Source organism: Benincasa hispida, chromosome 1 (genome assembly GCF_027475165.1).
Source record: "Benincasa hispida cultivar pf3 chromosome 1, pf3_genome.v1.1, whole genome shotgun sequence".
Taxonomy (NCBI): domain Eukaryota; kingdom Viridiplantae; phylum Streptophyta; class Magnoliopsida; order Cucurbitales; family Cucurbitaceae; genus Benincasa; species Benincasa hispida.
Window position 1 is genome coordinate 80,859,213 of NC_143478.1, and position 72,089 is coordinate 80,931,301.

The following is a 72,089-nucleotide window of genomic DNA, read 5'->3' on the forward strand; positions in this document are numbered from 1 at the left end:
CCGTTAGACACAAATATAAAATAATATTAAATTTACTTTTCTTTTAAATTTCTTTTTAATTTTAATTTTTTTTTAAATCAATCTAAAAATCAAAAGTCCATCATATGTTAATCTCTTAATGATCCACCATTCAATCAATATGTTGTCACATGTCTACATGCAAATGGTCTTGTTATGCCACGTCATCCACCACGGTATTTTCTCTATAGACTTGTTTCGGTCATATTGTCTTCGTTTTATCTCCGATTTGAGTGATTCAAGAGGTGTTGGAATCGTTGTTCCGAGCTCTACGCTATGGACATATTAAAACACTAAGATTTTCAGTAATTAAAAATTGAGTTTGTTATCATCAAAATATTGATTAATTAATTAATTTAAGATTAAGGGTCAAAAAGTCAACAATCTCCTATTTTTTGATGATGACAAACCATTCAAGAAAAATAGCTTGAAATACATATAAACCATATGTAGCACATAATAAAAATTCAACATATCACCATAAAGATCATTCTTGAAATTCACTCAAAAAAATAAATTCTCCCCCTAATTAATACAATAAAAATCATAACAAATTTATAGCATATTTTTCTTAAACTTCTCCCCCTTTGGAATCATCAAAAAGAATAATTAAGAAAAATTTAGAACGACATAAATGTGTCCCTTAAAAACATGAACATAAATTTAACATAACTCCCCCTAAGAATATTAACACATGCTTTCCATATCTCCCCCTATCAAAATGCCTTCTAAAAGATTTAACAAGTAAAATTATAAAATCAAAAGGCATCACAACGAATAATACTGAGCTCAAACCGATTTTTGCAAAATTTTTCTTCATTCAAAGGCTTGGTAAAAATATCCGCTAATTGATTATTAAAGCCTACAAATTCAAGAGTAATATTATCATTTTGCATATGTTCTCTAATAAAGTGATGCCTAATATCAATATGCTTAGTCCTAGAATGATGTATAGGATTTTTAATCAAATTAATAGCACTAGTATTATCACAAAATATAGGCACATTATCAAACTTTAATCCAAAATCACAAAGAGTTTGTTTCATCCAAAGAATTTGAGCACAACAACTAGCAACTGCAATATATTCCGCTTCGGTAGTGGATAAGGCATCCGAATTTTGCTTTTTACTAAACCAAGAAACTAAGGAACTACCAAGAAATTGACAAGTCCCACTAGTACTCTTACGGTCAAGTAAACTGCCCGCAAAATCCGCATCGGAATATCTTACCAAATTAAATTCAACATTTCTAGGATACTATAAGCCTAAATCAATAGAACCAAGCAAATATTTAAAAATTCTTTTAACGGCATGTAAATGTGATTCCTTAGGACAAGATTGAAATCTAGCACAAAGACATACACTAAACATAATATCGGGTCTACTAGCGGTTAAATAAAGTAAAGATCCAATCATACCTCTATAAGTTTTTATATCCACACACTTACCTTTTTCATCCTTGTCAAGCTTAGTGGATGTGCTCATAGGAGTTTTTGCAATTTTACCTTCATTGAATTTGAACCTTTTGAGCAAATCCCTTGTGTATTTTTTTTTACTTATGAAAATACCATCCTTGAGTTGTTTGATTTGGAGGCCAAGGAAGAAGCTAAGTTCTCCATCATACTCATCTCAAATTCACTATGCATACACTTAGAAAATTCTTCACACAAAGATGGATTAGTAGAACCAAAAATAATATCATCCACATATATTTGTACTAAAAGCATATCATTTTTTTTAGTCTTAATAAAAAAGAGTAGTATCAATTTTACCTATTTTAAATCCATTCTCAAGCAAGAAATTACTAAGCCTATCATACCAAGCTCTTGGAGCTTGTTTTAAGCCATAAAGAGCCTTTTTCAATTTATAGACATGATTAGGAAAATCAAAAAACTTTCAAACCCTGGAGGTTGTTCTACAGAAACTTCCTCCATGATTTAACCATTTAAAAATGCACTTTTCACATCCATTTGATACAAAATGAAATTCTTATAAGAAGCAAAAACAAAAAACATTCTAATAGCTTCTAATCTAGCAACGGATGCAAAAGTTTATCTATTCCTTCCTCTTGACAATAACCTTGAGCTACAAGTCTAGCTTTATTTCTAATGATATTTCCATTTTTATCCATTTTATTTCTAAAGACCCATTTAGTTCCAATTATAGAAGCATGAGAGGGCCTAGGGACTAACTCCCAAACTTTATTCCTTTCAAATTGATTTAATTCTTCTTGCATAGCTAAAATCCAAAATTCATCATTTTCGGCATCTTTAATACTTTTTGGTTCAATTTGAGAAACAAAAGCAAGATCATTAAACATATTAAGAGAGGAACGAGTTTTCACACCTTGTTCGGGATCACCAAGAATTAATTCTTTGGGATGGGAAGGAGCATACCTCCACTCTGTAGGCATGGATGAAGAACCAACTTCGTTCTTTTCGATTAAGCTCACCTCTTGCTTACTTGAAACAATTTCCTTGCCTTTGTCACTATCAAGTAAATCTCCAAAATTTCCTTCTAAAACATCACTATAAATAGGCTCATTAGAAATAACATTGCAAGATTCATCAAATACTACATGTATAGATTCCTCAATTACTAAAGTTCTTTTATTGAAAACTCTATAAGCTTTACTAGTAGAAGAATAGCCAAGGAAAATACCAACATCCATCTTAGAATCAAATTTTCCAAGGTTTTCTTTGTTATTCAAAATAAAACATTTGCAACCAAAAACTTTGAAATACCCAATATTTGGAATTTTGTTATGCCAAAGTTCATAAGGAGTTTTATCCAAAGAAGGTCTAATTAAAACTCTATTTAAAACATAACAAGCGGTGTTAACGGCTTCCGCCCAAAAGTATGTAGGTAAACCATACTCATGCAACATTGATCTAGCAAATTCTTGCAAAGTAAAATTTTTCCTTTCAACTACACCGTTTTGTTGAGGAGTTCTTAGAATGGAAAAATTATGAGAAAAACCATTTTCTTCACAAAAAATTTCAAAAGCATTGCTATCAAATTCTCCTTCATGATCACTCCTAACTTTAGAAATCAAAAAACCTTTTTCATTTTGAACTCTTTTTGCAAAACTAGAAAAGCTTTTCAAAGCATCATCCTTATGTTTTAGCATCAAACCCAAGTAAATCTTGAAAAATCATCAACTATCACAAAGGCATAATAGTTCCCTCCAAAACTAGCAATTCTAGAAGGGCCAAATAAGTCCATGTGTAATAGTTGAAGGGGTCTAGTTGTAGAGATTACATTTTTAGATTTGAAAAAGGACTTAGTTAGCTTACCCATTTGACAAGCATCACAAACTTTGTCTTTTTCAAATTTAAATTTGGGAAGACCTCTAACCAAAGAATTCTTGGAAATATTTGAAATTAAGTGCATGCTAGCATGTCCTAGTCTTCTATGCCATAACCAAGAATCATTATGCAAAGCTGATAAATATTTATCATTAACAAGATAATCATTCAAATCAATAGTATAAACATTTTCATCTCTATTTCCAACAAATATAACTTTTCTATCACTAGCATTTTCAATGATACAATTCTTTTTATCAAATACAACTCTAAAGCCTTTATCACACAATTGACTAATACTAAGTAAATTATGCTTCAAACCATCAACCTTGTACATTTTCAATTAAAATAGAAGATTCATTACCTATACTGCCTTTACCAATTATTTTACCTTTCTTGTTGTCACCAATGGTTACGAGACCTCCATCCTTTTTGGAGAGAGACACAAACTTGGATGGGTCTCCCGTCATGTGCCTCGAGCAACCACTATCCAAGTACCACTTGTTTTTCTTAGAGGCTTTCAAACAAACCTCATCATTTTGTTCATCCTCTTTGTCACTATGAGTCATGAAGCAAAAATTGGCTACTTCTTCATTATCACTCCCACTTTCGCTTTCATCGCTATCATCCCAAGTAGCTTTCATTGCTTTCTTCTTGGATTTCTTGGATGATTTGAGAAAAGGACAATCGGTTCTAATATGACCCGGCTTCTTGCATTCATAGCATATTACCTCATCCTTTTTGCTCTTTTCACCTTTTGACTCTTTATGGTTGGAGAGATGCTTCTTGAATTGCTTCTTTCTCTTGATGAAGTTCTTATACTTACGTGAAAGATAGACAACATCATCTTCATCAAGGTCATCTTCATCTTGGGAGTCAACTTCTAAAGAGATGGTCTTTAAAGCTATACTTTTTTCTTTCTTTTTCTTCTCATCCTCCATGTTTTTCTTGATCTTTATCTCATGTGTCAACAACGAGCTCATGAGTTCATCAATGGAGAGAGATTTGAGATCATTTGCCTCTTGAATGTCGGTGACTTTAAGCTCCCATTGTTTAGGCAAAGACCACAATAGCTTCTTTATCTTCTCAAGATTTGAGTACTTTTTCCCAAGTCCTTCTAAAGCATTGACAATGTTAGTAAATCTAATAAACATATCGGAAATAGCTTCATTTTCATCAATTTTAAACATTTCATATTGATGAACTAACATGTCAATCTTTGTTTCTTTTACTTGACTAGTTCCTTTATGAGTAATTTCTAATTTATCCCATATCTCTTTAGCGGTTTTACAAATAGACACTCTATTATACTCAACTTCATTCAAAGCACAAAATAAGCAATTAATAGCTTTGGCATTTAAAGAGCATGCTTTCTTTTCATTTATTGACCATTCTTCCTTAGGTTTTATAGTGCTAACACCATCAACATCTTTTGTTGGAATTTTAAAACCTTCCTCAACAATATCCCATAAATCATAATCAATAGAAAGCAAGAAAAATCTCATTCTATTTTTCCAATAACTAAAATTAGTATCATTAAAGAAATGAGGCTTTCTAATAGATTGACTATCGGTAAAAGGGATAAAACCTAAAGTTACCATAGCTCAAAGACAATTAAGTTAATCAAGAAATAAATATTTCAAGAAGAGCAACCTGCTCTAATACCAATTATTAAATCGATATGGCAACCCTAGAGGGGGGTGAATAGGGTTTAATTAAACTTTTTTTTTCTAAATTAACCCAATTAAACTAATTAATACACTTTTTATAAATAATAAGAAAATTTCAATTTATGCAACAAATAAGATGACAAAAATGTGATAATTTAATTCTATCAAATTTTAGCAAATAAATAAGAACAAACTAAAACATACAATAAATTGCTTAAATTAATTGCAAAAATAAAAATGAAAGGGTTAGAGAAGAAGACACCGTAATTTTTATAGTGGTTCGATCAAACTCGACCTATCCACTCCCCAAGCGCCTCTTGAGAATTTGAATAAAATCTTTCCGACTCTTTCCACAGATTAGAGCCCAACCGTTACACCACCGCTCCTTTTACGGGTTCAAGAGCAAACCCGATCCTTTCCATGGTTTAGGATCAAACCGTTACAAATGTTGAAATTTTTTAAGAACACAATACAACTCTCACTAGAGTGGATTTACAAGTTTAAGTACTCAACAAATGTATCCTCACAATACAATAACACTCTCTCAAGAATAAGATGAAAAAAAAATTGGGAACTTAGAGAGAACAATAATAGAACTTTTGAGTTTTGGAGGATTATGAAATGTAAAATTTGTTTGTTTAAAAATTGGAGAGGAAGATGGTTTATATAGAGTTGGAAAAAATTTTAGAAACCACAATTAATTTGGACCATTGGATTTTGGAAAAGCAAAATCAATGGTGGAGATTTTAAACTAAACTAGTCGTTAGATACAAACAAAATATAATATTAAATTCCTTTTCTTTTGAAATTTATTTTTTTAAAAAAAATTAATTCAAAAAAAAAAAAAAAAACATACCATGTGTAAAAAACTAGCCATTAGACACAAACATAAAATAATATTAAATTCATTTTCCTTTTAATTCATTTTCTTTTTAAATTCATTCTTTTTAAAGTCAATCCAAAAATAAAAAACATACCATGTGTAAAAAACTAGTCACGTTAGACACAAACATAAAATAATATTAAATTTATTTTTCTTTTAAATTTCTTTTTAATTTCAATTTTTTTTAAATCAATCCAAAAATCAAAAGTCCATCATATGTTAGTCTCTTAATGATCCACCATTCAACCAATATGCTGCCACATGTCTACATGCAAATGATCTGATTAGGCCACGTCATCCACCATGGTATTTTCTCTATAGACTTGTTTCGTCATATCGTCTTCGTTTTAGCTCCGATTTGAGTGATTCAAGAGGTGTTGGAATCGTTATTCCGAGCTCTACGCTATGGACATATTAAAACACTAAGATTTTCAGTAATCAAAAATTGAGTTTGTTATCATCAAAACATTCATTAATTAATTAATTAAAATTAATTAATTTTAGATTAAGGGCCAAAAAGCCAACAGCTACTAGCTTATTCAACTTAAGCAGCTGCCTGCTTGTTCAAAGAATTTCGTATTCAAATAACTCAAATTTCAGACCTTTTCTCAAGAAATTTTCTTCTACAAACTTGTTTAAAATTATCTTAACAGGCTTACCTTAAAATTTGAGCTTAGAATTCTTTGTGGTTTTGCCGAAAACTTCAAACTCTAGCATTGGCCCTGGATTACTCAAGAGCTTGACCTTATTGAACTTTCTTCAAATTTTCAATAAGTTCTTGATGGCTTCTTCTTCTGGCAGCCTTCCACCATCAACTAGACTTCTTTAGCTTTCAGATGGCATTAGAATCTCTTCAAATACTCGAGTGGTTTGTTCAAAACAGCTTTTTGAAGTCAGCTTTCCCCTTTATATTTGAATCTGCCAACCATCCATCCTTAATAGGCTGCCACAACACCCACTTCGTGGGTTGATCCCACTAAACCGACCCAGCTGGCCTTTTTCAATGGTGCTTAAGGTTGATCGTTCACACAAAATTGATGCACGATGGAATACTCGATGCTCGATAGCATTTACTCAATGGTATTTTGGTATTTACTCAATGATACTCGATGGCAAACTCAATGCCTAATCCCTTTCTCGCTCATGTATACTCGATGCAATAATCCTTTCCTTACTCATGCATACCTGATGCATGATCCTTTCCTCGCTCACACATGGCCTTTACTCGATGTGCGATCCTTTCCTCGCTTATGCATACTCGATGCACGATCCTTTCCTTAATCATGCATGGATTTTACTCGATGCTCGCCTAGTGTTTACTCAATGCTCAGCCACCAATTTCACAACCAACACTTAGCCAAAATTTCTTCTTGTTAGGCTAACTTATAATCACCTGAGAACCAAGTCTCTAATATTTAAACATTTTCCTTCTTCATTTACTTATCCGTTACCCATTTCCCTACAATTCCACATTAAATAAAATATTAATCCCCTCATTTTACTAATCTGAATAATAAACATATTTAAATAATGGGTTTCACAGTGATGACCTTTCACAAATTGCTCATAAGTACAGCTGGGCTAAAATTACCGTTTTGCCCATGTAGTTACATCTAACTCCTTAAATACCACTGATTTCTCTTATGAACAATAAGTCATAGTCCAACTATGACCAAGTCCCTCTCGGGCCAGAAAAAAGTGTGACCACATTGTTCAAGCCCCAGAATCAGCCCTTAAGGGGGCAATTTATCTACTTATCCCAACATCATGGAATGAGTGAATTTCGTCTTGTGTAGCTGTGTTCCTAGCTCCCCAATCAAACAAATCCCCAAGATGGTAGGCTTATTGAGTTGGAAATCTGGCCAGTCTCACCCATACAAATCAAAGGGATTGCCTTCATGAGTTATTCATAACTCACTCAAGGTTCAGATCATAACGTCTATGGTCATCCTGGTGAAATGTAAGTTTCTACTGTTAACGGCGTTATATAATGAGACTAACCATTTCGTGGTCTAGTCTTATACAAAATCTTTGTATAGGACACCCTCACTCACATGTCTCCACGTGAATGATCAGGATCAGATCATTTGTAGCACTTTACAACACTTGTAACATCTACAAAGCGGGTCGTGTCCGTAGTGTCACCAGGATAAGGTACCCAGCTTTATCCATCTACTACAAACCTTTTAGGTTATTATTTAAACAAGATCCACCTGTATGTCTCTACATACTTGTTTAAATTACAAAAAATAACCTAGGATCTTAGTTTATTGGATTGAGTGTATGTTCATAAAGTGACAATTATTTTATTAATACCAATTTGTTTATACAATGTTCACAAACTACGAGAATACAAGAAATTTAGGACACCTATCCCAACAATTTATTCAAACAATACTTCAATAACATCTTTATTGAACAACAAAATAAGTTTATTGTTTACAAACCACGAGTTTTACGACATAAAACCCAACAAACTCCCACTTGGAATAAAACTCCAGTGGTAATACACGTATGTATACATAATGTTGAGTTTTAAGTTTTTAGAGAGAAATACAATAAACTAAGACATCATATACCCATGGTTTGCCTTTACCAGGTATCAAATACCCATGGGTTTTTTTCTCTCACTTGCCCTAGATTATATAACTCATAGTCCTAGATTCACTAGGTAACCCTCAAACACTTTAGCCGACTGGATCCCCGTAAATATATCAGTATACAGTAGACTTCTAATTATCAATAAAATAGGGAATGCATTTTATACTATCAAAATTTTTTATTCTCGATGTTATTACCAAGTATTGATGACTTGAGTTTCTACTAAACTCATGTTGTGGCTAAGTTGTCACATAACCCTCCCACTACATCAAGGCACTTTCAACTCTTTGAGAAAAAATGCATCTGACTGGTCTTAACAACCTTTGTTACAGGGTCAGTTTAATCAATAACTCTTGTTGATTTTCTGTTGCTACTATGGAAATTTGATACAATTATGGATGATTTATCAAGTATACCTTTTCAAGTAAAATAGCATTTTTCGATACAAGTACCTGATTTTTGTTAGGGTTGATGCCCTAAAGTCTCGTGTCCTGTAGTTTATAAACAGTTTGTACGAACGCTTGTGTTTTATTTCCTTTACCACAAACCAATAAACATAAAATCCCTGGTTATCTATATGTAACATAAGCATGTATATGGTGACATACAAGTGGATCATGTCTTAAGTGATAACCAAAATAGTCTATAGTATATGGATATAGAAGGGAAACCTTATCCTGGTAACGTTACGGGTGCGACCCACTTTGTGGAATGGTCACAAATGTTGAGACTTGTCACAGATGGTCTGATCCTGAGCATTCGTGTAGAAGACATGCGAGCAGAAGCGTCCTATACAAAGATTTTGTATAAGACCTGACCACGAAGTGTTAACGTCTCGTTATATAACACCATTCATGACAGAGACTTCACTTCACTAGGATGACCGTAGGTAACATGACCTCAATCCTGAGTGAGTTGGGAACTCTTGCCATTGAGGGCGGTCCTTTGATTTGTATGGGTGCGAGTGGCCAGGTTGCCGATTCAAACCTACCATTTTAGGGATTCGTCTAATTTGGGAGCTGAGAACTCAGCTACACAAGATAGAATTCACTTCTTCCCCGAGGCAGGGGCAAGTAGATAGATAACTCCCTTAAAGGCTAATTCCAAGGCTTGAACGATGTGGCACCACACACCTTCTCTTGTCCCGAGAGGTGTTCACACATAGTTGGACTATGTTGTATTGTTCATTAGAAGAATCAGTGGTACTTAAGAAATGAGATGTAACTACAGGGGAAAAACGATAAATTGACCCAGCTGTACTTACGAGCATCTGTGGAAGGTCATCGTACTCATGATTAGTTATATCCAATGGACACAGAAATATATCTGTGGTAAGAAAAGTTCAGTTATTGGTCTTTAGTGGAATTCCTGGTAATTAACGGATGGTGGATCTCGTGGCTAAAGAGTTTAGTCAACTATTCACGTACCATTGGAGCTTCGAGCCACAGGTCCATAAGATCCCCTGGTAGCTTGGATAAAGTCGAGAATTAATTTTTGGGTTAGTTAAAATGTTCAAATTGACAAAGGGGGTTCGATTATATATGATATAATTGGACTCATTAATTATATATGATATAATTGACTAAATGTATGAGATACATTATTTTGGAGGAAATTAGATATAAATATGATTTATATCAAGTGGAGTAGAAATTACTATAGTAGATATATGATTGATGACGGGCAGAAATGCACGTCATCTTAGGCCTTTTATTTAGAATTATGTAGGAATTCATAAGAAAATCAGTTTGTGTCGTTCAGCATTAAGAATCTCGACTAACCCACTATTATGCGTTATTATGCATTTAATTGTCTATCTTTGTAGCTAACGCAGGAAGCGGACGCATATGCAGAAGCCAAGCTATCGCGGAGACGATCGCATACGCTCAACGCATGAATATTGCGTCCATTAGTCGCATGCGATGATCGCGTACGACAGTCGTATGGGTGTTGCCACTGTCGGGCGAATGCGTCCATCGCATGGGAATTACAATCGTCGAGCGAATGCAGTCATCACGTAAAATATGCAGTCATCGCATAGAAGTTGTGATCATCATATAGTAATTGCGGTAATCAAGCGAATGCGGTCATTGCAAGATTGCGACTACACAATGATAACCATAATAGAGGGATGAACGCAGGGTTGGTGGAATGGAAGCATTAACGTATATCTCGGAAAAATCAAAAGATGATGTTGACATTTCACCTACCACGTCGTTACCAGCAGAGAATTCAGAAAAGGACCATCACGCCGCAAATGTCAAAATTAGAGCAGGTTCATTAATGCTGTCGACGATCCAGCTCTATAAATAGAAGCCGATGAGCAGAATTTCATATCATGCAAGATTTTTCACCTGAGGCTCGCCTTAGGGTGGATCCTTGTGATCCAAACGAACGCGTTAGAAGAAAGCTTGAGAGTTCTTTATCTCCCTCATCCATTCCGAGTGACAACCAGAGCCTTCATCGGAGTTAGATCTTGAAAGAGTCAGCTCCACCGCCCTTCCATGGCACCACCGACAGCCTTGACACATATTTGTTGGAAGAAAGACATTGCTTCTAACTAGCCTTTTCCATTTCTCTTCTGTTCTTATATTGTATTGTATTACATTTTGGCTTAAGAAATTAATACATTTTGTGATCAATGCATCTCTATATTTCCTTCGATTCCATCTCCATCTTCGTTTACTTAGCATCCTTAATCTTCATTGCATCACTTAGTGATATTGTTAGAGTATCGCATACTTAATCATGCGGCATAGGAATATGAAGCATGTAGTAAACCACCGGAAGGTGTGCATTGCGTGAGTATTGTGAGAAAACCTTATTTGCTTAGTGTGAAGCTGTAGCAACGCCTGTCTAGAAGGGTAAGTGGTTGGTCGCATTAAGCAATGTAAGCAAGTGTTCACTAGAGATAGGAATAATCTTACGTCAGCCAGGTTTATGTGATTACCTTGTCTTATGAGCGCATCATTCATCATTTAGGAATACTTGGAAGAGTAGTCTAAAAACCAAATCTAAGTCTCGGGAGAGCGAATTGGATCGCATAAGCAAGAATGGGGAACTTAGAGATAAGCTGTGTTTGCTATTACACAACGTATGCACCCTACGGAGAGGATATTGTATGCGTCCAAGAAGTAGGATACGGTGGTATGCGGTCATCTTGTTTATGTGTGGGAGCACGTGAGTAGGAATAGAGACTTAGGAATAAGGCCTCTCGACACTTCGCATATACATCTTATACGTCCTAGAGTTAGGCACAAGTGTGTGTAGCATGATCACATAGCTTACGTTGGCTGAGGTTGCCCATGTGGTCAAGCTTAGGGTTGCGATGAAGACATCCTCACATTTTATCTATTTTCCATGCATTTTACTACGCGTCAACAGTTGTCGTGTCTCTACCTCTCATTCATACTTCCAATGCTTTGTCTGTTAGTTAGGAGTAGGAGTAGTTTGTAGCTTATACCCTCCATCATTCTTTTATTCATCCGCCGCATACACATTACTGCATACATTTAGTTACAAGTCCCTAAGTTCGACCTTGAATCACCCGAGAAACTTGCATTCGCGTTATATTTGACGTGAGCGCAAGAAAACTTGTGACAGGAACGCATGGTCATCGCATATAAGAGTAACGCATATTTTCATTCTAACGCATAACCTAAGATATGCATCGCACAATTGCATTCACTAATTTTTGTCATCAATGATATCAAACTATAGGGTAAGAATATGATTATATTCATTTATTAATTAAATTGGTTAATTATGTGATAATTGACCGAAATATTCTCCTCGATCGTGTATTAGTGGGAAATTCAGTATTTGGTTATTGTTACTGAAGAATAAAATGAAAATTTGTTTCATTTTATAGAGTTCATAAAAATTCGCAAATCAATGTGAAAACTTCTTGATCGTTTAGCTGAGAGCCTATACGATAGAGCTTCATCGCTTAAACGATCGCACACCCGCGTCTAAACGATCGCACACTTTTCTCTAAACGATCGCTTAGCTTTCCTAAACGATCGCTTAGCATGTCGTGTTTTCTAAACGATCATTTACCTATTACTAGATGATCACTTAGTAAAACCTACACAATCGTATAGCTTTGTCTAAACGATAAGCATCCCAGCTATACAATAGCTTTCTCTTCCACTTGCTTATCGTCTACACGATCAGCCCGTTCCTCCAACCTCTACCAAATTCAACAAAGACCACACTTTGGATTCTCACTCCGAGAATACCAAGGGCTCTAAGTGGTGGTATCGTCCTCGCTCCTGCTTGCTCGTGCTTGTTCGTGTTGCTGCCGTTCGTGTGGATGATCGTGTTGTCGTAGTCGACTGTTTTGCTGGGCGTTAAAGTTCGTAAACGCTTGTTTCTGCTGTGTTGAGTTCAAAATTGAAGAGAATCTTCAACTGGTATGTGAACTCAATCCCTTGTATTTTATTTATCAAAGCATGTCGTTAATTAGTGTATTTTGCATAATTGTTGATTAGAATGTGTGTGTGGTATTTCGGTCACAATGAAATCGGAAAGATTCGATCGCGCTCATGGATGCTCTTCATTAAGAGTTCCTTCAATTTTCTCCTGGGTTGAAGAAGTATACTGCTTTTGGGTAGCCTACAGATAGGTATATAGTTTGAACAATGTTTCAATATCTTAAAGTTCGACACTAATACATGTGTCGCTCTTTCCCAAATTATGAAATATGTAAACAACCTTTACTTGTCATAAACAGTTTTTATGACCTCTCCACATCTAATACGGAGGTTTAGAAAACACTTTAAATGGTTTGATGTTCAAAAGAGTATTATAATAGTCCCTACTGTGTATCCCCAAAATGATTAAGGCAACTAAGCAAAAGCTCATCTGTCAACCGAACCATGTTTAACAGGGTTCTGTTTTTCTTCCCGATACACCGTTCTACCGAGGCACTAGGTACAAAGAGTTGTTACAAGATTCTATGTTCTATCAAATAGTCCTAGAAATCTCATATTTTCTATACTCTCCACCTCGATTTGATCGAAGTGTCTTAATTATGTTACCTAATAAGAATTATATACACCTTGAAGTGTCTTCGATTTTCATGTAGCATAATTGTCCCCATTAAGTTTATCAGAAGCCAATAACTGTATTAATGAGCTAGTCATTCTGAAAGTATAAACAAATTCTATTAGTGAATTGCCTTTAAATCCAATCATATTTTAGCAAAGTAATAATGTACCCAAAATTTTATTATTTTATTTGCAAAGATACTATAGTGAGTCAGAATAAGTGCTACCGAGGGATAGTCAAATACTCCTTCACTAAAGCAAGACATTCTTGATTAAATACTATCTCCAGAATAAATCTTATTCCTATAGTCATTTAGTTACCGTTTTCAGTCAAGAACTTACTAACATTTAGTAATTCTGTAAGTGTAACCCTCCATTTTCAGACTTTAGAGGTTAGCGACCCCAATGATGCTACCGAATTGGAGAATCAAGGTTGGGCATCGACCTAAGAAATCCTATCCATTCCTGAAGTTTGAGTTGTTCCAGATCCCATGTCACAACCCTCCTAGGGGATAGTCGCAGTAAAATTAGTAGCATAGATTGCATAAAGTTGACAACTAGACACAACATAGGAATCTCACAATCCAAACTAATGGAAGAGACCGCATGACACATTGACACACATTCTTCACCTACTTACTATGAATTTCCCCTATTCATCTTACTATTGACTCATTCAAACATTTTTCAAATGAAGGTTACTCCTAGGGTGACACGAAGCCGAGCATGAATCTCATGGTGTGAACTCCTAGGGACGTGAGAGCTAATAACAACATATCGTATATGTTATTAATCTCCCGCTGAATTGTTCTATTGGTTTTTGGGAAAACACTTACTTAGGTATATTCTGGCTAATAAAATAACCTAAGTCTAGGTGATTTTCCAAGTATAACAATTATATTTGGAATTAACCTATGATGTCTAGATGATGAACCAGTTTTAAAACCTCACATCACTCACGTATGCTCATACAAGCGGGATAACAACGCTCAATTATTCGGCCATAATCCCCAGGTAGGAGGTGTTTTGTAGGTCGTGACGTAATTACCTCCAGCCCTAGACAGGAGTATATAACGATTGAGTTTGTAACCAATGTTTTACAAGATAATGACCTATTATAACTATTAAAACAAGTTGTTATTTGTTAACCTATGTCAGCATTCAGCTTATCTTTATATGGATTTTAAATGTCTAACCCAATTTTATAACTACTTATAAAACGTTAGATATGAATGAAATTGGATCTGAGATTTCCATGAGCAGTGGAAGAAAGATAATTCCAAATCAAAATAAAAAATGAACATAACATTTACAGTCGACTTCAAACAAGTGGTTATACAATTCATATAGAAATTACAGCATGAAAAATACAAATGCACAATGAGAAAAATTATACGCACATTTGAAGATGCATCTCCACGCTCCTTTGCGCACGATCGCTCGAACAATAGTCTCCTCGAACGCTCGATCTACATGATCGCAACACAGCACGAATACTTCACGCTCGTCCTCAAGGATCACCTCGGTCATGAACTCCTCCGCAACAACATGAACACAGCGCTCGTCCTCAGTGATCGCCTCGATCACGAACTCCTCCGCAACAGCACCACGAAGGGCCTCTTAAAAACCTCGACAGTGTCGAGTTGAGTCTGACACCACCAACAAGGCTACCTTGGTATTCTCTATGTGAGAATCCAGAGGGCGGGCTCTGTTTGGACTTGGATTGAGGCAGACGAAGGAGGAAACACCAATCGCGTACATGACTGGACAAGTGGGAGAAGGCGGAGACCTATCACATAGGTCGATGCCCAATCGTTTAGATAAAGCTAAGCGATCGTTTAGCTCATCGTTTACTTAGGGCAAAAGATCGTCTAGCATAACTATGTGATCGTTTAGTAAATACTGCACGATCGTTTAGCTCGCCACTGTATGATCGTTTGGCTCATCCAGCTGTCATTTAGTAAATCCGTATTTACTTGACGACTACCGTGAGATCCCTTTTTTCGCCGAGAGAAATCTCAAAAACTTTTATCAACCTTTTGTAAAACTTATTTTGAAAATAGGAAAACCACTTTTCTTTTAAACTCACGGGTACCATGAATCCAATAACCACCCACTCATTTAGTTATTAAAGAAAAAGAATTAATTATCCAATAATTAAGATTATTATAAATATAAATGATAACCAACTTATCATACTATATTTACAACCTATAGTTTTAATATTTCATCTCATGAAACATATAAACTATAGTTCTTTTTCTACTCCATAGTATTTAATGTAAATCTCATTTACATTTATCTTCCACTAGATGTATCTCATACATTAAATATATCATATATAATCAAAATACCTCAAGTTAATTTGAACATTTCAAATCAACACCAAGAACCCATCCTCAACTGAATCCATTGAGCTACCAAGGGGACCTCATGGACCTGTAGCTCGAAGCTCCAATGGTACGTGAATAACTGACTAAACTCTTTAGTCACGTGATCCACCATCCGTTAACTGTCAGGAACTCCACTAAAGACCGACAGTTGAACTTTCCTTACCACAGATATATTATATGTCCATCTTAACCAATCAGTAGTGCGACAACCCTTCACAGATCGCTCGTAAGTACAGCTAGGCCAATAACCATTATGCCCCTGTAGTTACATCTGTCTCCTTAAGTACCACTGATCCCTCTAATGAACATAAGTCATAGTCCTACTATGACTGAGTCTTCTCTTCCAAAGAGAAGCTGTGGCCACTATGTTCAAGCCCCGAAATCAGCCCTTAAGGGAGCAATCTCTCTACTTATCCCTGCTTCGAGAAATGAGTTAATTCCATCTTGTGGATTAAGTTCCCAGCTCCCACATCAAACAAGTCCCCAAAAAGGTAGACATGTTGAGTTGACAATCTGGCCACTCTCACCTATACTAATCAAAGGACTGCCCTCAAAGGCAGAAGTTCCCGAAACACTCAGGATTGAGGTCGTGTCACCTATGGTTGTTTAGGTGAGATGTAAGTCTCTAGTATCAACAGCGTTATATATAGAGTCTAGTCATCTCGTGGTCCAGGTCTTATACAAACTCTTTGTATAGGACACCCCCGCTGCACATCTCTACATGAATGGTTAGGATCTACCATCTGTAGTAGTTTACAACACTTGCAAACCTCTACAAAGCGGGTCGTATCCATAGTGTCACCAGGATCAGGTATCCCACCTTAATGCTTATACTACAGACCTATTTAGGTTACCACTTAAGGCATGATCCACTTGTATATCACATATACATGCTTAAGTTCACATAAGATAACCAAGAAGCTTTGTTTATTGGATATGAGTAAATGCTAGAATTAAATAACATTTATTTTATTCATTAAACAATGTGTGTCTTTATAAAACAACGAGACTCCGGGAGAATTAGGACACCAATCCCAACAAGATATACTATGACGGAAATCAGAAGCGATATTTCCATGAGCAGTGGAACAAGACTATTCCAAATTGCAATCATGAATGAACATATATTTACAGTCGACTTCAAACAAACAGTTATACAATTCAAATGCAGAAATTACAGCATGAACAATACAAATGCATAAAGAGATCAAACTCTATGCAAAATGGCAAAAGCGTCTCCACGTTTCGTTGTGCATGAACGCTCGAACAACAGCAACCTCGAACGCTCGATCTACACAACTACAACACCGAACGAACACAGCACGAACACTTCGTGCTCATCTTAAACGATCTCCTCGGTCACGAACTCCTCCGCAATAGTGAACGGCCTCTACAGCACCACGAACGGCCTCCAGAAAACCTCGACGGTGTCGAGTTGAGTCTGACACCACCAACAAGGCTACTTGGTATTCTCGGTGTGAGAATCCAAAGGGTCGGCTCTCTTCAAACTTGGTATGCGGCAGACGAAGAAGGAAACACATATCGCATACACGACTGGGCAAGTGGGAGATAGCGGAGACCTATCGTATAGGTCGATGCCCAATCGTTTAGATAAAGCTAAGCGATCGTCTAGCAAAAGTTATGCGATTGTTTAGCTCTGTCTGTTGCCTACAGACTCTACATGATCGTTTACCTTGGGCCAGTGATTGTCAAGCAAAACTATACGATCGTTTAGTAAATAATGTACGATCGTTTAGCTCGCCACTGCACGATCGTTTAGCTCGCTCAGCCATTGTTTAGTAAATCTGAATTTACTTGACGACTTCGTGAGTTTCTTTTGCGCGGAGAGAAAACTCAAAACCTTTTCAATCGTTTAAAAAACCTTCTTTTCAAAATAGGAAAACCATTTTCCTCTTAAACTCACGGTTACCATGATTCAATAACCACCCACTACTTTGGTTATTAAAAGAAAAGGAATTAATTATCCAATAATTAATATTATTATAAATATAAATGATAACCAACTTATCATACTATATTTATAACCTATAGTTTTAATATTTCATCTCATGAAACATATAAACCATAGTTCTTTTTTTTATTCCATGGTACTTAATGTAAATCTCTTTTACATCAATCCTCCACTAGATGTATCTCATACATCATATCGATTATATCATATATAATCAAAATACCTCTTGTCAATTTGAACATTTCAAATCAACACCAAGAACTGATCCTCAACTGAATCCATTGAGCTACCAACGGGCAAAAATGCACATTATTACAACGTAAATATATAAAACAATGTAGGATTGCGACGGTAAAAATATGTAAAATCGTGTCCAAAAGCATTAAGTTGAGAACATTACAATCGCATGCATCCATCGCATTAAAGTAGCTAATTTACGTATTTTGTACAGGAAAATGCGTTGGTGCAAGGCAGAATTGCGATCCAAGGAATTCAGTGTCCGAGCGCATTAAAAGATTGCAATCGTATGCGTTCACAAAAATCTGCTCAAGAAGGTGGTCACATAGAGACGGCGCATCAAGGTAAAAGCTTAATAAATCACGATGAGACAGAAAGTTGATGACGGTCGAATCCAAATTAAGTTGACAAGTCGTTAACGACACACTATAGCAAGTACACTCAAATTTTCAGTGACAATTAATTGGCGCATCAGACAGAGAATTATTGACATCCCATCAGTGCAATCATTTTAGAGAAAATCTCTTCACCCTGAAGCTCTATAAATACCGAAGGCCACCTTTGTTAAAGGGGTTCTGCTATTCAGAATTTAGAGTTCTTCTTCGCCATATACATAAATAGTCATAGTCTGTAATTTTATATTCTTAGAAGGCAGAGGCGAGTGAAAAGAGAAGATGCCGAAAGATTGTCCTAGTTAGCTCGGAAGAGTGTCGGGAAGCGTTAAGAATAGAGAGAGGGTCAACTCTTGCGGAATCAAGAACATTCTTTTGAGCAGAGTAGAGAAAAACACAGTGTAAAATCCTTGGGAAGCAAGACATTGCTACCAGGTTCTCTATCTCTATTGTCCATTGTCATTCTGTATCATGATCTTATTTATAAAATGGAATTTGCATCTCTACATCTATTCACTCTCTTTACATTACGTATGAGTAACTAAACTGTCGAATGGGTTGAGAAACACTTAGCTAGCATAACCTGAGATCTTCACTTTATGCGATCATCTTGTATTCTGTATGCGTCATTCGTCCTTTAGAGATGCTCAGAAGGGTAGTTTAAGGATAAAATCTAGGCTTGGAAAAGTCATATTAGAATCTAGGCTCGAGAGAGTCAGATTAGAATCTAGGCTCGGGAGAGTCAGATTAGAATCTAGGCTCGGGAGAGTCAGATTAGAATCTAGGCTCGGGAGAGTCAGATTAGAACCACATAATCAAGAGACAAAAACTTAGGAATAAGTTCTATTTGCTATTATCGCATCGCATGCACCCTAGAGATAAGATATGATGGTATGCGGTCACCTTGTATCTGTGTGCATCATTCATCATCGCATGGGCAAGAAATAGAGACTTAGGAATAATTTTTATCGACATCATCGCATACGTCGCATGCGTCCTAAAACTAGGAGCTATAGCATTTGCATTGGAAGATGAATTGTTGTTATATGTATGTAGCATGATCGCATAGCTTGAACGCAATCTCAGGAAGCGCTAGCTAAATACCTTCTCAACTCATTCCCCTGCATACTCATTGTAACTTTCATTGTTATTAACTCTTTTCTCAAGTCTGCCGCATGGAATATATACCTTAAACAAACATACCAACCAACTCATTGTATTACTTGTCACCGCAAAGAAATCTAAAGTCACTGTTGCATATTGTCTCCATAGTCCCTGTGTTTGACCCTAGGCTTACCAGGCAATCTAGTAGGATTTATACTTGGATTTTGCTAGGAAAACTTGCATGCACAACGCATATACCACCATCGCAATATATACCATTATTTCATCATATTCACAACGCATCAGTTAACTGCTAGGCACTCCACTAAAGACCGACAGCTGAACTCTCCTTACCACAGATATATTATGTGTTCATATTAACTAATCAGCAGTGCGACAACCCTTCACAAATCGCTTATAAGTACAGCTAGGCCAATAACCGTTATGTTCGTGGCATTGGGTTCATTGGTTCTAGTATTTCAAAAGAGAGACGGTATTCAGACAAAGAAAAACAGAAGATTATTTTTATCAGAGACCAAAAGCCTTAGAGAAATTCGCAGCTTGGATATTCTACCACAAGTCGATTTCGAAACAAGAATTATGTGAATATAGTGCAGTGGACCTATCATTTTTGTGGAAAAAGAGGCCACATAAGACCCTATTGCTACAAGTTACATGGGTATCATACACATGAGAATCACTCAAGATTTCCTAAGGGTGTTTACAACAAAAACTCAATCTCTTCCCTTGTGAAGAAGGTGTGGAAAGTTAAAACCAACCCAAATCGGTTCTTACATCTTTTTTATCCTTTACCAAAGGTGACTGGTGTTGGATTTTATGCCCTAAAACTCGTAGATAGTGAATGCAATTAAAAGACTATCATTAATACATAGTTATTAACATTTTTTCTCAATAAGTGTTTTTTATATTTTATTTAATTTTGTCTTTTTAACCCTAAAATCCAATAAACTAACATCCTATATTGTCTTATGAGTCTTGAACTGTATGTAGAGACATATAGGGATCAATGTTCAAGATACAGCCTAAAGGGTCTATAGTATAGGGGTAAGGTTGGGTACCTTATCTTGGTAACACTAAGGATACGACCCATTTTGTATTTGATACAAACGCAGTGATCCAATGCATCGTGTAGGAGACACGCGAGTGGGGATATCCTGGGTAATGAGTTTGCACAAGGCCGAACTGTGAAATAGTAACCACTAGATATAACTCCATTGACTAGTTAGGTTTTTATTTCAATAGGATGACCTAGGCAACTTAGTCTTACTCTTGAGTATATTATGAACTCCTGTTCATGAGGGATTGTCCTTTGATTTGTATGGGTGAGAGTGGCCAGTTCGCCAACTCAATATGTCTACCATTTTGGGGATAAGACTGAGTGGGTAGCTGGGAACATAATCATACAAGATGGATTTCACTCTTTCCCGACTTCAAAGTAAGTAGATGATTGTTCCCTTAAGTGGTATCTCCAAGACTTGAACAAAGAGCCCTTCCCTCTCATTGGCCCAAGAGGGTTTCTATTTAATGGTTGGACAATAAACAGGTTGTTCATTATAGAAGCACTGGTACTTAAGAATGTAGAGGTAACTTAGGAGTAAAACGGTAATTTGAGCATGCTGGTGTTACGAGCACTCGTGAAGAACTAACTTGTTGTTATTGATCTATATCCGTGGACACAGAAACATATCTATAGTGAGAAGAGTGCAGTTGTGGGTCTTTAATGGAATGTACACATAGTTAACGAATATTGATTAATTTGGTTAATGAGTTTAGCCAATTAATCTCACATCATTGGAGCTTCTGATCTGCAGGTCCATTAGATTCCTTCCTAGCTTGTAAAGGGTATTAAGGTAATTTGCTATTAAATTGAATTTGAAATGTTCAAATTCAAAATTTGGAATTTTTTAATGTATGTTGATGCATTTTAATGTAAATTTTAATTTTAGACTTTATTATTAATTTTGGATATGATTCAAAATTAATAAATGAGAGAATGAAATATTTGAAAGGAGTTCAAATATTAATTTAATATGAATAAGATTCATATTGAAAATTATCGGTTAAAATTAATGCACATTAGATGCGATTAAAACTATAGGTTATGTGAGAAGGAACCAATTAAATACGATTTAAATGGTTATTATTTTTATTTAATTAATTAAATTAAATTAATATTTTTATTTAATTAAGTTAAATTAATAATTTTATTTTATCTTAATTAAATAAAATGTAAGTCTCCTCACTTTTCTCCCTCTCTCTCCCATTCTCTCTTTATCAAAACAAAAGGAAAAAAAAAAAAACAGAGAAGATTTTTTATCGATAATCAAAATTCTCTGCTTTTTTTCTTCCCTCTTCCTTCCAATTCCAAAAGAAAAAAACAGAGAGAATCCCACAATTCTCATCTCCTCAATTTTCCTGCAAGAATAGGGAGGACCCAAGTGGTGGTGCCCAATCCCAATTCCCAATAGAGAAATTTTACTATTAAAAGGTTTCCAAGGTAAGGTTTCTTCTCTATATAATTATGTTTTTTAATTGCTTGCTTAATCTATTTTTCTATTTTATTCCAATGTAAAATTGTTCTGTTTTAAATGTCAATTTTAAATATGTTTGGGTTTTGTGTTTTGGCTTCTGCTGTGCCTTATGGTTTTCATCCCTTCAATTTGTTCTTTTATAGCGGGTGTTCAAGGCATATGACTGGTGAAAATAGCATGTCTCTGATATAAAGGTTATTGGATCAGGATAGGTCACATTTGATGATGGAGCCATAGGGAAGATCATGGGTAAGGAAAAACTAAAATATCCTGGATTACCTGTTTTTGATGATGTGATGCTATAGAAGGCTTGACAACAAACCTTATTAGTACAAGCCAACTCTGTGATCAAGGGTTAAATGTGAACTATACTAAAGATGGTTGTGTTGTCACAAATAATGCTAAATTTCTTATCATGGCAGGAAAGCGCTCATCAGACAACTGCTATCTGTGAACTCTTACTGACTCAAAACAAAAGAGTTTTGTCTCTAAGCAAGATGATTCTGCCTTGTGGTATAAATGTCTTAGACATATCAGCCTTAAAACTATACAGAAGCCGACGTGGATGTTTGATGACAATTCCTGTGACAATATTGAGATTTTTGGAAACGGTACAGTCTCGGGCAATGAAGAAGATCAGAGACATTCAAAGTAGCCTTCTAATTGAATCTTGAAAAATCATCTTTCCAGTAATATTATAAGAGATGCTGAGTCTGGAACTTCCACCAAGAAGAAAGAAAATATGGACTATCTCCAAATGATTGACAACATTTGTTTCCCATCCCCTATGAAACCCAAGAATGCATCTGAAGCTTTAAAAGATGAGCGTTAGGTTAATGTTATGCAAGTAGAATTGATGCAATTTGAAAGACTTCATATCTGGTGGTTGGTTCCACGTCTTGTTTCAGCAAATGTTATTGGCACCAAATGGATCTTCAAGAACAAATCTGATGCGGATGGAATGGTTACAAGAAATAAAGCTTGCTTAGTTGCTTAAGGATACTCTCAAATAGAGGGTATAGACTTTGATGAGACATTTGCCCCTGTAGCTCATCTGGAAGCCATCAAACTTCTGCTAAGTATTGCTTTCTTACTAAAGTTCAAACTTTATCAAATGGATGTCAAAAGTGCCTTTCTCAATGGGTACTTGAATGAAGAAGTTTATGTCGAACAATCTAAAGGATTTGTTGATCCTATTCACCTTGAACATGTATACAAGCTTCGAAAAGCTTTGTATGGTCTAAAGAAAGGCCCCCGTACTTGGTATGATCACTTGTCTGAATTTCTTCTTAAGCAAGAATATGTGAGAGGAGGAGTTGACAAAATGTTGTTTGTGAAGAAAGAAAAATGGAGTCTTGTGATTGCCCAAGTTCATATGGATGATATTGTGTATGGAGGAATGTCTCAGCATCTCATAGATTAGTTTGTAAATCAAATGCAGACTAAATTTGAAATGAGTTTAATGGGTGAAATAACATATTTCTTTGGACTTTAGATCAAGCAACTTAAATATAGAATTTTCATCTCTTAAAGCAAATATGCAAAAGACCTAGTAAAAAAAGTGTGGGCTTGAAAAGGCTCGTACAAAGAGAACCCATGCTTCTACTCATGTTAAAATGTCTAAAGACTCTGATGGGTCTTGTGTTGATGAGAGCCTATATCAAAGTATTATTAAGAGTTTACTTTATCTCACTGCTAGCAGACCTGACATTGCTTTTGCTGTAAAGTTCTATGTCAGATGTCAAGTTAAACCTAAAGCTAGTCATTTGTTGGGTGCCAAACGAATCATCAAATTACATTAGTGGTACATGTGAATGTGGTCTTCTGTATTATTTTGATACTAATTGCTTCTTGGTTGGTTATTGTGATGCAGATTGGTCTGAAAGCTCAGAAGATAGAAAAAGTACTTCTGGTGGATGTTTCTTTTTGGGAAACAATTTGGTATCCTGGTTCAGCAAGAAGCAGAACTGTGTGTCTTTTTCCACTGCTGAAGCCGAATATGTTGTTACTGGAAGCAGTTACATTCAGCTTCTCTGGATGAAACAGATGCTTAAAGAATATGTTGTCTCGCAAAATGTTATGATATTGTACTATGACGACTTGAGTGCCATAAATATTTCTAAGAACCCAGTCCAAACAGTACAATAAAACATATTGATATCAGACATCATTCCATCCGAGAATTAGTAGAAAGCAAACAGATCGTCTTAGAACATATTCGGAGTAAAAATTATATTACTGACTTCTTCACAAAAGGCTTTAGACGTTAAATAGTTTGAGGCTCTTCGAACTACCTTGGCCCTTTACACAATTGATTTGTAGCACCTAATCGCATTTTAGAAGTAGGCTGTGAAGGGATTAAGGCCCTTTTCTCCGAGGTAGGTCACATGGCATTCTGATATTGCATGTCGTGGGTAGATAAGTGTAAGTTAAGAAACATTTACTGGTTTTGTTTTTATAATAACTCCCGTCAATGGTGTTTTGGTACGAATGAAGATTTTTAATTTTTGCATGTTCACATTCTCTTCAACTTCCCCTGTGACATGGTTTCTCTCTGGTGGTTCCAAACAAAATGGTGAGTACTCGAAGAGAGCTCACACTTCTAAATAAAAATGGTGTACTACAAAGAAAAGACCAATAGGAAAAAGATTGGTGAATCTTCTGATGGAAATGCTCCGACGAATGTTATTGAAGTTGATCGCATTTAAACCCTAATGCTAAAAATCTCCAAGTATTGATCCTTCTCTTGTTGACTCTGGAAATGAAAATGTTACATTGGTTGGGGTTATCATGCATGTTATGAATGATGATCAAATTCATATTGATGAAAGTAGAGTAAAAGAGTCTAGGGTTTCTGATGTTACGGATTCTTCAAAAGATAATTTGACTGAAAGCAGTCTAACTGGGTTGGGTATTGAATCTAATGTCGATAAAACAATTCAAAGTGTTGAAAATTTCGAGGTCGAGGCTCTAAATGTGTTGTCAAATTTATTGCATTTGGGGTGCCTAATGAATCTGGGGATGTGGAAAAGTAAGATGATCCTGAGAATTCTGAGTATCAAAATGTTAAAAGTAACTCAAGTAAATCAAGTTCTAAGAAGGAAACTGAAGGTAACTTGTCTGATAAGGGTGAGAAGAGCGAAAATACTCCTGAAGAGGAAGAAGCAAGTAGAAGCTCTTCTGTCTCTATTAATGTTTCCTTTGATGATCATGTTCCTATTAATCAGTTGAAGCAAAAGGGTAAAAAAAAAAAGTGTGTTAATGAGGATGTTGGTTCTTCAAAGCCAAGTACTCAAAATGTAGTTGTTTCTGATTCAGAATGGGTTGATGAAGAAGAAAAATGAAAAATATGTTGGAAAAAGATCCTCTGGATATGCCTGATAAGGATGTTCAGAAAACTGAGATCAAGAAGAGAGTGAAAAAGAAGGATGTTCCTACTGTGCCTTTAGACAATACATCTTTTCATTCTAATGACAGTGCTAAGATGTAGAAATTTGTTGTTAACAGAAGGATTGCTGTAGAAAGAGACCTGTCTGAACAAGCTCAAGACTATCTAGAAATTATGAGTTTACTTGTAAAGACCGTTATTGTTTACACTATGTTGAACCTTGGACCATACTGCCCTCATTTAGTTTGTGAATTTTATGTAAATCTCTCTCACCAATTTAATAATGGAGGTAGCTCGGATTACAGAAAGGTTCATGTGAGAGATTACTGCTTTGTGTTTTCAACCTCTGTCATTAACAAATTTTTGAATCGCCAAGTTCCTAAAAATGTTATTGAGCAGCGTCATTTTATGTCAAATCTAGTCTTTGAGCTTATAGGGGGTGTCAAACGTGCTTGGCCCAAAAAAGGTCAATTGCCTTACTCTTATCTCAGTGTGAAGTATGTGCTACTCCATAAGATAAGGATTGAGAACTGGTGTCCATCTTCTCACAAGTTGGCAAGTCTTCTGTATCAGATTAGCACAAAGGCCCAATTCAACTATGGGGTCTTTATTCTTAATTGAATTAAACGTCGCATTAGGTCTCAAGCCACCAAAGTTCCCTTATGTTTTCCTAGATTTATTTGTGGGATATTACTCGCTCAAAAGCCTAATCTTCTTCTGAACTCCGATGTCCCTAAGGTCCCTCTTCCTCTTGCTTTGCTTTCAGCTGCAGATTGTATTAGAAAAACATGTCCCTAACCTGGTTCACACTTATGTTCCTATAACTGAAAGTGGTCCAATTAAAAATTTTATTCTGACTCCATGTGGGAAAAAAGTGATGCATGCACTGGTGAATGGATTAAAAGATCTTGCCATTTTGGCTCAGAATATTTCTGCTCGTAAAACTGAGGTGGATGATGTGTTGAATTTACTCCGTAGTGCTTTGGATGGTCCTAATCAGGGTGGAAGCTATGATGCACAAGATGATAATATAGATGTTTGATGATGTCTCCCTTGATCAAATATTCTCTAATTGTTTTTTTTAAAGCATGGCAAAAAAAAAAAGGGGGAGAAGACAAAGAAAAGAACTTTTAAATGTTGTTGTTTTATGGTGTGATGGTCTCTAAATTGATTGTGTTTTTCTCTGTTGTTGTGGTTTTCCTTTTAGTATGTTACATTCTGTTTCAATGACATTATTATCTTGCTTGTATGTTTATACTCCTTTATTCTGTTGTTTTTTTGTTGATGCTTAAAAATTTTGCCAAAGGGGGAGTTTGTTAGTTTTTGTATAGTTGGCAATATTGCATCTCAGATGTTATGAGATTTTTTTTTGCATTGTTGGTTTCAAGAAGAAGAATGTCTTCGATAATGTTGATCCTGCTAGATTCTTTCCTTATCGGTGGTTTCCTTTATTGTTTTATTATGTCAATATTTTTTCCTTTTTGGCTTTCAGTTGCTTTGAAAGTTAGGTTTGCTCGGTGTGTTTACATTGCTCATATTTAAAGGGTTCTTTTTCTTTTGAAAAAGGTTGGTCGTATTATTGTGAAAAGCTCTTATTGAAATCAAACAATCAGTGTGTATTCGGTCAACAGTGTAGAGCGTTGATAGAGTTGTGTTTTTCTCAAAGACGTACTCTGTGTTCCTCATGTCGAAAGCAAGAAGATTTTTTTAGAAGGGATTTTCAAGCTTAGAGGAAGCCTAGACTTTTCGAGCAAAGTGGACTTTGCTTTTAGAAGGAAAGATACAACACGAGTGAGAAGGAGTCTCACGTTTTGAGGAGAGCTCAAGCCTTATAGAAAGGGAGTCTTGATCTTAGAGGGAGCCTAAGATTTGCTTCACTGATAGTATAACTTAGGGGGAGCCTAAGACACTATGAGAAAGAGTCTCACATCTAGGGGAAGCCTAGTCTATTAGTTGAGTGATAAAGTTGTACAAGAGTTACTGTAGTCGTGCATCTATTACAGATAAGTACTGTGTTGTAATTGTTTATCACTAATATTAGTGAAGTTTTCTTTCATAGGCACACTGCCCCCTAGACGTAGGTGATTTACACCGAACTGGGTTATCAATCTCTGGTGTTGTTTTACTTGTTCTGCATCTTGATAACTATCTTATGAATTGCCACAACATAAGTCGTAACATTGTTATCTTGCAGTAGATACCTCTTTATTATTTTCTCACACCATTTCAGTTTCCATCTCGAAGTTTCTTTATTTTGTTATTTACTTTTTACCAACATTTTGAAAAATCAGACCAAGTTATGAAAACTAAAGGACCGTTTGTTAACTATTTTATTTTTTAAAAAAAATAAGCTTAGTTTCTCACCATTTCTTACCATGGATTCCATTTTTTTAAAGTAAAAGAGTTGAATTTGAATTCTTAGGCAAATTCTAAAAACAAAAACAAGTTTTTGAATTTTTTTTTTTTCTTTTTTTAAAGTTTTCAAGACTTAGCTTAGTGTTTGAACACATTGGTAAATAGTAGATAACAAAACAATAAATTTAGAGGTGAAAATGATGATTATAGACTTAATTTTTAAAAACAAAAAACTAATAATTTAGTGGTTACCAAACGGAGCCTAAAAATAGTTTTTAAAAACTTTTTTTTTTTTGTATTTGATTAATAATTCAACTTTTTTTCCTTTTGGAGAGATGCAAGCCATGGTAAGAAATTCAAAGAAAGCAAGCATAATTTTCAAAAGCCAAAAACAAAAAACTCAAGCCTCGTTTAATAATCATTTGGTTTTTTATTTCTGATTATTGAAAATTAAGTTTATTTTCTCTCAATTTCTTACAATGATATGCATGTTTCTTAAGTAAAAGAGTTGAACTCTTAGTTAGATTTTAAAAATAAAAACAAGTTTTAAAAAATTATTTTTTTTAGTTTCCAAAATTCTATTGATTTTTTAAAACATTAATAAAAAGTAAATAACAACACAAAAAATTTAGAGATAAAACAATTTTTTTTTTTTTTTTTTTTTAGAATTTTCAAAAGGGATTTAAATGATTGTTGAACGGGACATTTTAATTATCTAGTTTTCAAATGACCCAGAAAATGAGGCTGAGTTCAATCTCATCTCCGTCTCTATTAGAATGAAAGTGATAAGTTTTGGATCCTCATCCCATTTTGTGTTTTCTTAATTTCTTTGGAATGAAAATGCCCAAAACTTTATTTGATTCCAGTTTGGAATGTGTTATTTCACCAAAAATCATTTGGTGGGGGAAAGTTGGGTGATTTTCTTTGTAAAGGAAAATCGTTCCACTAGAATCTATTTGCTAAGCAACTCAAATTCTGTTTTATGTTTTCAAGTTAATTGAGTTCAACGAATATGCATTCGATTGACGGTCTGGATTCTGTTTACGAAAACTGTTCTCCAATTTTGTGATCAAAATAACGCAAATTTTGAAAATAACTTTTGTATGCTTTCAATATATCCAGTTTTTTAATTCAAAATTTTTAATGTGGAATTATATAAAAAAATGATAAAAACAATAACAAATATAAATTTTCATGTTATAAACTCAATTATTTTTATTAAATTAAATTTATATAATATATTCTATGATATTACGAAATAGTAATTATACCAAAAAAAATAATATAAATTAATTTTATAAATTAATTAGTAATTGTTTATATTCAACCTAATATTTAGTGAATAACCAAATATATTTTCAAACATGTTTCGAAAAATTATTTAAATTGGAATTTAATTTTAGAATCTATTATCAAATATATATTTGAAAATATAAAATACAATTTTGGTTTTTTTAATCCTCTATTTTCAAAATTCTATTTTTAGATTGCCTACTAAATGTGTTTTTATTTTTCCATGAAGTTTTTAGAGAGGCAAAACCCGAGCATAGTTTGTCTTTTGTGCTTCAATTCATCTCACGGCCTTTAATGACAAGTTGCAAAAATTAAATAGATAATTATTTTTGCATAGCCACCCACATAATTAATTTCATCAATTAAATTGAAAATGATACTTAGTACATTCAGATAACATCTATCTTTATGCATTCCTCTAAGTTATCCAATTATAATTTTATCATGTAGCAAATTCTTTTTATTTCTTGTTTTGAAATGTTTTAATCTTCTTTTAGTGTGAATGATGAAAATGGATACATAAAAATTGGTGCATCTTTGGGATGTACGTTGCACCCAAGCATTACCCTTAAATTGAATACCTAAATATGAGAACATTTCAAGTTTTATGTTAATATCGAAAAAAATTTCATTCATTATTTACCACGAGAATAGCATTTAAAAATTACGTAAGATTTATAAAATAAATGAATAATAGTGTAGTTCTAGTTCATAAGTATCTCAACTTTATAAAAAAAATGTCAATTACGTCTATGAATTTTAAATTATGCATCTATGACCTTTGAAGTGATGAAAAATATTCTTTGACAATTAAAAACATTTTTTAAATTTTATCTAGCCTTTAGTTAGATAATTAAAAGTGGTTTTGAAATTTCTAAATTGTTATTTAAAAGAAGCATTTGTATTAATTTTTAATATAAAAGTATTCAAAATACTTCAAACTTAGTTTTTTTTTTTTCTTTCAAAATTTGTCAAACTCATGGTTGGTTTCAGTTGGTTAATACTATCAATCGGACACTAACATATGATATGTTTATTAGGATATATTTGGAATATATTTTCAATTGTTTAATTTTAAAAAAATAAATAAATCATTTTGAAAGAAATTTGATTGCTTAACAATATATTTACGAAAGTGTTTAAATAAAAATGAACTTCTTGAAAAACAGTTTTTTCTTAAATCAATATAAATCGATGTTTAGTCTTTTTAATGGTTTGTCAGATTAGGCTAATTTCGATTAAATTTTTGTCGAATGAACATCATATGAGCATTAGAATTGACAATATTAAGAATTTAATGAACTAAAATTCTAATGTTTATTAATATTTTGTTCTAAATTTGCCTCTCATGTTTACAAAAGAATCTTTACGACTTCTAATATTTTAATTTATTTCAAATAATCTTTTCGACCTCTAGTATTTAAATCTTTTTCAAAGAATCTTTTAAAAGTTTCAATAAAGTATATCCAATGAACATTTTGGCATGCTCCTCACTAAGAGGTCAGTTGTATTCACACACATATATATACACACTTTATTATTAACTTTACCATTACATCAAAATTATATTTAAGTTAGTACAAGTTTAATCCTTAATTTTTAAAATTATGATTAATAAATATCTAAACTTTAAATTTTAACTTTAATAAATCCCTTAAAAATGTCAAATAGGTATATGAATTTTTAATTTTGTATCTAAAAATCTAATATTCTAATAAATTATTAAAAATACTTAAAAATTAACCATTGTATTAGATTAAAAAAAATATTTCTAATTGAACCTCAATTTTTCAATTTTATAGCCAACAGTTGCATTATTCTTTTTTCTAAAAAGTATAGTGTTGCGTATTAGACGCATAAAATTTAAAGCACATTCAAAAAATTTGTTGACGAGGGATTTATATAAATATATATATATATATATATATATATAAAGAGTGGAACTTAAAATTGGGTTTAGAGAGGGTTGGAAAATAGATTTACCACTAGGTTAGCTAACAATTTTGATAATATGGTAATTTGTAATATATATATATATAAAGAGCATAAAGTTGAGGGGGGCTCGAACCTCCCCGGACCTTGACTAAATTCACCCCCGTATGACACAAATGTAGAAGTTAATGGACAAAAATTCTAACCTTACATAAAATTGTGTCTCCTGATATAAAATTTTGGATCTACCACTATTCGTATGCCAACTAGATAGACTCACTTTTCGATATTATATGACTTGAGTATCTTATTGATGCAATTAAAATTATATTTATATGAACTTGTGTCTCTTTCCATAAAATCTTATATCCATCACTACTCGACTATTAACCAAACACATGTCACACCATTTTTACCTGGTAAAAAATATGTGGTGTGGTAAGTAAAATCAATACCATTGATTTATTTTATTACTTTTCAATACTGCCAAAAAAAAAAAAATGAATGCTACTTACTTTTAAAGGACACACATATATATATATATATATATAATATATATATATATATATATATATATATATATATATATATATATTATATCCACTTATTATTCAATGGTATTGTTGAAATTGAATAAAAAGATAATGAGAAGTCCCATGTTATTATTTCTATGAGCTGGCTATCTTTTGCGTAATAATTATTCCTTTTACCAATTGACCCTACTCAAATTAAATAACGTTACTCTGTTTTTTAATTCTAATAAACTCTTGGTGGGCCACACATGAATATTTATCATTTTATGTTAGAAAAAATAATTTCTTTGTCTCGACTTTTTTTTTTTCAGTTTCTATTTTATTTCAAAATGTTTCATTTTTAATTCTTCGTTTTGAGTTTTGGTTTCGATTCCTCCATAAGCTTCAGAATGTTCAATTTTACATTTGGATTAACTTACGTTTTATTTCATTTAGTCTCTAAATTTCAAATTTTATATTTTTAACCTCGATTTTTTATTAAATACTCCATTTTATATATTAATTTAAAATAATTAAAGAAATTATAATTAAATAAGTTTCAATATATGTTGTATCACTATTAAAATTAATTTTAAAATTTACTTTATAATTATTTAAATTAATTAGTATATATTAATGTCAAAGACTAAAGTGAGTATTTAATAGAAAAATCGAGATTAAAAGTGTAAGTTTTGAAATCTAGAAACCAAACTGAAAAAAATAAACTCAAAATTTAAGGACTAAATTGTTAACATTTTGAAACCTAGAGACAAAATTGAAATCATATACAAAACTCAAAGAGTAAATGTATAACAATTTCAAACTTACCAAATGAAAACTAAATCCAAAATTTTCAAACTTAATAATAATAATAATAATAATAAATCAAAGTGAGCTTAGTTTAATGGTTATTGATAAACAATCTCTCTCTCTTTAAATTGGAGGTTTAATGTTCCTTGTTATACAATACTTTTAAAATAGGTTTTAGTGTCATTTTTTAAATAAAAAAAAAACGATTCGAAGTGGTTTGATTATGATAAAATGATTTTAATCATTTAAAAATTTACTTACAAAAATGGTTGATTTAACATTGGAGTATTTTTTAAAAAGTTAAAATCACTCTTTCCATGTTTAAAACTACCTCAATACAAAGTCTTAATAATTCAAAATCAATTTTGATTGGATGCAAATTCTATTTAAAGATATAAAATCAAATACTAAGACAGTCCTTTAGGCAGACAAGTCCTATTAAGTATCTAGTGAGACTCGGGTTCGAGTTTGGCCGAAGCCGAACATACTAGCTTGGGCCAAGACCCAAACCATCCCCTTTTTCTTAGCCTTATGTTAGTCCAAAGCTACCATCTTCGATCTAAATTATGCTATTCTCTTAGTCATTCTATTCGTGCTTGATATCGATTATCTTCTTTGATATTCACCCATAAGAGATATCAATGTTTTTATATTTTTATTTTTTATGAACACGTAGATAAGTGTTGAAAACAAGCAATAGGGTAACCAATTAGATCTTAGACTTTGACTATTTTCTCTCTCAGATGACCATTTTCGTCTAATTTTTTTTTATGAATTCATCATTAAGTTTCTTGGCCAATTTTAAAATATGAAAATGGCTAAAGTTGAAATCAACCAAACTAACTAAATTTAACCAATGGAACAATGACTTTGTGTCTAACCAATATGATTAAAATAGAACTTACCAATATGATTATATTCAATCAATTTGACCGAGCTTTACTTTTTTTTTTTTTTTTCTATCTCTAAATATGTTGATTATATTTTAACATAGTAATGAAAGTGAGATGAATAAATGATTCAAAAATTAAGAATCAAAGGCCTTGTTATCTCATCAATAGTTGTCTAATACACTAAATAGGAATCGTACATTTTCCAAGAAACAGAAAATGAAAATTTGTCATGAAATTATTTCAAACTTTTCAAATTTTATTTTCGCTAATTCAAAAGAGTGGCGAAAAAAAAAATTGATCCTAAAGAACAAAGAAGAAATCATTTAGCTCTGGAACTGCAAGGCGAACTCATGTAAGTTCCATTAGAAGGATGAAATTTAAGCTCACAATGAAGATGACATTCATACTTCACAGATCCAAGCAATCCAACTCGCCATTGAACTCTCGTATTCCCTGTCAAAACGAATCCACTCAGATCTGCCTTCAAATCGTTATCAACTTTCTCCATTTGCTCTGGATTTAGAGGAATCGAATCCGAAACGACGGCGTAATGGAACTTCAGAGAACTGTTCTTCCTCACTTCGAATGGATCCGCTTTAAGCTGCGCGATCTTCATCCCTATGAAATAGAGGAAGAAACTCGAATCGGAGAAACTCGCGTGAGCTTTCGCGTTATCATTCTCCGCCTCGATGATTATCGTTAACTGAACTTCTAGGCGGCCGGCGAGATCGTTCTGGAATTTGTTGAGATGAGCGTCGAGAACGCTAACCGTCGGAATCCTAGGGTGGATTACTAGGTAACCGATGAAGATGACGATGCCTCCGATTATGACGGCGATTGAAACTACAGTACAGAGTACGGCGGCGAGCCAAACGAGAGGATGAGTGCGGCGCTTTGCGTCGGAGATTAGTTTCGGTGGCATTGGACGGTCGGAGATTGGGGATTTGGTGAGGCCGTCGTCAACATCCGGCGGCGATTTTCTTCTCTTTGAAATTCTGTGAGGTAATTTGACTCGCCTTTTCAATTGAGGTTTTTTCTTTAATTTTTTATATTTTTATTTTGTAGAATTCCAAATTCAATTTGAAAGAGATGGTTTTGGTATCTCTACCTTTCCTGCTTGCAAAGCATTTGAGTTATGAACAAAATATATATATATATATATATATAATTTTAAAAAATAAACCCTGTTGGGATACCAGAATTTTTAGAGATGTTATAATTTTCTTGGGAATCTTTCTTATTGGAAAGTAAAATACCAAACTTGCGCTGCTAATTACTTCCAAATAGTTGGAAACTTTGAAACCTATTGAAACCTAAGGAAGCTATTCTATTTATTACTTTTTGGTTTTTAAGTTGTATACACTAAATAATTATAATTTTGAAACTTAGCCACTAATCATTTACGTTTGTTAGGTAATTATTTAGTTTTTTAATATTAAACTTATGAACACTACTTCTATCTATCTGTAAGGTTTTTTGGGAAGAAAAATGAAGAACTCGTAGGCGAAAAGAGTGTTTATAAACTCAATTTTCAAAAACCAAATAACTTGTAGACTAAGGCCACGTTTACCAATCCATGATGAAAATTTCTATAAATTGTAATGGAATTTCATTGATAGATCAATTAGTGATCACGCTTATTTAGGCATTTTGTCAACCTAATTTGATTTCTTACCATTACCATTTAGGGTCAAACGGTAACGATAACAATAATTGTGTCGAATTCATACTTCTCATATTATAACAGTAATAATATCTGTAACAATACCAATAAAAATATAGCTCAACTGGCATAGTGTTCATACTATTAACTTTGTGGTATGAGGTTCAATTCCCCCACCCTCCTCGATCGGGTTGCGTTTGTTGATTATGGATTTGGTTGCAAGCAACACATTACATTACACAACAACAAACATAATCAAATGGGTCCACTTTTTAAATTAATTACGTTTCTCTGAGAATAAATATGGCCTAGAAAGCTATATATATATACACACATTCAACGATGATGATGAATGTTATAATTGAATTATGGTAATGATTCTCAATAGTTATATTTGGTGTGAAATTGAGTTTAGAAGGAAAAATGAGGTAGCAAAAGGAAATGTTAGTTGTGACAATATGCTTTCTTCTTCCTCTTCTTTACTCAACAACAATAGGTAGTAGCATGAGCATCTATAGCTATGGAGGCTGCCTAGTGTCTAACGAATTTGAGTGTATAAAGAAAAAGGTACAAATTAAACTCGAGTGATGGATACATACAAAGGAAGACGAGACAGAGAATCTTTTCTTTTTTTTCGATGATAAGTAATATACAATATTAAACTTTGGGATAAGTTTCAATTATGTCTCTTTGTGTGTTGATGTCAAAACTTGGACAGAAAAAAACATATAACTTCTTTTTTTTTTTTTTTGTAATTACGGGATGAGAAGACCTTCAAAACAAAGAAAAATGACTCTGATGTCAAACTTAGAGATGGAAAACTCTAGAACAAAGAAAAGTTAGAAGTTGAAGTACAAATTGTCTAATATAGAGTTATAATAATGTATTTATAGGAAAAATAAAGTCAATTATAATAGTGTATTTATAGAGCAATTAGGATAAAAGTGAGTTTTGTATTTACTTGGCTGAATGGTTAGTTGGGAACTTATTTTTCAAAATTTTACATATTTCTTGAGAAATTAAAAGGAATAGCTATTTTGAAAAATATCTAAAAAGAATAAAACTAATGAAATACGGCTAAATCAAGATTTAGGTTCAAATTTGACGAAAAAAAAACCCTTCTCTTCTTAGCCTTGGTGTTGTTGTGCTCATTGCAATTCATATGGAAAAATTAAAATGATGGTAGTTTTTATCTCTCAAATCAAGATAAATCGATATTTTCATTTTAAAAAAATAGAATTTTCTTTTTAAAACTTATCTTTATTGATAGATGATATAGTTAAAGGAAAATTGTATTATTTGACAAATACATTTTAAAAACCAAAGTCATAATTTCAACTTTTTTTTGTAATTGCAAATGTGGCAATTGCATAACAACCACATAGCAATGATATAGAAATCAATCACATATCAATCACATAAAAATCCGATAGCAATCAAATTTTCAGACGAAAGTTTTTTTGACATGTTTGCAAAAACAGTAAAATCTAGGGACATGCGTCCAATTTTTAATTTTTTTTTATTAAAGTTGCAATTGCCCCTTAATTAAATTCGTCATAATCCTATCGGTTTAAGCTTTATTATTATTTTTTATTTATTTATTTGGTTGAATTCTAAACTTTTCTTTTGCCAATTTGGGTTAGTGATTTATTTGTTGAAAAATGTATGTGAGATGTTGGTGGTCCATAATTGAAATATTGATAATTTATTCTCTGAAATACAGTGACAAATATAATGTATTTCTAATTCTTTTACGTGATGATACAACAAATATGGAACTCTTTTTCTTTTTTAATGCTAATATCTATTTAATTTCAATTTAATTTGGGTTATTGGTTGATTTCTCGTAATTGCTTTTCCTAAAAATACTGTGTATTTATTTTTATTTTTTTTTTATTTGCTATTATGTAATTTTAAATTATTTTGAAGGTTTATCTAATTTTAATTGTCTCCTACTATAGGTTTAAATTGTTGCTAGTTTTCATTTTTTATTTGATTTAAAATTTCTTTACTTTAGGGTGTAGTTTTGTTGGTTTAAATAATTTAGGCCCGTTTATTGTTTTGTTTTTAAAAATTAAGTTTATAGATACTACCTCTACCTCCAAATTTCTTGCTTTGTTATCTATTTTTTCCAATGATTTAAAAAATAAAGAAAATTTTGAAAACTAAAAAAAAAATATATATATACTTTCAAAGAGTTGTTGTTTTTGAAATTTGCTAAGAATTAAACCACTATACAAATGATTGTAAGAAATGTGAATAAAATAGACTTAATTTTCAATAACAAAAACAAAAAGTCAAATGGTTACCAAACAAAACCTTAATTTTTTTAGTCCACTACTTTATTTTAAAAAAAAAAAATTGTAACGACCCGAGTTCAGGAGGGGTACATGAATAAACCGATATCACATCCGAATGAGAGGGATCCCGAGGACATAAAAGTATGGTTAAGAAATGCATAAAAGAAGAAGTTACTTCCTATACCAACAAAGTGCACATTCTTTTTTGGTGGCTCAATCATAAGAATTCCAACGTTAAGCGTGCTTAATTTGGAACAAAATCCAGATTCTAAATCTTGAGCCTGGAGCATTACAAAATCTGATCTTTTTATTTAGCCATTTTTCAAAAGAAAAATCTATTTAGTCATTTTTCAAAAATAATATTTTCTTCTAGTTATCTAACACACAAATTGACATATCTATTTTTACACTTACTTTTTTTAAAAGAAGAATGATAAACAACTCATCTAATTTTTTCCAACTTGAGTCCAAAACTAAAAGGAAAAAAAAAAAAGATCAAACTCCAGAATCATCTAATCTTCTTCTTCACATTTGAATCCCCATAAAGACATACTTCTTGTATCTTCAACAATTCAACAAACAAATTCTTTGTTTATCTTCATACTTCTCCCTCTAATCTTCTTCTTCTTCTTTAATAATGAGTCACTTTTCTATTACATCTTATTGACTATTGTACTTTAACATCTTAGATGTTACTTTTTATATTATATTTCAGTGTTTAATTTTGTATTTTATACTATTATCATTAACTTATATGTTAAATTTATCTATATCCTAATTTTTTTTAAAAAAAAAAAAATCATATCTTCAACATATCAGTATCCTAATTTTTTAAAAATTAGCATATTGTCATATTCTATCTTTATATCTGTGCTTTATAGACGAAGGTTAAAATCAACGAGTAATCAAATAAAAAAATCAAATTTTTGGCGTGACAACTAAAAACCACCCAAAAATAACATGAAATTCAATAACATCTAGTACACTTCTATATACGAACGGGACCGACCATCCATCTCGCCACAAACTTTATTAAATAGCATCCAACACTTAATACATACTACCAAATATATGTATAAACTAGTATTTCCATTTCATAGCTAAATACGAAAAGAATCAAATTCATACTTAAAATATAGAAAATTAACAAATACTTCAATATCACTACACAAATCGTGCAACAAATTCTGCCCATTCCAATCGAACTGCATCGATTTCTTTTTGTTCATAGGCAAGTCTTGTGTTAAACTGAAGAACAAAAAACAAAAAGAGAGATAAACATACCATAAGAATAAATCATATAAAAATTATAACACAATGATAAATAATAATACGTACAAGATTACTTATGTGGGTATTAGAGTTTTGCACTATTTCTCGTATATACTTTTGCACATAGTACCCACACTCTATAGCACCAAACTGACGAGGGCACTACAGGTAAAAAATTTGAAAAAAAGAAACATACTTAATCATACATATAAGATTTTAATGCATGTATGGTACAGTATAGAAATTGATCAATTCAAACTTTACCTTTATAGGTTTCCAACGTATACGAGTGCGATATTGTTCGAGAGAATGTTTAGCTTGCCAGTTTTTCAAAGATCTAAACAGTTTGAAACATTAGAATAACATAATTGTAAACATTAACAACCATAAGAGTTCAAGACACTTACGTATTTATGACTCCTTGAAATTCTTCTAGAATCTTACTTCGTAAAGAGTCCATGACATAAACACAATTTTCTTGAAGATTGATAATAATCAATATCCAATGGCAACTACTAATAATCAACATTTTAATCTTATTATTTATGGATACATCAAGCTTTAACCAAGTAAAAACAATTCAAATTGTCATTACTTACCCAGTGTTATACGGGATGAGTACTAGTTGATCAAGGCTTACCATTTCTAACCTATTGATTAGATTTTTGGAACGGAGTTCTTGAGGCTTTACATGTGATGAAATGGTTGCTTGGTCAACTATTACAAACTTTTTTGTTATCTCTGAGTCGCATGCATTCCAAAGACACCTAAAAATAATAAAATTTATTATAAACATTATTAATTGAAAAAAAAAAAAAAACTAATGAATATAGTCTATGAATCACAATGTGTCCTAAATCTTAAATACTTACGCAATGTATGCAAGTATACATGAATAACCAATTTCAGCCATCCCACAATATTGAATGATGTCGTCACGTTGTAAATAAATTGTTTTCTCCTTTCCAAGAATCTGCTCGCTCAAATTGATTTGAATCATATCATCCACTTGCATGGAATGCATAGCATATCTATTTAGGAGCTTGATGGTAACGTGGACATCCGTATATTTTGAAGATTGTGCAATACTCTTAGATGTAGTCGGAGATGGAGCCTGCCAAAACCAAAATTGCACACTAAAATTGCAAAAAAGAGGGAGAAAAAAAAAAGTTGAAAAGAGGCTTACCTTTTTCTCCTTAGTCGTAATTACAAGTTTGCGTGGCCAAGCCACAAAGTTACCAATCGCTTGATCTAAAGTCTTTATTTTATCCTTTTGAGGAATTGGTAACGCAACGTCTTCGCCCATGACAATATCGACCATCGCTCTAACATTATCGGGTCCTAGTGGAATTTCATTAATGGATGGACATTGAGCATCAGACTCAAACATTGTGCCTACGGCAACAATGTTGTCCACCGATCCTATAGCCAAGTGACACGGTATTCCCTTCAAAATTTTAAAAGGAAAAACATTATTTAAGGTCATGTGTCCTATGGTTAAGTTCCAAAATCAAAACACACTTATTACCTCCAAAATTTCTTCAGGATCTTTAACAACCATTTTTCCTTTTGGAACTTTTTTTCGTTTCTGGACATTTCTTCCTTTCTGAACCCTCTTTCTTTTTGTCTTCTTCTCTACGACACTACTTCGAGATTGTCGAGTCTCATCTTTGTCTTGAGATTGTTGAGTCTCATCTTTGTCTTGAGATTGTTGAGTCTCAGCTTCATTTTGAGATTCTTGAATCAATTTCAACTTTCCTTTAGCGACATTGTAATGTAGAGCTGGTGAAACAAACTCGCCAACTCCCCTTATACGCCCTCTATGTTCTGGCGTGCCCAATGCTTCAGTCAAAATATCTTGTCCCTTGCGTATCGCAGCTAATTCATCCTATCACAAACAATTCAGTTGGCACATTTTATGTATCATATCACAACAAGGCATTTAATCGAAGTACCACCCCATTTAAACATCACTAAAACAAAAACATATAATCTTACAATTCGCTTAGCACATTCTCTAGTGGCAATGTCGGAGTATTCATTATTTTTTCTTTTTCGTGCTTCTTTCCATAAAGTTGCCCGATTGCAAGGATCACTTGACAATTCCTATATGAACATACGCAACATGCAATTAGCATACATGTATTATCATAATACAATTAATTTAATTCGCATAACTTACTAATTCTTGAGCAAGATTTGCATATCCCTTGCGAGAGATGTGATGATTATATATGCATTTTGCCCTTCTTTCTCTTTGAGCACTACTAAATGTCTGTATAACATAAACCTTTGAATTTAAATTTCCAAAAATATTCACAATTTAGAATATATACGTAGAAATTAGAATATAGTTACCTCCCACTCTTCACTTAGTCTTGCTTTAACAAATGACTCCCATTGTTTCTTATCAATATGTGAATATTTTTCTGGAGGATTCTGCAAGCGAGATGGTTCATCTTTATATGGAAGTATGTACTGCTGAGTTAATGTGGATTTAAAAGTCCGAAACTTCTTTGATGCAGATTGAAGAATATAATGTTTGGAACCAAGGTCCACCACAAACGACATCTGGGTTGTAAAAATCACAAAACAATTAGAAATTGAGTAAACTACATAAGTTTATTACCTTAACATTATAAAATTCTTACTTGTATACAGTCAAAAATTGTATCCTTAAGTTCCTGTGGAACTGCTTTCCAACTTTTGTAAGTCAATGGAATTTGTTGTCTAACACAAACACCAATGAAACTTTGCATTTTCTTTGCATTTTCTCCAACAGGTTGACCTAGATCATTATATTCAATTGTTTTGCGTTCCCCAGAATTTCTTATGTGTATCAACTCAGGCATAATGGTTGGGCCACGTCGAGCAGTCTTCTTGACCTCATAACGAATAAGAACATTCCCCTCATCTTGACTGCTGCTACTCGAATCATCCATTGTATGAATCTGCAAGAAAAGCACAAAACATACAATCATAAGATGTATTAACTTATAAGAGACATTAACTTATAAGAACATAGTAAATAAACCAAATACCATATTTTAATACACTACTTATCAATCCATGTACCCTCACAGTCATTTCTAGATCCTTAAGAAGAAGATGACAAAAAAACTGAACAAATCGAAGAGTTCATTGTTCACTCGAGTTCATGATGTTGGGACAAAAGTCAACAACATGATATGGGTTATAATATCAAAAGATATTAGAACAAATATAACAAAGAAGAGCAATAGGTATTAAATACAATCCTTAATTATTAAAAATTCACAACATAATCTAGGAAAATAACTTCATATAACTTTGCCATGGCATGCCCTACCTTCATATATTCATAACATATTTTTCTTTTTAACATCTGGGGAGGCTCACATGCACCTCAAATTAATCTCACGAGACAACCTGTCTGGCCATACAACATTTGGGTGTCAAAGAAACCCGTAACATGTTAAATCCTAGGCAGGTGGTTACCATAGATTGAATCCATGACTTCTTAGTCCTTTATGAAGGTCATGCCCCCTATTTACCCACTAGGCCAACCCATGATGATTTCATAACCTACTTTATATATCAATGACATATTGAAAAATGGCATCACATTCCCTAACTTAAAAATACAACACTTGCAAATAAGGACTAGAAATGAGAGATACAAAAAGCATAAGCATAAGATAATTCAAAGTTTTGGGTGTGGCTTAAAACTACTCACATATACAGCAATAAGCTAATGATTTCAATATAAGAGGAACCAAGTAAGTAATAAAAACAACAAATTGAGACCTCTGAACATTCTTAGGAAGCTTGTAAAAGGACCGTCACATTATTAAATATTAACATGCTGAACAGCATGTTAAATATAAACACTAATGAACATGCTTCTTTTTTCTAAATAAAAATCTTAAAAGAACACTAACTTGCTAAATAGGTACATGTCATTTTCACATGGTAAAAATTTCTTTCTAGCAAGCTAAAATCCAATGTGTAAGTAACAATCAAACTCAAAGAATAATAAGCCAAATCAATTTTTCATAACAAGTAAATTCATGTCCAACCAATCTGAATGTAAACTTTTGATAAATTTAGGAAAAGAAAATTTCACCTTCAAAGCAAGCTGATTGATTAGAGTTTGTCTACACAAACTGCTCAAATCTGAAAATCGAAGTAGATTTGAGAAGATTTGACTGAATCTATGAAGAATCAGTGTAGATTTAAAAAAGTGGGGTAAGACCTGGCACGTCACACAAATGGCAGCAACGAACAGCTACTACATATGGCAGATGGCAAACAAAGCAGCTACAAATCTAGACCACAGGTTATGAACACATATCAAACAAAAACCACAAAACGGAGAATGGCGGCAATCCACGTTGCACTGAAGAGGAATCTACGAACAACAACAGTAAGTGGTGACAGATCTAGACCTCGTAGACAAAACCCACAGAATAAACTCACTGCAAATCCACAACGGTGATAAATATGGACTACAATGGCAACCATTTACAACAGATTCACACGAATGGTCGTGTTCCTGACCCACATAAGAAAGAAAAGATAGAATTTCACAGAGGAAGGAGGTGAAAAAAGACAGTAAAAATGTGAAGGAAAAAAACATTATTTAAATAGGTCACATGATCTAGGTCAATGACCGACATTGTTAACCGACATTGTAGCTTAAATTTTTTGCATTTTAAAGTTTCCATATGTTTTCCCATGTCCGTCATTGTATCTTCATGAATCTTCATACCACCACTAGAGGTCAAATGAAATCAATCGACCAAAAGAGATTGACCAAACAACGAAAGAAAGATTTGTAAGATAAACCTTTACAATGACATGGACTCTAAGTACGAACATCCCTTCCACTAAAAATTACAACAAAACTCAATTATTCGCATAAAATAATTAGATACCAAAAAAAGTTAGAACCTAAGCATATTCAAGATATACCACTAATTTTATATGCACAAATATTTTTTTACACAGAAATGAAAATAACAAAGAGCCAAGTTCAAGGTCGTCATCTTCACCATTGAACCATCTCTGATTCTAAGGTTTAGGTCAAAGTCACTTACTCTCTCCCTCATGACAAGAGGTTGAATGAAAGCAAAGTAATTATTTTTCAGTTTAACAAGTGTGGAGTAACGTATCAAACCTTCAACCTTGAAGAGAGTAATATCGAACCTTCAACCTTAAAGAAAGTCATAGATACCTTAACTATTTGGGGACGAACATGTAATGTATGAGATTATTAAATTCATAAACAAGGATATGTAAATCCACATGCAATAGACTTGGCCTTTTAGTTCTAAATTGTATCGATCTAACTTGACTAAATATCTTGGGAAGAAGAGTTCGACAATTAAGGTTGAAGATGGGAGATAAATTAGAAAACTTTGTATCTTGAAAAATGTAAATAAGTATCAAATGATAATATATGTGGTTTATGGTTAAATGATGGAACAGTTGATTAAAAAACTGTTTAAACTACATCATCCTTTCAAGAATTCAACCTGAGATAAAAAATCTTTTGAAGTAGTTAGTTTACAAATTCCCTTTCAAACTTGTAATTTTCCTCCATTCATTTTCAGTTTACTATCCATTATCCCAATTGGAAATAGCCTAGCATTATTGAATATAATTGACTAAATTGCCAACTCTATGTCACATTAATTCCTCCCCCCTCCCCCCGCAATATATATATATATATATATATATATATATATCGTGAGTGTCCAACCCAAGCCGCCTAACCCTGCAATATTTGGATACCAAGAATATTAATCCTGGGTAAGTGGCCTCCATAGATTGAACTTTGAACTCATTCCTTATAAGTATTTTACTATACCCATGGCCTTTATTGCCAACTAGGTTAACCCATGATGATTACTTGGAAGTTTTTTTTAATACAACTCTTTCCAAGTTTCTATTCACTATTCAGGTTGTTCTCTCAATTAAACCAAACAGGTACCTCTCTTTCCAAGCAACTGAAAAAGTCTCTTGAAAGAAAATTTTCAACTACTAACACAAAAGCAACAAGCAATCCCATGCGAAAAGGCCCATAAGCTCCCAAGTCCCAATTCCTCTTTAGTCAAATTGAAGCTAACCTTTCCTGTGTTTTAAATTCTTCCTCCTAATAACAAGACATCCCGCCATGGAAAAACACCATCTTTGCTACACCTTAAGTCTCTCCATCATTGTCTCACTCGCACTCATTGCCTTTGTCTCATGTGTAGCTGCAGAATTACACAGAACAAAGGTACGACAGAATCAAAAGTCTCTCTGTTAAATACGATTTTGGTTTTTAACTAACTTTCCGACTGATTTTGGTAGACGAATGACCTCAAGTTGGATGGGAAACTGTGCTATTTGCCGGAAAGTCGAGCATTTGGATATGGAGTTGCAGCTTTGGCGTGTTTGGTTATGGCTCAAGTTATCGGGAATATTTTACTTTGCACGAGTTGCAATTTCAATTTAAGGAAGAAGAAGAGCAGTGAACAATCTCCTAAAAGACCAAACTTAGCCACAATTTTTCTTCTTGTTTCATGGTAGGTTTGATTTATTTCTCTCGTTTAAACTGTTTCATCAACCTTTAAGAATTCATTCAAATCACCAATCAATAAGCATAAATATTCAATTACAATCTCCCATATATTCAATAACTCATCATCTAATATCATTCATCTTCAATCCAAAATTAATTTGAAAATATTTCATTCTTCTGATTCAGAATCTTCAAATTATGACAGTTTGTTATATCATGAAACAAAAATTCAATATAATTGAAGAGGGGATTTGATTTTCTAGGGCAAGCTTTACCGTAGTGATATTGCTACTGAGCGCGGCGTCAAGTATGAGCAGACGGCAACCGTACGCGGCGGGATGGTTGGGCGGCGAGTGCTACTTGGTGAAAAGCGGTGTATACGTCGCCGCAGCAGTTCTAATCCTCATCTCGACATGCTCAACCGTAGGCTCGGCCGTAACAGTTCAGATCAACAAATCCAGAAAATCTACCGCACTGCCAAAATGAAGAAAAAGTTCAAACAGTAGAGAAAAATAAAAGCATCGCAACGGCAATGGCAACGACGGCGGCGGCGATCGCCAGCCTGCAGCGAAAAGCTCCTAGTCGCTATGTTCCTGTGATGGCGCCTCCACTGGACGGGCTCTTGCTCGAGTTAATTTTTATTTTGGTGAAAATAACCTAACACCAGTTCAAAATCACTTGGTGTCCCTAAACTTTAAAATGGGAGGTTGTTCGTAGAAAATAAATTTGAAAACAATATATCTAAAATTCTGGAAATAAATTTGTAAAATATGGCAAATTCAAAAGTATAATTAGGAACGTGTCTTCAACTTATAAAAAAATTGTAGATACGGTAAAATTCTTAAATCTAAAATTTATTTATCCTGTATTTCAATTTTGCCCTTTTATCAGTCAATTAATATCTTTTTTACATCTTTGTTTGTAGCAATATGAATTATTACTCACTTTAATTTTTGCATTTGCTGCATTTTTTATTCTTTTTGTAGTTTTTTTTCTTTTGAAATGATGTTTTTTTTTTCATTTTTAAGTACAATTGTATAATAGATCGAAGAGATTCAACTTAAAACTCACTAACACTTAGTTTAATATACACATTTTGACAATTTCGTCGTGTTTGGAATAACTAGAGGAAAAATGTTTGTCAATATAAATCATTTTTATGAATTTTTTAAAACACTTAAATAACTAGTCATTTTCAACCTTTTATTAATAGTGTATCAAGTATATATCAACAGTGTATCGGGCATATATTGTTTGTAGCGGAAGAAAATAGAATCATTAAGCATTCTAATTCATCAATTTTAGCTTCATATACTAGTAGTGTTTTCAAGTGTATATCAATAATGAATCAAATGTATCGAGGGTATCAAGTGCATTAGGTGTATCAGTGGGTTGAGTTTATTTTTGCTATTTTTGCAAAATTAATAAATATTGACTATAGGTCTAATTTTTTAAACTTATTTTGTCAATTCTGCAAGAAACTCATTCTAAAATGGGGTACAAGGAACAAAGATTTGATTTCCTCTTTTGTCCTTTTTAGTTGATGGTTATAGGGTTATATCATGTAATTTCACATTAAAATTATTAAATAAAAATTTTTCATGTAATTCAAGTTAAAACAAAATATTTTTTTTAAAAAAAAAAAAAAAAAAAAAAAAAAAAAACATTTTATCTCTAAAATCTCAAATTGACATTGAAGTTTCGTACTGAAATTATTAAATAAAAAAATTTCCCATGTAATTCAGGATAAAACAAGAATTTCTCTTAATTAAAAAAATTCATATTTTATCCCTAAAATCTCAAATTCACGTTAGAGAAGGAAAATTTAAAAGAAATAAAAGCATCTTTCATCTCTAAAATCTCAAGTTCACATTAAATAAAAGAAAAAAAAATCAAATGTTAAATAGAATACCTTTATGCACGTTAAGTAAGATGTTTCTTTTCTTGTTTCTTTTTTCTTTTCTTTTTTTTTCCGATTACACATTAATTAAAAAAACAATAAGTTTTTCCTTTGTTTTTTTGTCGTATAGTAGATTTAGAAAAAAATCACATTTCATCTTTCTATATATATCATACTATATCATGTTAATATAATTTGATATAAAATAAAAGTATGAAATATAAATTTTAACAGGTATCTCTTCTGGATTTAAAAAATAAAATAAAATAATCTACATATTATTTAAACCTAAAATCTAAAATGGGCATGGAAATTTTTTTAAAAAACAGTATAAAACTCTAAATGGCGTTAAAAGGCACAAAAATAAAATTTAAGAAAAACTTTAAATTATGTTAAAAAGAAAAGAAAAATTAAAACATCACAAAAATTACGTTAAGAAAATAAACATATAAAATAACAAATCTGTACCTAAAATTTAAACAGAAAAATTTTTAAAAAAATAAAATAAAACTCTAAATCACGTCAAAAGAAAAAAAATCACATTAATGAAGTTAAGAAAAATTAAAAATTTATTTACTATCTAAATCTGATCTTCTAAAATTTAAAAATGGCTATTGAAAAATATGTATCTATATACTATGAAAAATCACATTAAAAATATTTTTTGATAAAAATCTAGATTTAGATTTTATCTATAATCTTTTGTTATCTAAAAAAGTCATGGATGAAAATTCATTTTATCTAAAAATTAATAAAAATTGAAGTTAAAGAATTTTTCAAATAAAAAATAAAAAAATCTATATATTATCAAAATCTAAAATCTAAAAGGGGTATGAAAAAAGAATTAAAAACACAATGAAATTCTAATTCACATTAAAAGGAATAAAAATAAAATTTAAGAATAATTTTAAATCAGCCAAAAAGAAAAAATAAAATATCACAAAAATCATGTTAAGAAAAAAAAATTATTTACTATCTAAATCTAAAAAGGATATGAAAAAAAAAAAATTTAAAACACAATAAAATTCTAAATCGCATTAAAAAGGTAAAAATCACACAAATTACTTTAGAAAATTAAAAAATAAATAAATAATCTATTTACTATTTAAATCTAATCTTCTGCAATCTAAAAATACTACGAAAAATATCTATATACCATGAAAAGTCACCATGAAAAATCATTTTTTTTTATAAAAATATAGATTTAGATTTATCTATAATCAAATGCTATCTAAAAAATTATTGATGAAAATCTTTAGAATAAATTTCCAATATATATACTTTCTAAATCTAAAAACTAAAAGGGATTTATTTTTTTTAACCCAATAAAACTCTAAATCACATTAAAAGGAGAAAAAATCATATAAGTCATGTCAAAAAAATCTAAGGGTCTGTTTGGTAGGCAGCTCAAGTTTTCAGACTCGCTGAGTTCAACGAATATGTGTTTGGTTTATCGTATGGATTTTGTTTCCAAAAACTGTTTCCAGATTCTTTGATCCAAACCGTGCAAATTCTAAAAAACAACTTTTTTATGTTTTTAGTGGATCAAAATTTTGAGTTCAAAATTTTAAAATGCATAATTATATTTAAAATGATAAAAATAACAATACAATTATACTATTTCATATTATAAACTCAACTATTTTTGTTAAATTTAGAATGTGTAATGTATTATATATATTATATGATATTAAAAAATAATAATTATATAAAAACTTTAATATAAAACAAGTTCATAAATTAATTTGCAATGGTTTACATTCAATCTAGTATTTAGTGACTAACTGAATATATTTTCAATCACACTTTTAAAATTTATTTAAATTAGAGTTTAATTTCTAAATCTGCTACCAAACAAATATCTGAAAACATAAAATACAACTCTGTTTTTATTGAATTTCATGTTTTCAAATTTCTGTTTTTAGATTGCCTACCAAAGAGACCCTAAAAGATCTGTTTACTATCTAATTCAAAGGGATTTTTACATTTTTTTTTTTTTAAAAAAAAACTATTTACGCGCTATATTTCAAAATTGTATTTAAATTTGAACTTTTTCAAGAAAGACTTTTAGCATTATTTTTGGACAAATTTACCATTTTTTATTATTTTTATTCCGGATTTTTATATATTTTTTCCTATTTTCAAAATTTTCTTGATGATAGCAAGAGAAATTGCATTTATTATGAAAAGAGAAGATTCATTTAATATGATTTTTTTCATATTTTCATATAGAGGGAGAAAATGCATTTATTTGTTGAGATTTTTTCCTTTATTTAATTTAATTGGAGAGAGAAAATGCATCTAATGAAATTTTTTTAATATTTTCGTTGGTTTCAGTTTTTTTTTTCGGATTCATGATTATTTAAAATATACCTCATAACATTTTGTTAGACATTTGAAAATATTATAACCAATATATGAAATATACCACAGTATATAAATTCAATGCTTGACATAAATCACCATATGATGCATTTATTATGATTTTTTTTTCTTTTTCGATTGTAGAGATAAAATGCATTTGATATATTTTTTTCCATTTTCATTTGGTGAGAGAAAATGACATTAATATTATTTTATTTTCCATTTCATTTTTCACGTTGATTTTTGTTATTGTATGAAATATTCAATTATTTGTTCACTCGTACATATAATATATTCCGTTGTTCATTTGGAAATATTCTAAAAATATATATGAAATAATTGGTAAATATATTTGATATTTACTCAAATATTGATGGTTATTTAAAATATAATTTAGAACATATGATATCTACTCAAATATTCATGGTTATTTTTAAATATACCTTGGAACATAATTTTAGAACATATATACAAGTATGTATATATCATATATCATAAATTCAAAGTAGTCAAAAATCAACAAAAAAAAATATTTACCATAGTATATAAATCACAAAAGGGATGTTCAACATAGAACATATATGTAAGCATATATATCACAAAACAAGAAATATAAATACAAAAATCATTATGATTTTATAAAAGAAACGATTATATATATCACGATATATATATCATCATCATTATTTATATTAAACCCCCACCATCGATCAAATCTTTTTGCCTAGCTCCGTTGACCTGAGTTCGCGTGCGGAACTACTCGTGCCCGGTGCCAGAAGCTTCACCAAGTCGTCTCATGTCGTCCGTTTCCTCAAGCCTGCGCCGTCATCGACTGGATCTGCTCGAGTCTACGTTGGATTTTCTCACGCCTAGTGCTGAAAGCTTCGCCTCGCACCACTCCGTCTCACGTCGTCTGCTCGAGCCCGCGTCGGAACTGCTCGTGTCCACGTTGGAGATTTTTTCTCCCCACGTCATCGTCTACCGCTTACAACTCACATCGTCAGAAGGAGAAAAGAGATAAAGGGGGAAGAAATAGATGTGAATTACAACTCACACCGTGCCATATCTATGATGACCTTAGTCTCTTTAAAACTTATATTGAAACTAAGGATAGGAATATTCTGTTGGGGGATCATCACTCCATGAAAGTTGTTGGAATTGATGAGGTGGAGTTGAAATTTACCTCTGGGAAGACCCTTACATTGAAAGATGTCTTGCACACTCCAGAGATAAGAAAGAACTTGGTCTCAGGCTATCTCTTCAACAAAGTCGGTTTTACTCAAACCATAGGGGCAGACTTATATACTCTTACAAAAAATAATGTATTTATAAGAAAAGGGTATGCAACCGAGGAAATGTTCAAATTAAATTTAGACCTTAATAAAATGAAATTTTGTGTGTATATGTTGTGTTCTATGAATGTTTTACATGCTAGACTTTGTCATGTGAATTAAAATATAATTAGTAACATGATTAGGCTGGAAATGATACCTAAGTTATCCACGAATGAATTTGATAAATGCGAGTATTGTAGTTAGGCCAAAATTACTAAAACTCCTCATAAATCTGTACTTAGGATTTATGAGCCTCTAGATTTAATTCATTCTGGTGTATGTGAATTTGATGGCATCTTGACTAGGAACAATAAAAGATATTTCATTACTTTTATTGATGATTGCTCTGATTTTACTTTTGTATATTTGTTGAAAAACAAAAGTGATGCTTTTGATGCCTTCAAATTATTTGTTTCTGAAGTAGAAAATCAATTTAATAGAAAGATTAAAAAACATCGTAGTGATAGGGAACTGAGTACCAGACAACTTTAATGAGTTCTTTAACTCATATGGAATAATACATGAAAAGGCCATACCTTACTCTCCTGAAATTAACAAAAAAATCGAAAGGAAAAATATAACTTTAGGTGAGCTAGTAATTACTATTTTACTTAGTTCAGGAGTCGCGTCTTATTTGGTGGGGTGAAATCATCCTTACCATGTGTTATGTCCTAAATAGAATCCCAAAGTCTAAAAACACAACTTCATCTTATGAAATCCTCAAGAATAAGAAACCAAACTTGTCTTATTTTAGAACTTTGAGTTGTTTAGCCTTTGTAAGGATTCCAGACTCGAAAAGAAAAAAAAGCTAACTAGTAGAGCCTATGAGTACGTCTTTATAGGTTACGCCTTAAATAATAAAGCCTATAAGCTCTATAATATAGCAAACCAAGTGATCATTGAGTCAAATGATGTCAACTTCTTTGAGGATAGATTTCATTTTAAATCAAGAAACAGTGGAGGCTCAGGATCTAGTGGTCTAACCCTAGTTAGAAATCCTACCTCTACAAAGCAAACCGACCCAAAACCTAGAAGAAGCAAAAGAACTAGAACCGCCAATAATTTTTGGGATGACTTCCAGATCTATAATATAAAAGAAGATCCTAAAGATCTAAAAGTCGTCCTGTCCTCAGTAGATGCCAACCCATGGCAAGAAGCCATAAATGATGAGATGGACTCACTTGAGTCAAATAGGACTTGGCACTTAGTAGATCTGCCCCCAGGTTTCAAGAAAATAGGGTGAAAATGGATCTTAAGGAAGAAACTTAGACTTGATGGAACAATTGGCAAGTTTAAAGCTAGTTTAGTGGCAAAGGACTTTAGACAAAGAGAAAACGTAGACTTCTTTGATACCTTCTCCCCTGTCACTAAAATTATCTCAATCTGTATCCTGTTTTCTCTCGCTGGCCTTTATAACCTCGTAGTATGTCAAATGGATGTAAAGACCGTCTTCCTAAACAGTGAACTTGAAGAAGAGATTTACGTGGAACAACTTAAGGGTTTTGTAGTTCATGGTGAAGAAAATAAAGTGTGTAAACTAGACAAATCTCTTTACGGTCTGAAACAAGTTCCTAAGCAATGACATAAAATGTTTGATAACCTAATCCTATCTAAAGATTTCAAGTTAATGAAAGTGACGAATGCATCTACCATAAGATTGAAAATAATCTTTTCACTATCCTGTGTCTGTATGTAGATGATTTATTGATCTTTGGGTCGAACTTGCTATCAATATTGAGTGCAAACTTCGACATGAAAGACTTAAGAGGAGCTAGTGTAATCTTAGGCATAAAAGTGACTAGGTCTTAAAAGAGAATTTCTTTGAATCAATCTCACCATGTAGAAAAAAAGTCTAAAGAAATATAGTTACTTTGAATGTAAACCAGCCTGTACTCCTTATGACCCTAGTGTTAGGTTGTTCAAGAACACTGGTGACAGTGTTAATCAATCTAAGCATGCGAGCATCGTAGGCAGTCTTAGATATGCTGCTGACTGCACTAGGTCTGACATAACTTATGTTGTAGGACTACTTTGCAGATTTACAAGCAAAACTAATAAAGAGCATTGGAATGCTATAAAAAGGGTTATGAGGTACTTGAAGAAAACCTAAAACCTAGGATTATATTATCAGAAGTTTCTCATTGTCCTGGAAAGGTTCTGCGATGCTGACTCAACTCCCTTTTCGGATGATTCAAAGGCTACAAGTGGCCATATCGTTAATATAGCAGGCGAAGTGTCTCTTGGAAGTCCAAGAAACAGACTATTTTAGCCCAATCTATGATGGAATCAGAAATGATAGCACTAGTAACTAGTGAAGAAGCGGGTTGCCTTAGAAGTCTGCCATCAGAGGTTCCCTTATGGGAAAAGCCCGTACCTGCCATATTGATCAATTGCAATAGCACTGCAACAATCGCAAAAGTTCAGAACCTTTACTACAATGGAAAAAGACAATAAATATGTCGTAAGCACGGTACCATTAGAGAGTTTCTCACTATTGGTGCAATAAAGTAAATCATATATGAACTGATGAAAATTTGGTAGATCCTTTGACGAAAAGACTGGCTAGATAAAAGGTTTTCAAAACCTCAAAAGATATGACACTCATGCTTATAGAAAGATAACACTGTGAGGAAAACCCAACCTGTAGATTGAAGATCCCAAGAAACAGATTCAATGGGTAATAACTATCATAAGTGATATATAGTGAATCATGTTAAAACAAATATAGAGTTCCATTCTTATGACTTAGAGTCTCAGCATGATATCCTAAAGCGTAAGAGAGGTTAAACTCAATTCTTAATGAGATCTATATTTGATGATAGGTTGGGTATCTAGCTATATAAGTACTCTTGATAGACTCATCTATGTGAACGTGGAAGCTGGGATAACTTCCTATGGAGTTTTTAGGCAAACTTTCTAGAGCTTTCACTAAATTGGGATACATGTGCTAGGCCTTAAAGCACTGACTTTCGAACTACATCCTAATGACACTATGTGGGAGATATTGTTAGAGATAGAGTTCAAAACTATGGATTACTCTAGTATATGCTAAATCATCTGAAGGAACTCTTATTCAAGAGTACCTACGAACGAAAGTGGATCTTTCCAATTCATTGTGACAGAATTATCGCATATACATTCAAACATACTTTCGTAATGCTAAAGGGATCAAGAAATCATACCAGATGTAGATTTCTTATTCATAGCGAGTCTAAAGCCCAACCGTCTACCTCGAACAATCACCACTCGGACAGAAGGAAACAGAGAAGACAACACCACTTAAAGCCCTCAGTATTCTTGGAGTGATAATCCAAAGTGTGGGCTTTGTTCCAATTTGGTAGAGGGAAGGAGGAAGAGCGACCGTACACAACGATCAAGCAAGTGGGAGATGCGGTCGTCTATTACATAGACACGATGCTTGATCGTTTAGGTGAAGTATACGATCGTATAGAAAAAGTAAGCGATCGTGTAGGAAAAGGTAAACGATCGTGTATGAAAAGAGTGAGCGATCGTACGAACGATCATGTAGGAAAACTAAGTGATTGTCTATACGATCGTTTAGTAAATATCATGAGCTAAATGATCGCTTAGGAAAAAGGTAAATGATCGTTTAGATAATAGCGCGCGACAGTGTAATCAGTATGCGATCGCTTAGCAATATCGTATATGTAAGCGATCGTGCAGTCACTATCGTATAGTCACTGATTTTCTAAACGATGACACTATTTTTTTCACAATATCCGCGCATATCGAGATCAACACACCGTCTGCTATTTATAATGCACTCATCCGTTATTTAGAACGAAAAGGCGCCTTCTCATTTCCTTTATAACCGTTCAATGAATGTGATCTTATCACATTCATAACTTATAAATTGATATCATATATTAATTATAATATTTTCCTCTACTAGATATAAATCATATTTATATCCAATTTCCTCCAAATTAATGTATCTCATACATAAAGTTAATTATATCATATTTAATTAACTCGTTCCATTATATCATATATAATCGAACTCCCTCTTGTCAATTTGAACATTTCAAATTGACCCAAAAACTGACTCTCAACTTGTATCCAAGCTACCAAGGGGACCTTATAGACCTATGGCTCGAAGTTCCAACGGTATATGGATAGCCGACTAAACTCTTTAGTCATGATATCCACCATCTGTTAACTGTCAGACATTTCACTAAAGACTGACAGTTGAACTCTTCTTGCCATAGATATATTTCTATGTCCATTGGATATAACCAATCATCAGTATGATAACCCTTCACAGATGCTCGTAATTACAGCAGGCCAATTTACCGTTTTGCCCCTATAATTACATCTTCCTCCTTAAGTACCACTGATCCCTCTAATAAATAATACAACATAGTCCTACTATGCGTGAATACCTTTTGGGCCATGAGAAGGTGCGTAGCGCCACATCGTTCAAGCCCTGGAATTAGCCCTTAAGGGAGCTATCTATCTACTTACCCTTGCCTCGAGGAATGAATGAATTTCATCTTGTAAAGTTGAGTTCCCAGTTCCCAAATCAGACGAATCCCCAAAATGGTAGGTTTGAGTCGGCGTTCTGGCCACTTGTACATATGCAAATCAAAGGACCGCCCTCAATGGTAGGAGTTCCCAACTCACTCAGGATTGAAGTCATGTTACCTATGGTCATCCTAGTGAAGTGAAGTCTTAGTTATGAACGGTATTATTGAATGAGACGTTAACATTTCGTGGTCACGTCTTATACAAACTCTTTGTATAGGACGCCCCTGCTCGCATGTCCCCTACATGAATGATCAGGATCAGATCATTTGTGACAAGTCACAACAATTGTGACCATCCACAAAGCGGGCCGCATCCGTAGCGTTACCAGGATAAGGTCTCCCTCCTATATCCATATACTAAGACCATTTTGGTTATCACTTAAGACATGATCCACTTGTATGTCACCACATACATACTTAAGTTACATACAGATAACCAGGGATATCAAGTTTATTGGTTTTTGGTAAAATGAAAAATATCTAAATGTACAAAGTCAAGTAGTGAAGTAAATATCATTTATATTATACATCACAAGTGTTCGTACAAAGTTGTTTACAAACTACTGGACACGAGACTTTAGGGCATAAACCCCAACATCATCTACGCTACGTAAAGATTCAAGTCGTAAGACACCTTTGCTTATGCACAGTGTTGTATAGATTGAAGCTGCTCAATGATTTTTTTTCCCTCATGTTTAAATTTTCAAGTGGGGGATTGTTACGTGAAAATTTGTTTTTCAAAAAATAATAAAAAAAAAAGAACCAACCTTTGGTCGGAGAATCCCATATTGGAAATTTTTGAAAAGGGAGTCTCCTTTTTATACTCCAACCTTTAGCTATGGGTTTGGGCCCCCAAGGGTACCCATGTTTTAGAGGGAGTGAGGAGAAGATCAACGTGGGTTCGGTGGACGTCCCACACAAGCGACACCGTCTATCCGGACAAGGGAGGTGCATATGTGATTATTTTTTCGTAAAAATATTTTTTTTTTTCATTTTTCCCCACTCACGTCTCATACATACATACTCAAATTTCAAATAGTAAAATTGTTGAAAATTTTTACAAGATATAGCAAAATTTTAGAACTATCAATGATAGACACCGATCGATTTTGATAGATACTGATGGAAGTCTATCAACGTCTATTAGTGATATTTCTAAAATGAACATTATTTGTAAATATTTTAAGAAATTTTGCCATTATTTTCTCTAAATGAATATTTTATAATTTTTAAACAAGCTATTATTTATATTATATTTACACTAATGACATTTTGTTGTTTATTTATTTATTATGTTTCATTGATTTTCCTACGATATAATGGTAATATCGATTCACCCCTCATGTTGATATCGAACCTATGGAAATATGGAAATATTGGTACGTAAATGAAAATTTAATACTATGTTTGTATCTCTCTCTAATCCTCAAGTATAAATATCTTATCATCTTCTCTCCTTCATGCTCACATCTATTCCTTTGCTCTTTTATCGTGTGATCATTAAGAGATGACAAAAAAGAAAAAAAAAATCATAGCTCTAGCAAAAGTAGTTTTGAAAAAATTCAGTTTAAAAATTTGTGAAACAATTATCATAATTAGATTAAAAGGATGAGAGAAATTGTGATGGAAGACCTATAGAGGGGAAAGTAATTGTTTTTCCTTTTTTTTTTGTTTTGTTTTTGTTTTTGTTTTTTTTGCAAAATTGAAACTTATTATCTAAATCAAGAAAAAGTATTTGAAATGACTTAGATGAGGTGTGTTGTTTTGGGGAAAAAATGATAGAAATAATGGTACTTTTTTATATTTAATTAGCGAGAATGAAAAATGCAATGGTTTGCATTTATAGGAAATTTGTTTTATTATTATCAATTATTATATTTGTTTCTCTTTTTTTTTCCCTTTGTATTTATCTCTCTCAATATTGCCTCTCAAAATTTAACCTATGAACATCCACCCTTCCAAAAAATGTAAGGAGTATTTGGGATAAGGAGTTGGTTATTATAATCCTAGGTTATTATAGTTGAGTTATAATAATTTGTGTTTGAAGAGTGAATTAATTAATTTGGTTATGATAATATGTGTTTGGAGTGTAAACTATTTTAATTTGAGAAGAAAATAGTAAACACGGTAGGAAAGAATAAAAAAATGATAAATGTAAAATATTAAAAACTGTAGCAAATAGTAAATATTGTATCAAACAGGGGTTTTGAAATAGTATTGATGGTCGCTAATTGGGGAATGCAAAATAATATTTACTGTAACAAGATGTAGTTATTATAGTTTAGGATAATTCTTGCCTCAAACACACCCTAATTTTTTTAAAAAATTTTTTGGGACCTTGCTTCTAAGAGCCTAAACACCGTGAAGAAATATCAAGCTCGCTTTTCATTGCTCAACTTCAATCCTAATTGGTGTGTTATGCGTAAAAACCATTATGAAACAGTCGACCATCTGTTTATGCATTGCTCTTATTCTACTTCAATTTGATCCATTATGGTTGATGTATTTGCTAGTTTCCCTAATTCTTTGTATGGTATTCTGAATATGTTATTGCACCTCACCCTCCATTCTCCCAAGAACATTCTTAAATGTAACTTAATTGATGTCCGATTGTGGAGCATTTGGTTGGAGAGAAATAATCGTACCTTCAAGGATCTCGAAAAGTTTGCTTGACATTTATGGGAAGACATTATACATTTGGGTGGTTCTAGATGCTCCTAATCTACTTTATTTTGTAATTATGATATTTTTTCGTTGCTTTTAAGTGAAAGGCTTTCCTCTAACCTCTCCATTCATTTCTACTTATGACACTATTTTTGTGGCAATAAATGATATCTCCCTTTCAGACTTAGAATCTGATGAGGGTACTAAATGTCTTTGATATTACATTTGTATATCTGTCTATATGTAAAAAAATCAATTTTTTATGAGAAAAAATCTCATTTTATTTAATTATGAATATATAAGATTTGTTTTTATTAAAAACTAATTTTATCTAATAATTTCAATGCACTTTTATTTGATGGTTATATAGATATATGTGATAATTTTATTTTAATTATAACAATTTGATAAATTGGATTATTTTATTTTAAATATAAAGATTTGATATATAGAATATAAAGATTAAAATATATTATTATCACAACTTTTTGGATATATAGGATAATTTTATAGAATTTTTTTGTGGCTTCATGCACATTATGTTTTAAAAAAAAATTGTTTAACATTAGGATTTGTCAATTTGAGACATGTTTTTTTTTAACATAATTAGCCATTCAATCCAATGCCCCTTTTTGAGATTTATGCACATGTATGAATGGAATATGATCAAATTTTAATTTTAGACAAATTTAAGGATTATTCACAATTTTAATTTGACTCCATAGGGTAAAAGCCAAGTTTGAATGATTTGAATTTGAGATAAAATTTAGAATATGGTTAAACTTTAATTTGCTCCAAATTTGAGGTATGATCCACCATCTGATTTGCTTAGAGAATAAGAGTCTAAATTGTAATGACTTGAATTTGAGATAAAATTTGGAATATAGTCAAATTTTATTATGAGATGAATTTGAGGTTTTATCCGCAATCTAATGTGGCTTGGAAATGAAAATTTCTCCCTGCCGGAACCCAAGTATCATATACGCTCCCAAAATAAAGAGCTTTGAGTAATGAAAATGAAATCCTATTTCTATGCCTTCCAAAACTCGGTTTTAGGCTTTAACCTTCCCCTTAGGACCAAACAAGGGCTGACTCAATGAATAATTTGAATTTTGGATAAAATATACCGAAATATAAATCTAAGGTAAAATTTATATATACCATGAATGTATTTAGGATTAAATTTGAAACCCAAATCTCTTTGAATCCGAAATAAAATTTGAAAGTACCAAATTTGAATTTGATTTGGATGTAGATATCAGTCGAGTAACCATTTTGTTTTTGAAAATTAAGCCTATATATTCATATTTTTTGCTATGATTACATCTTTCTTAAGTACAAGATTCTATTCTTAGCCAAATTCAAAAACTAAAATCAACTTTTTTGAAAGCTATTTTTTTTAATTATCAAATTTTGGTTCGATTTTTTAGATCATTGGTGAAAAGTTGATAAGAAATTTAGAGAAGAAAATAGTATCTAGAGACTTAATTTTAAAAAACAAAATGATTACCAAACGGGATGATAATGATTTGCTCAAATTGAATTAGATTCTCTATTTGAATCAAATCTAATTTGAATTAACATTTGGATTTATATCAAAACCACCATCTATAAATATAGATAATCAAACTCACTCCAGCTTCCAAAATTTTCCTCCCTTTTTCTGTTGGAACTTTGGATTTTTTTTCTTTTCTTTCTATTTCTGTGTTTTTTTTCTCACTATTTTTTTTTCTTTTCTTCTTTAATATTCTTCATCTTTGATCATCTCCTCTTTCTTTTTATTTCGGACTCTCAGCATCTTTTTTATGGTTTGCTGCTCAAATGAGTATTTTTCATGAAGCCACGTTTTTTCTCTCCTCCTTTTTTTCCTTTTTTTTCTTCTTTTCAAATTTCCTTTTTTACATCCTCTAATATTTTATTTTTTTTACTAACTTATCCCATTTTTTTTTATAGGAATTACAACTATTGATAACTTGCATTCGAAGGTAACTTTTTAAATGTCGCCGACTTCTAAATATATTTGTAAAAGGTGGGTTTTCTTTTTCTTTTGCAGGTATACACGAAACAAGAGGTGGTTCAAGGATTTGATTTTAGCGTCCCTTCAACTTCGATCTTAGAGTTCCGCTAGCCTGATCTTAATCCACGACTTGAGGATAACGTCGGTTTAGGCCTAAGTCCTTAACTTGAGCATTTCGTCAGCTTCAAGCTCAGTATTCTACCGGCTTTGATTTCAGTATTATGTCAACTTCGACCTCGGTATTTTGTTGGCTTAATCTTTAGTCTGCGACCTGAGCATTTAGTCGGTTTTGGCTCAAGTCCTTAACTTGAGCGTTTTGTCGGCTTCAAGCTCAGTGTTCTACTGCCTTTGATCTTAGTACTTCGTTGGTTTCGATCTCAGTCTGCGATCTGAGGATTCCGTTGGTATTGGCTTACGACATTGACTTGAGCATTCTGTCAGCTTCAAGCTCAACTTTGATCTCAGATGATGTAGAGCTAAGAAGAACAAACCTGATCTCGCAGATAAGGCAGAGCTAGGCAAACCAAATGCAGAGCTAGGTAAATCGAACTTGCTCATGTAGGCGAAGTGAAACAATGCATATCAGAATTAATCAGGTAGATGAGGCAAAGTCAAGTAACCAGATTTGATCTCACAGATAAAGCAGAACCTTGTAAACTGAACTTGATCTTGCATAAAGGCAGAGCCAGAAGGATCGAACTTGATCTTCAGAGGAGGTACAGTCAGGCGAACTGGAGTTGATCTCGTATATGAGGTAGAGCTAGATAGACCAGAGTTGATCTTGCATATGAGGAGGTGGAGCCAGACTAGATGTCACTTCTAGATTTACCTCTTTCACCTAAGAGGAGATGTGAGCACAACAAATACCACCATTTTGTGATATTTACTATCCAATCTAACTTGTTTACCTTACAACACTTTAAGATTTCCAACATAACTTAAATTTATTTTTATAAATAACTATACTTAAAGATTCTTACAAATAATTTTACAAGACTCTTGTCTAGTTCAACAATCAGAACTTGATTGAATTGGGATTCACCGACACCTCCCTTGGATCCTAGGGCATTGTAGTTATGCAAATAAACCAACCCTGTGGTAGACCCAAATGTAAGCTGGGAAGCTCAATGAGTGGTACTTTTTGAATATAGAGTTTTTCTTTTGGAAATACTTTTTTGGAAAACATTTATTAAGCAAGATCAATTTATCATATATTTAAACATTTAATAACCTTTCAAAGCATGTTAAATATCAAATAATCCTTTAAAACATACAAATCAACTCATAACAGGAAATCTTAGAAACATATGCAAATCAGTGAAATAGCATGATCATCATTTTTCTCAATTAAACCAGAGGATAGTTCATATAGATTCCAGTCATACCTAGAAAAAATCTCACTAAACCCTGTACCTAATTTAACCAGTCCTATGTGCACATGTCGACAATTTTGCCCGACATACCCAAGTACGCTGACAATTTCAGTCAGAGCATGCAAACAATCCCCATCAAATGTCCACGAAATATGCTTACATTCCCTGGATACCTAAGCCAGTGGTTTGAAATCTACTTCCCTCAAAATCACGATGAAATCATAATACATCACAAATCAAACTCTTTTGTAATTCTTAGATAAAATATGTTTATCTAAATCATGCGTTCAAGGTTCATGAAACAAATCATACTTGAGCTCATTCATACAGATTATACTTGAGCTCATTCATATAACATACTTACTATGATACTATATGCATATAAATCATAATTTGAAATACTTGAAAATAAAACCACTCATAGTCAACTAGCTAATCCCTGGATCTTCTATTCCATGGATTTCTAATGATGGTATCTTCTAATCCACGGATTTATGATGGTCTTAAAATTTGATTTATAATTCCATGTTTACTCCCCAGTCAATCAAATATTTAATTTCATAATTACCCTCCAAATATGTCCAATTTAACTTAATTCTCAAATACCCTAATTTTGTTAAATCTAAGGTTTACTTACAATTTAGTTCCTTAGCAAATTTCAAATTCACTTAAGTTTTCAAATAAGTCAAATTCTAGATTTTAAGTGCCATAAAAATGTCAATTACACTTGATCTTCCCCAAATCCTAATGCCATCCAATTTTAGAATTTCACCTTACACTTTAATCCTTAAATTACCTTAACATTAAGGTAACATTCCTAATTAATTCAATTCTAAGATCAAGCATCTTATTGATATCCATAAAGATTTAAATTAAACTTAGGAACATCTTAATTAACCTTAATTTTATCCAACTTTATCTAATTTTTTTATTAACCGTAATGAGGGTTTACTTGAAATTAATCCCTTTATCAACTTCAAAATTAAGTTAAAGATCCCAATTTTCTCTAATTTTAGGTTAAAAGCAGCTTAATGATGTTAGTTGGGCCGTAAACCAAGTTTAAGTGCCCTTAATTAACCTTAAATTACAAGGTCAAACTTTAAACAATTTGGTCAAACCCTGAAAGTCAAAACTTTGACCCTCCTTCAACCTCCAGCCCTATTTTGGTTTTCCCTTTTTCTTCTCTTTCTCAGCAGCCTCTTTTCACAACTTTCAATTTTGATTTCACCAAATCAAGCCCCAAACCATTTTTTTCTTCCAAAACTCATTATATACCTCTAAATCAAATTACCCAATAGATTAGAGTTCACGAATTACCTCATACAACCCCAAATTTCCACAAACTCCTCGATGCTCTGTTTCTCGCGAAAACTGTAGTAACCTACGATTTTTCGCTTTCTTTAAATTGATGGCCTTCCGGATCATATCTTTCCTACAGCAGCCCTCAGGAGTCCTCTTTACTCAATCCTCTTCAACTTCCGTGAAAAATGTTTTCCAATTACTCAACTGTTTTGAGAGAGAATCTTCAATCTTCCCACAGTAACACACCCTATTCTTGACAACTTTCAGTTCTGTAAACCAGCTCTAATTCCATCTAATTTAGATCAAAATACTCATGGTAAACTTGTAACTCACCTAACCTCAGAGTTTGGAGCTTTGAAAATTTCTAGAACTCCTGAAATCAACTCAAATTCCACGATGCTCTGTTTTTTTTCGAATTTCGATCAAGCTACTGTTTTCCTTTGATTTTCCCAGTTTTCCGTCCAGTCTCTTCATGGAAGCCTTCGAACTTTCTTCCTCACTCATTTCTCTACAACTTTGATGAAGGAATTTCTGGTTTTCCACAATTAGATTGCTCACACTGTCTCTATCTTTCTCTCTTAAATAAACTGTCCGAAAGTTGCTATGTCATTCCTCCTTGACTCTGATATTGACACCCACCTGCTTCACTTACCCCCAAATGGCTACAGCTTATGCATCCTTTACTTAGCCCTTAAGTATTTGAAGAAGACTTGGTTAAATTCCCTTTTAAGATTCCATAAAAATAAATCTCTCTTGGGCCTTATGTTTTCTTCCATAATTTTGTTCTTCTCCAAAATAAACTATTTAGTTCCAAGCTCCCAACCTTCTTGAATTAGGTTTATATACCCATAAATGCTCTTCAATTCCCCTTCCAATCAAATATAATTCTCATTTGAGAATTTGGTTCTTTTTAACGCTTAAAATTTTCATATTTCTCCATTTTTGTTTAACTTGGTAAAATATAACCAATTAATTTCCACCCAATCTTAACTTTACTCCTTTGGGTAAAATCTAAATATATTTACTTAAGAAGAGAGGACTTACACCAGACTTAATCTCGCATTTGAGACAGAGCTAGGAGAATGAACTTGATCTCGCATATGAGGTGGAGCTAGGAAGATCGAAATTGATCTCGCATATGAGACAGAGCCAAGCAATCTGGACTTATCTCACATTAGAGTTGATCTTCCATAAGAGGTGGAGCCAAACGGACCAAAGTTGATCTCACATATGAGGCAGAGCTAGGAAGACTGGACTTGATCTCGCATATGAGGCGAAGCCAAACGTACTAAACTTTATATTGCATATGAGCCAAAACCAAGCGGACTAGACTTGATCTCGCATATGAGGTGGAGCTTACAGACCAGACGTGATCTTGCCAATGAGGCGGAGCCAGTGGACCCGCCTCGAAAGTGTGGATTGACCACAACACGCTATATCGTTGCAAGGATGTGTTGCTTGATGTCACCTATGGGTCCACTGACATCACCATTTTTAACAATTGGTTTCGAGACCAAGATAAGGTTATTCTTCTTGGCCATGATGACGGTTATGTCTAAGATGGGAAAATGAGAGTCATTGTTGTCTATAACCATTTTAGACCAAATTGCAACCAAAGAATGCACAAGTAATTATTATGAATTTAATTAAAATTAGGCGAAATTATACTAAAATACCCCTTAATTATATATTTTTTGTGTGAAACAATTTCTATCCATATACTAACAATAAGAACATAGATATATACACACACACACACTCCATAGGTGAGACTTCTGCATCATACGGCTACATCCCGAGCTTCCGTCTCGGTCTTTGTCATTAAACCACCATCTATGCATGTATTTTCAGCCTGGACTCTCGAATCTTTTGCTTCTCAGATAGTGGCGAACAATGAAGCTATACCAATCCTGACATTCGGTTGATTAAGTGAGCGGTAGTAAGGATAACATCCCCCATAGGTAAGATGGGAGTGATGTGGATAGCATTAAGAAACGGGCAACTTCCACCAAATGACGATTTTTTCTTTCGGCTATCCCATTTTGCTGGGGGGGAGGGGGGGGGAGTGTATGCACACGTACTTTGGTGGATAATCTCTTTGGATGCAAGGAAGTTCTGGAAGGAGGAGTTAAAGAATTCCCGCCCATTATCACTTCTCAAAATACCAATCCTGACATTACATTGAGTTTCCACAGTGGCATAGAATTGTTGGAATACAGACGACACCTTGGACTTATCAGTGAGAAGAAAGACCCAAGTAAGTCGAGTGTGATCATCTATAAAGGTGACAAACCAGCGTTTCCCTGTGGAGGTTGTGATTGGTGAGGGACCCCAAACATCACTGTGGACTAAGGTGAAGGGTTTGGATGGTTTGTAGGACTGAGAGTGGAAGGAGACACAACTCTATTTGGCACGAATAAAAACATCACAGTTTAAAGAAGACATATTAATATTGCGAAATAAATGCAGAAACAAGTATTTCATGTATTGAAATTTTGGATGTCCTAAGCGATAATACCATAACAAAAAGTCATTCTCAGAAATAGAAAAATTTAAAGAAACAAGACTAGTCCTATAGTCATTCCTAGAGGAAGCATCATCAGTCAAGAAGTAAAGCCCCCTATCGTACCGAGCAATGCCAATCGTCGTCCCCGAGCTCAAATCCTGAAATAAAACAGAGTCAGATGAAAAAATTGCCTGACAACTCAGATCTCTTGTAATTTTACTGATAGATAACAAATTATTTGATATTTTAGGAACATGCAATACATCTCGCAATACCAAACTCTCAAACGGAGATAAATGTCCTTTCCCTACAACTGGTCCAAATGACCCATCTACAATTCTAATCCGTTTGTTACCAGCACTTGGACAATATGAAAGAAATTGATCATAAGTACCAGTAAGATGATTTGTCGCCCTTGAGCCTGTTGGGATTGGTGTCCTAATTCTCCCGGAATCTCATTGTTTTGTAAGAATACACATTGTTTGACGAATAAAATAAGTGTTATTTAATTCTGGCATTTACTCATATCTAATAAACAAAGCTCATTGGTTATCTTATGTGAACTTAAGCATGTATATGTGATATATAGGTGGATCATGCCTTAAGTGATAACCTAAATAGGTCTGTAGTATAAGGATTAAGGTGGGATACCTGATCCTGGTGACACTACGGATACGACTCGCTTTGTAGAGGTTTGCAAGTGTTGTAAACTACTATAGATGGTAGATCCTGACCATTCATGAAGAGACGTGCGAACGAGGGTGTCCAATACAAAGAGCTTGTATAAGACCTTGACCACGAGATGTAGACTCTGTATATAACGCCGTTGATACTAGAGACTTACATCTCACCTAAACGACTATAGGTGACACGACCTCAATCCTGAGTGTTTTGGGAACTTCTGCCTTTGAGAGCGGTCTTTTGATTAGTATGGGTGAGAGTGACCATATTGCCAACTCAACATGCCTACCTTTTTGGGGACTTGTCTGATCTGGGAGCTGGGAACTCAATCCACAATATGTAATTCATTCCTTTCCTGAAGCAGGGATAAGTAGAGAGATTGTTTCCTTAAGGGCTGATTTCGGGACTTGAACATAGTGGCCACAACTTCTCTTTGGAAGAGAAGACTCAATCATAGTAGGACTATGACTTATATTCATTAGAGGGATCAATGGTACTTAAGGAGACAGATGTAACTACAGGGGCATAACGGTTATTGACCTAACTGTACTTACGAGCGATCTGTGAAGGGTTGTCGCACTGTTGATTGGTTGAGATAGACACATAATATATCTGTGGTAAGGAGAGTTCAACTGTCGGTCTTTAGTGAAGTGCCTGGTGTCACAATCACTCTTTCGGAAGCTTCTCTTAGCGATTGTGCGGCACTTGTTCCCGTTCACGAACAAGTCAGCCAACTCGAATACGGTCTGCCGATGGCACACCGAGTGCCTCTCACAACCTCCACCCCCGTTTTAGGGAAAACGGTTTTAGAAAACGGGTTTGGAGAAAAGGTTTTCGTAAGAAGTTTTTGTGAGTGTGAATAAAGAAAGAAAGATTGTAGTAGACTAGAAAGCAATAAGCAACAACAACAGCTTTATAGAGTACTACTCCGGGTATGAGGAAGTGATGGTTAGTCTTATCCCCATATAGTGCATTCTGAACAAAAAGCCAACTGGCGCCCTTGCATATGCAAAAGGGCGAGTGGTCACTTACAATGAAAATGTAAAGAAAGCAAGCTAACTAAGCTAATACAATACAAGATATGAAAGTATGCTAGAAGGGGGTTGGATCGGGCATGCGGCCATGGGCAACAGGCCTTGGACAAGCATGACTGTGACATTCTCCCCCACTTAATTGGTTGACGTCCCCGTCAACTGACCTTGTTCAAAATCTGCGATGGCTGGAGCTGCATTCTTCAAATCTTCGGCCCGTTCCCAACTGATCTCTTCGTCGGGGAGATCCTTCCATTTCACTAAGAACTCTGTCAGTTCTCGTCTGGGTCTTCCAATACGGCGCGTACGTTTATCCAGGATTTGTGCAACTTTTTTCTCAGCAGAACTCTTCATCGTGACCGGTGGGCGCCTTAGCATATTTCGTTATTCATCCTCGGAATCAGGATGATAGGGCTTCAGGATACTCACACGGATGACAGGATGAATCTTCGTCCATGAGGGTAACTGAACCTTATATGAGGTTCTCCCGACCTTCTCAATTACCTCCACTGGACCTTCATATTTCTTTACTAGTCGTTGGTCTCTCTGGCCTCGGAAACGAAACTATTCCGGTCGTAGCTTGATCAGGACCTTGTCCCCGGCTTGAAACTCGAGTGCCCTCCGCGTCTTATCAGCCCACTTTTTCATCTTTCTTGATGCTCTTTCTAGGTAGGCGCGAGCTATCTCAGAGGTTTTGCTCCACTCTTTAGTGAAGTTATGTGCCTGAGGACTTTTGCCTGCATAAGAGTGGTCCACCAAGTGTGGCATGAGTGGCTGTCTACCGCACAGAATTGAAGTGAGAATATACCGGAAAAAGATAACTGCCCCCATACATGGTCTTACGACTTTGCAGAGACCTGTGTTTTTGGTAAACAGTTGCCCGGGCCTGGTCACTGCGACCCCCTTCTGACTGACGTTGTTGGCTCGAAACAAAAGAAAAGGAACTTAGCGCTCCCTTCGAAGGGCATTTTTTCGGTCGCGGAACTCTACTGGCTATTGAAGCTAAACTGAGCCACATCTAACAACTGGACCCAGTTCTTCTGCCTAACGTCGATAAAGTGATACAGATATTCCTCGAGCATACTGTTGAAGCGTTCCGTTCGGCCGTCAGTTTGGGGATGATAGCTAGAGGAGATATTCAGTGTTGACCCCAATATTTTGAACAATTCTATCCATAATGTCCCAGTGAATCTTCCATCCCGATCGCTAACAATGCTCGCAGGGACGCCCCATAATTTCACAATGTGTTTGAAGAACAGCTGGGCAGTCATCACGGTTGTGCACATTTTTGGCGTTGGGACGAAAGTGGAATATTTTGAGAACCGGTCGATGATGAAAAGGATCGATTCAAACTCTCCCACCTTGGGCAAATGGGTGATGAAGTCGAGAGATACGCTCTCCCATGGTCTAGAGGGCACAGGTAGGGGTTCCAGCAGACCCGCTAATTTCGCCCTTTCGACCTTATCTTGTTGGCAGACAAGGCAAGTCTTGGTAAATTGCATGACATCATCTCGAAGGCTTGGCCAATAGTAGCCTTGTTTCAAAAGGGCATAAGTCCTCTGCCAACCATTATGTCCTGCCCACGGTGTGTCGTGACACTCCTTCATCAGCGACCTTCGTAACTCCCCGGATCTGGGGATGTAGAGGCGATTGCCCTTGGTGTATAGTAGATCGTCTTCCACCCCAAACTGGCGTGTCTTCCCTTCTTTGGCCAACTATAGGATAGCCTGCACCGTTGTGTCGTTTGTCAAGTGAGTTTTGACAGTTTCTCATACTGTTGCACTCAACGTACTTGCTTGTAGGCGGGCGAACATGCACAGGGCCGCATGTTCGCTCTTTCGGCTAAGAGCATCGGCCGCTTGGTTACTTTTCCCCGTTCTATGTTCGAATTGGAAGATGAACTCCGCTAGACACTCCTGCCACCGTGCCTGTTTCGACGACAACTTCGGTTGGTTGAAGAAGTGACAAATGGAGTTGTTGTCAGTCTTGACCACGAACTTGGCCCCCAAGAGATACCGTCTCCAGGCCCTCAAGCAGTGAACTACTGCTAACATCTCTTTCTCGGAGGCGGCATACCTCCGTTTGGCATCATTTAGTTTCCTACTCTCATACGCGATGGGGTGTCCGTCTTGGAGGAGGACACCACCCAACGCGAAGTCAGAAGCATCAGTCTCTACTTCAAATGGCTTGGTCACATTGGCAATTCCGAGGACCGGCCCCTAAATCATCACTTTCTTCTCAAGCCCTCAAAGGCGGCTTGACATTCAGAAGTCCAGCTCCATTGGCTATCTTTCTTCAACAGTTCGGTTAATGGCCCTGTTCTTCTCGAGAATCCTTCTACGAACCGCCTATAGTAGTTGGCTAGTCCGAGGAAGGATCGTAGTTCGGTCACGGATGATGGTACCCTCCAGTCTCTAATCGCAAGGCCCTCTTCCATACCAATCCGACCACACTCAATCACGTGGCCGAGGAAATTTATGCGCTCTTGGGCAAAGGAGCACTTCTCTCTCTTTACATACAACTGATTTTTCCTCAGCTTTTCGAAGACTAGTTGGAGGTGATGTCGATGGTCCTCTAGCGAGGCACTATAGACCACAATGTCATCAAGATACACTACGATGAATTTGTTGAGGTATTCGTGAAACACTTGGTTCATTAAGGTACAGAAAGTTGCTGGAGCATTAGTGAGGCCAAAGGGCATCACGAGAAATTCGAAGGCTCCATATCTCGTGACACAAGTCGTCTTAGGTTCGTCTCCTTCAGCAATTCGGACCTGATAATATCCAGACCGTAGGTCCAGCTTCGAGAAATACTTAGCACCATGAAGCTGATCAAATAAGTCAGTAATGATAGGAAGGGGATATTTGTTGCAGACTGTGAGCTTATTCAAGGCCCGATAGTCGATGCACAACCGGAGCTCCCATCCTTCTTCTTCTGGAACAGTACTGGGGCTCCGTAAGGGGCCTTCGCCGGTCTGATAAATCCTGCATCTAATAACTCGTCTAACTGTTTCCGAAGTTCGGCCAATTCTGGCGGGGCCATCCGATATGCATTCTTGGCAGGCGGTTTTTCCCCTGGTAACAACTCAATCTCATGGTCAATCCCCCTTCGTGGGGGTAAGGACTTGGGCAAGCTTTTCGGCATGACATCCCGATACTCTTCCAAGACAAATAGAACGTCTTGGGAAATCTCCTCTTCAGTGGACTCAACTGATTCTATCGGGATGGCCATGAACGTGGGTTCGTCGTGGGCCAGGCCTCTCTTCAATTGGAGGGCTGAGATCATTCTTACCCCATTTGGCTGCTTGATACTGGCTTGGACTACGGTGGGTGTAGATCCGGTAATGACTGGACATTTGGCGAGGGGCATTGGTATGACTTTATGTTCAAGTAGGAATTCCATCCCTAATACCACGTCGAAATCATCCATCTTGACAATCACGAAGTCATCGAAGCCCTTCCAGTCTCCTAACTTCACCGGAGTTCTCTTCGCTATCCCCGTAATCGGTAGGGCTGCGGAATTCACAGCTTTCATCTTCCCTGCATCTCTTTCCCAAGTCAAGTTCAGGCGGCGAGCTTCCGTTTCAGCCATGAAGTTATGGGTGGCCCCGGAGTCAACCATAGTGTTCTTGGTCGATCTTTGGTTGACCCAAGCGTCCACGTACATGAGTCCTTTCTCTAGTGGCTCCATCGCCTTTCCCATTTTCTTCTGGAGCGCAGATAAGAATTTCAATGCCCCCATCCTGGGATTCTCAATTTCTGCAGCTGGCTTGATTACCGTCTTCTTCAGTTCAGCCTTGTCTTCGGAGGTAGAGGCTAACGTGGCTTGAAAAGCATTGAACGCGGTTCGATTTGGACATTCGCCTGCCCTGTGTGGCCCTATACATATGAAACAAGACAGGGGGCGATTGTAATTGTTATGCTGTTGCAGCGGCCCCCGCCAGTTGTTTCCTGATCTCGGTTGGGATGATTTACGGTCCCCCCCTGTGTTCTTGTCTCCTCCCCCAGGTCTAGGAGGATTAGAACGACTGTTTCTGTTTCCCCCATTTGAGGAAGTTGACTGCTTCCTCACATCTTGTGAGTCAGTGCTAAGGTTGTATAGCCATTCAGCTGCCGCATAGGCAGAAGGGAGATCCTGTACTCTCTGTTCATATAGTTTTGATTTCGCCCACGGTTTCAGCCCTTCAACAAAGCAAAAGACCTTGTATTTTTTAGACATATCTCGTATGTCCAACATGAGTCCTGCAAACTGTTTTATGTAGTCCCTGATGTTACCTGTTTGCTTCAGCTCTCGGAGTTTTCGTCGAGCCAAGATCTCGATATTTTCAGGGAAGAACTGCAAGCGAAGTTCTTGTTTCAATCAATCCCAAGTATCAATAGTGCATCGTTCTTTCTGTATGTCTGTAAATCGTGATCTCCACCACAGTTTTGCATCTTCAGCTAGATGCATCGTTGCTAGTGTGACTTTCGACTCTTCAGTCACTATGTTCGTCACCTTGAAGGATTGCTCAAGGTCGAAGATAAAATTTTCTAGGGCTTTCGCTTCTCGCACTCCACATAAGGGTTTCGGTTCTGGGATTTTTATTCTGCTTACTACCATTGCTCCCCCAGATGGGGCTTGGTTCCCTACCGCTCGGATGGTGAGATTCACCCTAGTACTCACATCCGCTATCTCGGCTCTGACGACGTCAAGGGCCGACTAAAAGTCTTCAGATAAATCGGTTACCATCTGAAGTATTGCTTTTTGGGAGCCGTCCAGCTCTTTGACACGCTTCTCTATGTGGGCAACAGAGCCCGAAGAGCTATCGCCTCATTCAAAGCTGCTGGACTGTGCTGTTTTGGTCTCGAGGGTCTCTACCCTCATCATCAATTCTCTGACGGGTAATCCGTCTAGGCGGCCTACTACTGCATCAATTCCATCGGCTTTCTCAGCAACTTCTTGTAGCTGAGTCTCTAGGAAACGGACATTATCTGGGACCTCTCTCAGGTAGAGCATTTGCTCTTCCATCTCTACCAACCTGTCCACATGGGACTTGTTCAGGTTCTTCGTCGCTGACATGATCACTGATCTTCCCTCTGTGAGCCAACCTGGCTCTGATACCAACTGTCACAATCGCTCTTTCGGAAGCTTCTCTTAGCGATTGTGCGGCACTTGTTCCCGCTCACGAACAAGTCAGCCAACTCGAATACGGACTGCTGATGGCACACCGAGTGCCTCTCGCAACC

The 72,089-nt window shown here is 34.2% G+C and overlaps 3 protein-coding genes and 1 long non-coding RNA gene across 7 annotated transcripts; 1 reads left to right on the forward strand and 3 right to left on the reverse strand.

The window, feature by feature from the left end:
* Positions 1 to 33,497: 33,497 nt before the first annotated feature.
* On the reverse strand, positions 33,498 to 34,552 carry LOC120090583 (late embryogenesis abundant protein). The gene has a single exon (XM_039048312.2). The coding sequence runs from the start codon at positions 34,283 to 34,285 to the stop codon at positions 33,683 to 33,685; it is 603 nt and encodes a 200-aa protein (XP_038904240.1). The 5' UTR covers positions 34,286 to 34,552; the 3' UTR covers positions 33,498 to 33,682.
* Positions 34,553 to 38,319: 3,767 nt separating this feature from the next.
* Positions 38,320 to 45,561, reverse strand: LOC120084092 (uncharacterized). Of its 4 annotated transcripts, none has more exons than XM_090310438.1 (15): positions 45,421 to 45,561; positions 42,833 to 42,905; positions 42,704 to 42,753; positions 41,250 to 41,549; positions 40,957 to 41,169; positions 40,781 to 40,873; positions 40,597 to 40,704; positions 40,127 to 40,486; positions 39,785 to 40,045; positions 39,471 to 39,712; positions 39,198 to 39,365; positions 39,006 to 39,110; positions 38,863 to 38,935; positions 38,665 to 38,760; positions 38,320 to 38,574 (listed from the first exon to the last, which is right to left on the reverse strand). In XM_090310438.1, the coding sequence occupies exons 4-15, from the start codon at positions 41,538 to 41,540 to the stop codon at positions 38,491 to 38,493; spliced, it is 2,094 nt and encodes a 697-aa protein (XP_090166564.1). In that variant the 5' UTR covers positions 41,541 to 41,549; positions 42,704 to 42,753; positions 42,833 to 42,905; positions 45,421 to 45,561; the 3' UTR covers positions 38,320 to 38,490. The 4 variants fall into 4 exon arrangements, with proteins under 4 accessions (XP_090166564.1, XP_038895927.1, XP_038895930.1 ...); XM_039039999.2 differs by having other exon boundaries at positions 39,006 to 39,113; XM_039040002.2 differs by lacking the exons at positions 42,704 to 42,753; positions 42,833 to 42,905.
* Positions 44,691 to 46,057, forward strand: LOC120084104 (chitin synthase, putative (DUF1218)). Its single transcript, XM_039040007.2, has 3 exons — positions 44,691 to 44,860; positions 44,935 to 45,149; positions 45,409 to 46,057. Exons 1-3 carry the CDS (start codon positions 44,756 to 44,758, stop codon positions 45,629 to 45,631), a joined length of 543 nt encoding a protein of 180 aa, XP_038895935.1. The 5' UTR covers positions 44,691 to 44,755; the 3' UTR covers positions 45,632 to 46,057.
* A 16,461-nt stretch (positions 46,058 to 62,518) lies between these two features.
* LOC120070136 (uncharacterized) lies at positions 62,519 to 63,246 on the reverse strand. The gene is made up of 2 exons (XR_016527725.1): positions 62,980 to 63,246; positions 62,519 to 62,893 (listed from the first exon to the last, which is right to left on the reverse strand). It is a non-coding gene; the product is annotated as an uncharacterized LOC120070136 (long non-coding RNA).
* Positions 63,247 to 72,089: the final 8,843 nt, after the last annotated feature.

Excerpts from the sequence above, each read along its gene's own strand:
- LOC120090583 (XM_039048312.2), bottom strand. The coding sequence starts at position 34,285 with ATGCCACCGAAACTAATCTCCGACGCAAAGCGCCGCACTCATCCTCTC.
- LOC120084092 (XM_039039993.2), bottom strand. The coding sequence starts at position 41,540 with ATGGATGATTCGAGTAGCAGCAGTCAAGATGAGGGGAATGTTCTTATT. Across the intron at positions 39,114-39,197 it reads CTCATCCCGTATAACACTGG|TAGTTGCCATTGGATATTGA; the intron begins GTAAGTAATGAC and ends GTTGATTATTAG. Across the intron at positions 38,936-39,005 it reads TTTCAAGGAGTCATAAATAC|ATCTTTGAAAAACTGGCAAG; the intron begins GTAAGTGTCTTG and ends CAAACTGTTTAG.
- LOC120084104 (XM_039040007.2), top strand. The coding sequence starts at position 44,756 with ATGGAAAAACACCATCTTTGCTACACCTTAAGTCTCTCCATCATTGTC. Across the intron at positions 44,861-44,934 it reads CAGAATTACACAGAACAAAG|ACGAATGACCTCAAGTTGGA; the intron begins GTACGACAGAAT and ends TGATTTTGGTAG. Across the intron at positions 45,150-45,408 it reads ATTTTTCTTCTTGTTTCATG|GGCAAGCTTTACCGTAGTGA; the intron begins GTAGGTTTGATT and ends TTGATTTTCTAG.